The following is a 72,089-nucleotide window of genomic DNA, read 5'->3' on the forward strand; positions in this document are numbered from 1 at the left end:
TATAAATCAATACCTTGCCACGTGGCTCGTGGCTTACCAGCATCTTCACATGCTGTTTCTCATCATGGCAGCTGGCAGTGTCTCTCTGACTCAGCCTTCCACTTCCTAGCTTTATTCTCCTCCTTGTCCCACCTATACTTTCTGCCTGGCCACTGGCCAATCAGTGATTTATTTATTGACCAATCAGCAACACACTTGACATACAGACCATTTCACAACAGTAAGGAGTTGGCAGGAAAAGGAAGTGAGCCAGGCTATGGTGGTTGGGAGAATCTTGCAGCCTGACTGATTAGCAGCCAGAGTGCTTCTTTATTTATACAGAATTTAGTTAGCAGGGATACATCTATGATGTTCCAAAACATAGATCATATCATTTTTGGTTTTGGACATGTGTTTCACTTCCTTTTGCTCATCTTTTTGTCATCATTAATAAACTATGACAGGACAGAGTTATCATTTCCAATCATTTTCCCTCAAATTTTGACATCATTACTAAACAGAGTTATCATTCTTACTCATTAACCCCATAACCCAATTTTTGAGAATCTAGAGGCATATGACAGCCTGTGCTCAGGCTGGTTGCTTTGGTTGCTTCAAGGCACTAGACCAAAACAAAAATCTTCAACCACCCTGGGCATTTTGCCATGTCTCAAGCAATGTATTATTAACTCTTAGTGGTCAGAGTCCCCAGGAAAAATCCTCAGGCTAAAGCTGCTGCTGTTATTATTCAAGTTCTGGCATAATACAATGTTCACATTTCTATCTTTATAGAATTTGTCTATATGTCTAATCCTGGCATTCTGTTGTTCCTTGGTCATATGACATTGTAGTGGCTCTACATGAGCTAACTTCTAAGAGAGGGAGGTCCTAACACCTCATACTTTTATCATCTTTCCACTCCATACTTTGATCATCGATATGTCTCTATGTAGGGCAGAGTTATATGCCATGTAATTGTCTGAGTGTACAGTGGGAAGAGGCTTGTAATCTGAACTGCGGACAATTCCTCTAGCCCACCGAATCTTGTTGACCTTTTTAATTTTGCTTTGTTTTGAATATCTTGTTCCTGTGTAAGTAGAGGGACAGATGTTTCAAGAATGTCTCATAGCCTCATGAGTCCCAGTTATTGAATACCAAATAGCAGCAAAGCCTTTATCCCATTTTGCTTTTTATTTTTTCAGTCCCATTCCTGGGGCCAAAGGCTCTCAAATGCCTCTCACCCCAGGAGCTCAAGGACCTCCAGGCTTCCTTATGGCATAAGGAAGACCTTCAAGTAGATAAGGATATCTCCCTCAAAATGTGTGTGTGGGAATAGTATGTTCTGGACTTTCCTGGGTGAGCTTAGAAACAGCATTCCTGGGAGAAGGCATAAATGATTCGTAAGGAATTTTCCATCAATCCAATATTGTCAAATTGTACAAATATTAAAAGTGCCCCAAGTACACAACAGATAGAGATGAAAACCAAAGGTGGCATAGCAGCCATCATGTGGCTCAGCTCTGCTGGATCTTTGTCAAGCAGCTGTGCTGGCTTTATGACTTCTGCCATTCCATTCAGATATGGCTGTGCCAAAATATAAAGTAAAGTTAGACTGCAGCAAGTACCTATCTCTGTCTATGTTTCTCTCTATATATATCTATTTATTAAGTTAGGTTTAAAGTCATAAAAATGTTTTGGTGAAGGTTTAACTTAGGGTAGTTTTTTTCCCTAGTATGGGACCTGGGACACAGAAAGCAGCATCCAGGACCAAGCAGACAGTGAACTTAGAAGTCTGAGTGGCTTCAGAAGCTCCAGAAGCCATCAAAAGCAGTAGATGCCAGTTGGCAGAGCAAGCTGAGGGGTTCTGCATGCTTTTTGCCATGGCTGAGTTGTGGCAAAGAGAGTGCAGTCAGCCAGGGTGCTGTGAGAGCCAGAGAGACATGACTTGAGGCTACATTCAACCTTGACAAGCCAAGAAGAGATGCCACAAAGTGAGAGAGGTGAGCAGCTGCCAGTGGCTTGGAGAGCAGCAGCAGAAACTTCAGACCCTAGTGGTCAGAGCAGGTCTGTCACCCAGAGCCAGAATTTCTGGTGGCCAAAGCTCAACAGAGACTCCTTGGGAGAGGCTAAAGGCAAGCAGCAGTAAGCAGCAGAAGCCTTGCAGAGAGACTGCTGACCCAGGCAGAGAAGCAGCATCAGCAACTTGAGAAGAAGCACCCAGATGAGCAGCTTCAATGCACTAGAGCCCAAGGAGTGTGGAGGTGAGAGCTGTACACCAGGCTGAACAGTCAAATCCAGGCTCTGTGGGAACTGCTGAGACTGATGGAGTCCAAGCTCTCAGGAGCAGAATGTGGCAGAGCTGGGGGCCCTGAGGCAGCATTTGGCTTTGCAAACAAGGCAGCACACAGGGGACTTAAAGGCCCGGCAGATCAGATAACAGAGCTGAGGTTTCCTCCCAGAGCCAGGGTTGCTGAATGAATGCCATGGCTCATAGCAACCAGGAGAAACCTTGAGCTCCTGGGGTGAGAGGCATTTGAGAGCCTTTGGCCCCAGGAATGGGACTGAAAAAATAAAAAAGCAAAATGGGATAAAGGCTTTGCTGCTATTTGGTATTCAATAACTGGAACTGTGAAAGCCAGCAGCCAAAGTCATGCAGTTTCTGTTTGCTGGCTGTAAGAAGATCTCTTTTAGAGAACATTGTACCAGCCAGCTATTGTGGAGCTAACAGCTTTAGCCCTAGAGCAAATTGCCTAAGAGGAAGGCTACAGACTGCAAAGCACAGCTGTAGCTGACAGAAGAAGTTTCAGAGATGCTGGTTTGAACTAGGGTTGTTGGACACCAGGGAACTGCAAAAGGTTATGATAATTGGGACAGTTATACAAAGACCTCAGGGCAGCTGCTGAGCCAGGCCCTGATTTTGAGCATTCATTGGAACTTTAAGACAGGTATCAGAACTAATTTTTTGAACTTTCTAGACTTAAGAAATGGGATGGATAGGAGTGATTCAATTGCAATGGGATAATTTTGATTTTACCTACACATATAGATTTTACCAACTGTGATGACTTATGAATTATTTTGTGTATATATATGCTTTATTAACTGTGGTGACTCATGAATTGTTTTGTGTAGAAATGAAACTTTTGTGTAAAAATAGAACTGTTTGGTGTAGGTATAGAGATTTTTTTTTCTATATAGGCTCAAGATGCAGCTTAAAAAATATTTCAAAAAGGGGGTGAGTTAATATTCCTGAGTCTCTTTAATTAAAAAATATTTTCTTGTCCCTTGCTTGGATTAATGTTAACTTGTGATAATGTACCCTATGTTTTGTTAGCAAGAAATACAAATAGTTCTATTAAGAGATTGCTTTTGGGTGTTTGCTAAAGTTTGTAAAGTGTAAGTAGTCCTATTAAAACTTTGCTTTTGGATACAAGTTTATAAGAACTGTAATTGTGTATCATACTATTCATGCTAGAATTATGCTGTTAATCTGTTCATGTTAATGTTAATGGTAATACTAAGAAGTTCTTAGATTTAATGCAATTGCATCTGGACCTTATTGATTTATTTGATGTGGTTGCATCGGGAGTTTATTGATTTAAAAAGTGGCTTGGTGCAGGTAAGACTGCTATAGACATCTTTTTTTTTTTTTTGGTTTTTTCGAGACAGGGTTTTTCTGTGTAGCTTTGCGCCTTTCCTGGAACTCACTTGGTAGCCCAGGCTGGCCTCAAACTCACAGAGATCTGCCTGGCTCTGCCTCCCGAGTGCTGGGATTAAAGGTGTGCACCACCACCACCCGGCTTATAGACATCTTGAACCCATTAAAAAAGGCCATTCGGGGACTTCCCTTCTGAAGCACAGGTGAGTCCCCTAACTTGCCCCCGACCCCATCCCTGGGCACCAGCCACTCCGGGGAAAACCTGTCCAACTTGGCCCCAGGTTTTGGCCACCAGGCAGGTTCCCTTCTAGCCCCACCAGGAAGGATCCCCTTCTCCAAGACCCCTGGCAGACCCTGCAGTCTCCATGCCCTGCCCCCACGCCCATCTGCCTGAGCCCCAAGCCTCTTCCTGAGACTTAGAGGCTGGCCCCCAGCTCCCATCTTGCCCCAGACTTCCCTTCTGAAGCACAGGTGAGTGCCCTAACTTGCCCCGGACCCCATCCCTGGGCACCAGCCACTCTGGGGAAGACTTGTCCAACTTGGACCCAGGTTCTGGCCACCGGGCAGGTTCCCTTCTAGCCCCACCGGGAAGGATCCCCTTCTCCAAGACCCCTGGCAGACCCTGCAGTCTCCAGGGCCTGCCCCCATGCCCATCTGCCCGAGCCCCAAGCCTCTTCCTGAGAGCCAGCCCCCAGCTCCCATCTTGCCCCGGACTTCCCTTCTGAAGCACAGGTGAGTGCCCTAGCTTGCCCCAGACCCCATCCCTGGGCACCAGCCACTCCGGGGAAGACCTGCCCAACTTGGCCCCAGGTTCTGGCCACCGGGCAGGTTCCCTTCTAGCCCCACCAGGAAGGATCCCCTTCTCCAAGACCCCTGGCAGACCCTGCAGTCTCCACGCCCTGCCCCCACACCCATCCGCCTGAGCCCCAAGCCTCTTCCTGAGACTTAGAGGCCGGCCCCCAGCTCCCATCTTGCCCCGGACTTCCCGTCTGGAGGAGAGAGAGAGAGAGAGAGAGAGAGAGAGAGAGAGAGAGAGAGAGGAGAGCTCCCATCCTCCCCTGGACTTCCCTTCCGGACAAGAGCTCCCATCCTGCCCCGGACTTCCAATTTGGACAAGAGAGCTCCCATCTGGACAAGAGAGAGAGACTTCCTGAATCTGTCAGCTCTGTCTGAACCAAGTGTGCGGATGAGGCCAAGAACGAACCACAAGGAGATGGGCAGACGTCAAGGCAGAAACACATACAACAAAATAAATAGCAATACAGCATTACCAAGCCCTAGCCCTCCTCCAACACCTAGACCTGAACATCAGAAATTGGAAGAAGCAGAAGAAAATAGCCTTATGAATGACATCATGAAGAAGCTAGAGGTTCGTGTAGAGGAAAAGACAAAAAAATATGAAGAACACTGTAAACAACTAGAGGAAAGGGCAAACAAATTAGAAGAAATCAATAAAGTCCTGGAAGAGAACAATAAAATACTGAAAGAAAATCAAGAAAAATCAATGAAATAAATGAAGGAAACAGTCCAAGACCTGAAAAGGGAAATAGAAAAAATGAAGAAGACACAAACAGAGGGAATGCTGGAAATAGAAAATCTGAGAAAACGATTGGGAACTTCAGATGCAAGTATAATCAACAGAATGCAAGAGATGGAAGAGAGGATCTCTAGCGTTGAAGATACAATAGAAGAAATAGATTCATCAGTCAAAGAAAACACTAAAGCCAACAAAGTCATGAATCAAACTGTCCAAGAAATTTGGGACACCATGAAAAGACCAAACCTATGAATAATAGGGGTAGAAGAAGGAGAAGAATACCAACTCAAGGGCACAGAAAATATATTCAACAAGATCATAGAAGAAAACTTTCCCAACTTGAAGAAGGAAATGCCTATGAAGATACAGGAAGCCTATAGAACACCAAATAGACTAGACCCCCCAAAAAAGTCCCCTTGCCACATAATAATTAAACAGTTAAACGTACAGAATAAAGAAAGAATATTAAGAGCAGCAAAGGAAAAAGGCCAAGTGACATAAAAAGGCAAACCTATCAGAATAACACCCGATTTCTCAATGGAGACTTTGAAAGCCAGAAGGACCTGGACAGATATAATGCAGACACTAAGAGACCATGGATGTCAGCCTAGACTAATATACCCAGCAAAACTTTCAATCATCATAGATGGAGTGAACAAGACATTCCATGACAAAGCCAGATTTAAACAATATTTATCCACAAACCCAGCCCTACAGAAAGCACTAGAAGGAAAATTCCAACCTAAGGAAGTCAGATACACCCTCGAAAACACAGGCAATAGATAAAGCCACAGCAGTAAACCCCAACGAAGAAAAGTACACACACATCACCACCAAAAAATAACAAGAATGAACAATCACTGGACATTAATATCCCTCAATATCAATGGACTTAATTCACCTATAAAAAGACATAGGCTTACAGAATGGATACGAAAGCAGGACCCATCTTTCTGCTGCATACAAGAAACACATCTCAAATTCAAAGATAGACACTACCCAAAAATAAAAGGCTGGGAAAAGACTTTCCAATCAAACGGTCTTAAGAAACAAGCAGGTGTAGCCATCCTGATATCCAGCAAAATAGACTTCAAACTAAAATCAATCAAAAGAGATCAAGAAGGGCATTACATACTCATCACAGGAAAGATCCACCAAGATGAAGTCTCAATTCTGAACATTTATGCCCCAAACACAAGGGCACCCACATATGTAAAAGAAACATTATTAAAGCTTAAATCACATATAAAACCCCACACATTAATAGTGGGAGACCTCAACACCCCACTTTCACCACTGGACAGATCTCCCAAATCGAAACTTAACAGAGAAATAAAGGACTTAATTGATGTCATGACTCAAATGGACTTAATCGACATCTACAGAACATTCCATCCTAACAAAAAAGAATATACCTTCTTCTCAGCACCCCATGGAACCTTCTCTAAAATCGACCACATACTTGGCCACAAAACAAATCTAAACAGATACAAAACAATTGGAATAACCTCCTGTGTTCTATCAGACCACCATGGTCTAAAGTTGGATTTCAACAACAACAAAAACTACAGAAAACCTACAATCTCATGGAAACTGAATAATACCCAACTGAATCACCAATGGGTTAAGGAAGAAATAAAGAAAGAAATTAAAGACTTCCTAGAGATCAACGAAAATGAAGACACCACATATCCAAACCTGTGGGACACTATGAAAGCAGTACTAAGAGTGAAATTCATAGCACTAAATGCCCACATAAATAAGCTGGAGAAATCTCACACTAGTGACTTAACAGCACACCTGAAAGTTCTAGAACAGGAAGAAGCAAAGTCTCCCAGGAAAAATAGATGCCAGGAAATTATCAAAGTGAGAGCTGAAATCAATAAAATAGAAACAAAGAGAACAATACAAAAAATTAATGAAACAAAGAGTTGGTTCTTTGAGAAAATCAACAAGATAGACAAGCCCTTATCCAAACTAACCAAAAGACAGAGAGAGAGCATCCAAATCAACAAAATCAGAAATGAAAAGGGGGACATAACAACAGACATTGAGGAAATCCAGAGAATCATCAGGTCATACTTCAAAAACCTCTATTCCACAAAACTGGAAAACCTAAAAGAAATGGATAATTTTCTGGATAGGTACCACATACCTAAATTAAATCAAGACCAGATAAACTATTTAAATAGTCCAATAACCCCTAACGAAATAGAAACAGTCATTAAAAGTCTCCCAACCAAAAAAAGCCCAGGACCAGATGGTTTCAGTGCAGAATTCTACCAGATCTTCAAAGAAGAGTTAATACCAATACTCTCTAAATTGTTCCACACAATAGAAACAGAAGGAACATTACCAAACTCCTTCTATGAGGCTACAATTACCCTGATTCCTAAACCAAACAAGGATACAACAAAGAAAGAGAACTACAGACCGATCTCCCTCATGAACATTGATGCAAAAATACTCAATAAAATACTGGCAAAAAGACTCCAAGAACACATCAAAACAATTATCTACCATGATCAAGTAGGATTCATTCCAGGGATGCAAGGATGGTTCAACATACGAAAGTCTGTCAATGTGATACACCATATAAACAAACTCAAAGAAAAAAAACACATGATCATCTCACTAGATGCTGAAAAGGCATTTGACAAAATCCAACACCCCTTCATGATAAAGGTCTTGGAGCGATCAGGAATACAGGGAACATACCTAAACATAATAAAGGCAATTTACAGCAAGCCAACAGCCAACATCAAATTAAATGGAGAGAAACTCAAAGCAATTCCACTAAAATCAGGAACGAGGCAAGGCTGTCCGCTCTCCCCATACTTATTCAATATAGTACTTGAAGTTCTAGCCAGAGCAATAAGACAACATAAGGAGATTAAGGGGATACAAATTGGAAAGGAAGAAGTCAAGCTTTCCCTATTTGCAGATGACATGATAGTATACTTGAGCAACCCCAAAGATTCCACCAAGGAACTGATACAGCTTATAAACACCTTCAGCAACATAGCAGGATACAAGATCAACTCAAAAAAATCAGTAGCCTTCCTATATACAATGGACAAAGAAGCGGAGAAGGAAATCAGAGCTACATCACCCTTTACTATAGCCACAAATGACATAAAATACCTTGGGGTAACACTAACCAAGCAAGTGAAGGACCTATATGACAAGAACTTTAAGTCCCTGAAAAAAGAAATTGAAGAAGATGTCAGAAAATGGAAAGATCTCCCATGCTCATGGATAGGCAGAACTAACATAGTAAAAATGGCAATCTTACCAAAAGCAATCTACAGATTCAATGCAATCCCCATCAAAATACCAACACAATTCTTCACAGACCTGGAAAGAATAATATTCAACTTCATATGGAAAAACAAAAAGCCCAGGATAGCCAAAAGAATCCTGTACAATAACACAACCTCTGGAGGCATCACGATCCCTGACTTCAAGCTCTACTATAGAGCTACAGTAATAAAAACAGCTTGGTACTGGCATAAAAACTGACATGTGGACCAATGGAATCGAATTGAAGACCCTGACATTAATCCGCACACCTATGAACAAATAATTTTTGACAAAGAAGCCAAAAGTGCACAATGGAAAAAAGAAAGCATCTTCAACAAGTGGTGCTGGCAAAACTGGATATCAACATGTAGAAGGCTGCAAATAGATCCATATCTATCACCGTGCACAAAACTTAAGTCCAAGTGGATCAAGGACCTCAACACAAATCCAGCTACTCTGAACCTGCTAGAAGAGAAAGTAGGAAGTAGTCTTGAACACATTGGCATAGGAGACCACTTCCTAAATAGAACACCAGTAGCACAGACACTGAGAGAAACAATCAATCAATGGGACCTCTTGAAACTGAGAAGCTTTTGTAGGGCAAAGGATACGGTCAACAAGGCAAAGCGACAGCCTACAGAATGGGAAAAGATCTTCACCAACCCCACATCTGACAGAGGACTGATATCCAGAATATATAAGGAACTCAAAAAATTAGACATCAAAATGCCCAACAGTCCAAATAAGAAATGGGCTATAGAGCTAAACAGAATTCTCAACAGAGGAAACTCAAATGGCTGAAAGACATTTAAGGAATTGCTCAACATCCCTAATCATCAGAGAAATGCAAATCAAAACAACTCTGAGATACCACCTTTACCCCTGTCAGAATGGCTAAGATCAAAAACACTGAAGACACCCTATGCTGGAGAGGATGTGGAGCTAGGGGAACTCTCCTCCACTGCTGGTGGGAATGCAAGCTTGTACAACCACTTTGGAAATCAATATGGCGCTTTCTTAGAAAATTGGGAATCCATCTCCCCCAAGATCCAGCTATACCACTCTTGGGCATATACCCAAGGAATGCTCAACCACACCACAAGGGCACTTGCTCAGCTATGTTCATATCAGCATTGTTTGTAATAGCCAGAACATGGAAACAACCTAGATGCCCTTCAACTGAAGAATGGATAAACAAAATGTGGTACATATACACAATGGAATACTACTCAGCAGAGAAAAACAATGACATCATGAGGTTTGCAGACAAATGGATGGATCCAGAAAAAATCACCCTGAGTGAGGTATCCCAGACTCAGAAAGACAAACATGGTATGTACTCACTCATAGCAGGATACTAGATGTGGAACAAGGATGACTGGACGGCTACTCACATCACCAGGGAGGTTACCTTGAAAACAGGACCCCAAGAAAGACACAGGGATCGCCCAATGACAGAGAAATGGAATGAGATCTACATGAACAGCCTGGACATGAGTGGGGGTAGTGAAGGGCGAGGGTCGAGGGAAAGAGAGCTTGGGTGAGCGGGAGATCCCAGCTGGATCAACAACAGAGAGGGAGAACAAGGAATAGGAGACCATGGTAAATGAAGACCACATGAGACTAGGAAGAAGCAAAGTACTAGAGAGGCCCACAGAAATCCACAAAGATACCCCCACAACAGACTGCTGGCAATGGTCGAGAGACAGTCCGAACTGACCTACTCTGGTGATGGGAGGGCCAAACACCCTAATTGTCGTGCTAGAAACCTCATCCAACTACTGAGGGATCTGGATGCAGAGATCCATGACTAGGCCCCGGGTGGATCTCTGGGAGTCCAATTAGCGAGAATGAGGAGGGTTTATATGAGCGAGAATTGTTGAGACCAAGGTTGGATAAAGCACAGAGACAAATAGCCAAACGAACGGAAACACATGAAATATGAACCAATGGCTGAGGGGTCACCAACTGGATCAGGCCCTCTGAATGGGTGAGACAGTTGATTGGCCTGATCTGTTTGGGAGGCATCAAGGCAGTGGCACCGGGTCCTGTGCTCATTGCATGAGTCGACTGTTTGAAACCTGGGGCCTATGCAGGGTCCCTTGGCGCAGCCTGGGAGGAGGGGACTGGACCTACCTGGACTGAGTCCACCAGGTTGATCTCAGTCTGTGGGGAAGGCTTTGCCCTGGAGGAGATTGGAATGGGGGGCGGGCTGGGGGGAAGGTCAGGGGTGCGTGAGGGGGGAGAATAAGGGAATCTGTGGCTGATATGTAGAACTGAATTGTATTGCAAAATGAAAATTTAAAAAAAAAAAGTAAAGCAAAAAAAAAATGGCCATTCGAGGATGGGCATTGGTGGTGCTCGCCCTTAATCCCAACACGTGGGAGCCAGAGGCAAGCGGATCTCTGTGAGTTTGAGGACAGCCTGCTCTATGGAGTGAGTTCTAGGACAGGCTCCAAAGCTACACAGAGAAGCCCTGTCTCAAAAAACCAAAAAAGAAAAAATGCCATTGCTGTGGGATGTTCTGTATGGCAAATGTGTTGCTAATTAGTCAATAAATAAAACACTGATTGGCCATTGGCTAGGCAGGAAGTGTAGGCGGGACAAGAAGGAGAATAATGCTGGGAAGTGGAAGGCTGAGTCAGAGAGACACTGCCAGCCGCCACGATGACAAACAGCATGTGAAGATACTGGTAAGCCACGAGCCATGTGGCAAGGTATAGATTAATGGAAATGGATTAATTTAAGCTGTAAGAACAGCTAGCAAGAAGCCTGCCATGGCCATACAGTTTGAAACCTATATAAGTCTCTGTGTTTACTTGGTCGGGTCTGGGCGGCTGTGGGACAGGTGGGTGACAAAGATTTGCCCTGACTATGGGCCAGGCAGGAAAACTTTAGCAACAAATGGCGTCCAACGTGGTGGCAAGAGTTTCCACCTAAAAACTGAGAAAAAAGGTTCTAAAACGGAGCTAAAAACAGCTTCCTAATTGTCTCTCTCAAATGAGCGGCAGCTGCTGGTTTGAGCTACTGGTGGGTTCCTAGCATGCAAGCTCGATCTGCAGTTTGGCGGGAATGAGGCCTCTGCAAGTGGCACATTAAGCTGCATGGTGGATTTAGACTTTGCTAGTACAAAACAAAAAAAAGAGGTTTCTGGGTTACACGCTGCTTTGATAGAAGCATAGACCCACGATAGCTCCCAGAGCTGGTGGTAAATGCACTACCGCCATGTTGGGAAGCTGAGGTGGGCAGAGCCAGCAGCCACAGCTGCTGCAGTTTAAAGCAATAGATTCACAATAAAACAGATTCAGATATAGTAGTTTACAATGTGTATAAAATGTACGTAGACTTGAAAGAGACAAAAAACAATGTGTGTAAAATATATGTAGACTTAAAAAAGACAAAAAAAGGTGATATATACAGTTATATAAAGAAATACATAGTTTTAAAAAATAAAGTCTTTAAAGAGACAATAAAATTAATATAAAAAATAAACCACGTAAAGATGAATATTACACAGAGAATCTGGATTGTGTTGTCTTTGGGATTTTTAACTGCAGAAAAACATTTGATCATAAAAGATGTTGAGTTAAACCAACATGTATATTTTAAAGATATCTTGATTTCAAAATTTGGATATAAGGATATGTTGCTTTGGAAAAGAGTCTCTTTTGTTCCCACAGAAAGCCAGAGGCTATGGATTTGTTCTAGATTAAGATATATCAGGTTTGACCAGCCAAGACCCCCTGAAAGGTCTCCGATGACACCATGGCCCAGATGATTCAACATCCAGAATGGTTTCAAGGCAACTGGCTCAGACGATACAGCCTCACAGACTACTCCATGATCCTAAAATTTTCTTTGTGTTCCCATAAGATACAGCACCCCCCTCCAGCAGGAAGTAGTAAGAGAAGCTACGCCCAAATTCCCAAATTATATGCAATTTTACTTTGTTAAGGTTAAAACCTTCCTTTTTGAAAAATTTTAAAAAAAAGGGGGAAGTGCTGTGGGATGTTCTGTATGGCAAATGTGTTGCTAATTAGTCAATAAATAAAACACTGATTGGCCATTGGCTAGGCAGGAAGTGTAGGCGGGACAAGGAGGAGAATAAAGCTGGGAAGTGGAAGGCTGAGTCAGAGAGACACTGCCAGCCGCCACGATGACAAACAGCATGTGAAGATACTGGTAAGCCACGAGCCATGTGGCAAGGTATAGATTAATGGAAATGGATTAATTTAAGCTGTAAGAACAGCTAGCAAGAAGCCTGCCATGGCCATACAGTTTGAAACCTATATAAGTCTCTGTGTTTACTTGGTCGGGTCTGGGCGGCTGTGGGACTGGTGGGTGACAAAGATTTGCCCTGACTGTGGGCCAGGCAGGAAAACTTTAGCAACAGGCCATTCTATCTTTATCATCCTCTACTCCTTTACTAGGACATGTGGCAGCCATAGGGAGCAAGAGTATTGCTATGGGTTGTTCCAGCTACTTGCAAGCTCTTAGTAGAAAGCTGATTCAGAGCTGCATAAAGTTAAGCTCCATACCCCCACTTGAGATTTATACTGTTTAGGAGGGGGAATTTGTGGAGGGCCAAATTACTCAGGGTCAGAGAATCTGAGCTTGCTTTACCCAGCAGGGCTGCACAAGGGGATGATTTGACCATGGGCATAATTATCAGGTGTCTGGAAGTGTCTACACTTGGCTGTATGTTATGTATTGATCTAGGAAGGGGGAGGTCTTTTGCCTCTCCCCTTGGCATGCTGTAAAAATGCTTTTGAATAAGCCTTTGAAACTGTTAGTTATTGATCCAGGCACTCCTGAAGCTATCCTGTGTTTCTGTCTTTCTTCTATTCATCTAGGTCTCTCTTTCTATATGATATTTTCTTATCCCTCTCTCCTCTTCCTAATAATCCTTCAAAAAGTGGGAGCTGGACTCCTACAATCTCCATGCATGTGTATGACATGGACAATTAAAATGGAATGATCAAATGAAGGCAGTTGTCATATCTATCACTTCATATATTGGCCATTTCTTAGTCATGGCATTATCAATCCCCTGCACTATTTTGAAATCATCAGTCAACTGTTGTCATTCATAATGATCTTGTTGTTCTATGAGATGTGGAATACTAGGAGTAATTTTCCCTTATTCAGTTACACTCTTTCCACTTATTCCTTTTCATTTTCCCCTGAGATCCATAACCACTATTAACTAGCTCTACATCTACAAGATGGAAATTTTTACAGGGGCTAGTTAAATACTCTTTTGTTGATATCCTGAAAATATTTTATTCCTAGTCTGTTTCTTTAAGTTATAGGAATTAAACCTTTGGCCTCAGACATGCTAAGCAAATACTCAACTACTGAGTTATTCTACCACTGCACAGGGTCTCAATAGTTTACCCAGATTATCTACCTGGTTCCAATTTAGTCCCTTCCCTTCACAAAGTTTGGATCATGACCATCATTGCTGGTAATCCTTTATCTTATATATATTTTTTTAAGATTTATTTATTTATTATGTATAGTGTTCTGTCTGCACGTATGCCTGCAGGCCAGAAGAGGGCACCAGATCTCATTACAGATGGTTGGGAGCCACCATATAGTTGCTAGGAATTGAACTCAGGACCTTTGGAAGAGCAGCCAGTGCCCTTAACCACTGAGCCATCTCTCCAGCCCCTATCTTATATATTGTTGACAAAATAATATCTGTTTTAGCTTTGGTGATTTCAGGTAAAAGTATAAGTCTATAACTCTTACTCCATCTTGGATGAAAACAGACTCCAATGTAGTCTCATCAAATGCTGTAGATTGTCCAGACTACTCTTCACCTTCTGTCTGAATACTATTCCTCATCAATTTCTTAGTGTAGCCATCTCTTCCTCAGGTCAGTCTTCCCTGGACCCACTGCAGATCCAACTCCCTTAGGCTGTCCCTGTTTTCTTATAGCATTTGTCTGGTTTTATAAAGTAATTTTATTTGTTCCCTCCATAACATGTGCGGTTCAACATGAGTGGGATCTCACATTGTGTCTGAAGAGTTTTTTCAAGACAGGGTTTCTCTGTGTAGCTTTGGAGCCTGTCCTGGAACTCACTCTGTAGACCAGGCTGGCTTTGAACTCACAGAGATCCACCTTGCTCTGCTTCCTGACTCCTGGGATTAAAGGCATGCACCACCACCACCCAGTTTAATTTTTTATTTATTCTGTTATTTTATTGTACATTTAGTTTAATCTCAAAAATGTATTTATGTGTCACCGGGTATGCCTGGGTGTGCATACAAGGGGTGTGTGTGTGTGTGTGTGTGTGTGTGTGTGTGTGTGTGTGTATGCATGCCTGTGTGTGTGGGAGACATCACAGTTCTAAACTTTTTGGTAACTACCCTTAGTTTACAGCATGGCTGTTGACCTAATGAAAAGCTCCTGCAAACTGTGGTTAAATATGATTCTCTGTTCATTAGGTGTGCTCTCAGAGTCCTATCTCTGTCTTTCATGATCACTGAACTCTCTTAGAAGTGGAAGAGAAAATGCAGCTTTTTACATGGAAATGACAGGACACTGCCCTCTGATTTGTTTGATTCTTTAATTTAAAAAAAATAAAGATTTATAGCCAGGCAGTGGTAGTGCATACCTTTGATCCCAGCACTTGGAAGGCAGATGCAGATGAAACTCTGTGAATTTGAGGCTAGCAAGTGTTGTACCCATGTAGAGAAACCCCCAGAGACCAACAGGGAGCTGGTTTCCAATGCAAGCACATAAGGGTCCTTTTATTCAGGTTCAACATGGGCCACCACATGGCAGATGGAAGGAAGTGTGGCAGCAGCCATGAGCCCAGGTGTAGAGGGTTTTTATAGGGAAAAACCAAAAGCTGAGAATTGGCAACTTGGGATTGGGTTGAAGGGACATAGGGCAAGGTGATTTTTTGAAAGTATTGGTCTAGACTTTGGGTGTGAAATCACATTTGAAACCATTGGGTTAAACTTTTGGTAGGGAACCACAACCTGCTGAACAGGATTATCTGGACTGCTCAGCAGGATTATCTAGATATCTTCAAAGGCCATAAATCACAGACAGGATGTCTGCAGGAGGATACTACTCTGTATCCATTCGAGTTGTCAAGGCACATTCCTGAGGTTCTTCCTGGAACTAAGTGCAGTGGGTGGTCTGAGATGGTGGCCCTTTCCCTAAAATGGAGCCTGTAAAGTTAAGTGTAGGCCTTCACAGCATGGTCTACAAAGCAAGTTCCAGGACAGCCAGGACTATTACACAGAGAAACCCTGTCTCAAAAAAATCAAGAAATCAAAAAATAAAATAAAATAAAACTCTAGGAACATTTTTCTTTCTGTTCTGATTTTCTTATTCTGTTAACTTTATTGTATGGTGATATTTTATTTGTACTGAAATGTGATTTTATTTGTGTGTTAATAAATAAAGTTGCCTGGAGGTCAGAGCTAATAGCAAGTCATAGCAGAGCTGGGCATTCGTGGCTCATGCCTTTAATCCCAGCACTTGGTAGGCAGAGCTAGGTAGATCTCTGTGTGGTCAAGGATACAGCCAGCTTTGGAGACACACGCCTTTAATCTCAATACCACAGAAGACCTGTAGGGCTGTACATACAGACAGTGATGAGGCAATCATGTGGTTGGGTTTATAACCAATGAGAAGGTAGAACAGAAAGTCTATATAAAGACAAACAGACAGGAAGTAGCTCTCTTTTGGAGAGGTCTCTTGGCTGAAGAGGCTCTTAGCTCTGATCTCTTGGCTTTCTTCTTTGCATTGGTTCTGTGTTTCTTATTTAATAAGATGGTTGGTTACATCTACATTATTGTACATTTAGTTTAATTTAAAAATAAATTTATGCATCTCCAGATGTGCTCCTGCATGTGCATGTGAGCCTGTATGCCTACTGGGGGGTGGGGAGGGAGGTTGGTCACAGTTCTAAACTTTTTAGACACTTCCCTTAGCATGGCTGTTGACCTCACCAACATGGAAGCATTCATGAGGATGGCAGCCATCTTGGCCAGTGACCTCACCAAGATGGAAGCCACCATGTGACAAACTTTGCAAAGTCATTTTTGTTCTCTGTGTTTCCTAGCCTCTAGAGGGCCAGAACTTAAAAGAAAAAAAAAGGAAAACAGAAAGAAAACAAAGCCCCTCTGCCTCTTGAATGCTGGGATTAGAGGCATTCATCACCACCTCACCAGCAGGCAAGAAATGTGTATTTACAGACAGGGAAAAACAACAACAACAATAACAACAACACACATACACACAACAAAACAAAACAACAACAACAAAAAGAAACAGAAACAGAAGGTTTAGAGACTCTAAGGAGCTGGAAAGATGGAGATCAGCCTCACTCCCACCCCTGGGGACTGTACTTTATCTTGATTATTCCAGCAGTATTCGAACTGATAAGAGACTCTTGCAAACCATGGCTAAATATGATTCTCTGCTCATTTCATGTGCCCTCGGTGTTCTGTCTCCTTTTTTCATGATGACTGAACTCAACTTAAGAACTTATGCTCCTGTATCCAGACAGTCAGACAGACATACACAGAGAGAGAGATAGACAGAGACAGAGACAGAGGGGAGACAGACACAGAGACAGAGAGAGAGAGAGAGAGTTCCAGGAGAGGCAGGATGACACAGATAGATCCTGTCTCTCAAAAAACAGAAAAAAAAAACCAAAAAAAGTTAAGATTAAATAAATAGACACAAACACAAATATAATTCACTTGGGATCAAACAAACAACAGACAGTAGTGCTGGGGAACTGATTTATGAGTGGAAGGGCTTCAGGCAACTCCATGACATTCAGGCCTCTTCTTCCCCCCTGCCCTTTGGTTTTTCAAGACAGGGTTTCTCTGTGTAGCGTTGGAGCCTTTCCTGGAACTCACTCTGTAGCCCATGCTGACCTCAAACTCACAGATATCTGCCTGCCTCTGCTTCATGAGTGCTGGGATTAAAGGTGTGTGCCACCACCACCTGGCAGGCTCTCCCAAAGTTTAAACTGTAGCTAGAGTTTTTCTCTCCAGGTCCCAACCAAGCCCCGGCAGTCCTATAGCCCACTTATAAAATAAACATACAGACACTTATATTATTTAAACACAGAGTAAAAAATAAAGGTAGTGGAACGCTGGTTGACTTCTTGATCATTTATTTTTCTTCCTCCCTACACTGGTTATATGTATTCGAAACAACAACAACAAAGAAAAGCTGTCGACCACCCAACTGCCTCTTCACTACCCTTCCTAACTTTACAAAATTGAAAAGGCCAACTAGTCGGCCTCCATCTTAATCTAAAAAAAAAACCACAACAACAAAAACCTCACACAGCCAACTTGTCCACCTGAGCATGAGGATTGCCAGTTTGTGGGTAGCCTGGGCTAGATAGAGAGACAAGCAAAGAAACAAACAAGCAAGTAAGCAAGGAAACATGGTAAGAGTGAACTTGGTCATAACACGGACTCCTCCATGTTTGGCAGAGGGTAAGTACTCAATAAAGACTGGTCTCCATCACAGTGGAATCTAATAGAAGTTCTTTACTAAATTGATCAGGGCCTCAGCTTTTCTTAAGTGAAGTTAAGGTGCTAGAATCCTGAAGATGGAGTTCAGTCTCCATCTGTGGTTTTGGGGCACCCTCTTGTGGGCAATGGGGGACTGATTAACCAGGCGCCTTTGCTGGAGTAGGGATTATAAAGTATCAGACTTCACAGGTAGCAGGCCATGACCCTCCCCTGAGGAGCCTGATGCAGGGAGACCAAGACTCAAATCACCAAGACACAGAGGACTTTCATTCTGGTTGAGGATGGGTAAAGGAACCTGGGTTCCCTGTGAAATGGCCTGAACATCCCTATCCAGAAGATGATGCTAACGTCTTTTCCTAGGTTTGGTCCAGGGATTGTGGCTGGGAGTAGTGGTAGAACATTTCATGCCTGCATGGGCATTTTGGCTCTGGGTTTCCAAACCCTCTGTTCAGATAGATTTGAACCATACTTGCTGGTGAGTCTTGTCTAAGCCTCAGCATCCCTTCCTTTCCTCCCTTCCTCCTGCTGGAGTCAAATTCCTTTCATTTGAGTTCTACTGGGTTCTGTCTCCATTGCACTCAGATTTGTGGCCTTTCCCGCTGAGCTGGTGGATGGGTATACAGGATCAAATCCAGAGGCAGATGAAGCCCAACCCAGTGCTGGAAAAATACTTCCACAGAGACCCATGAAGGTGAGCCCCCACATTCTATTGACATTCACATGGTGGGGTTCCTGGAACCTGGGAATAGAAGTTGTGTGTGGCCCTTATTGGAGGTGGAACAGGGACCTCTGAAAAGAGCCACACACAACCCCATGCTATATTTAACCTGAGTCCACAGATTCCCTGGTACATGTGACCCCTCTGTCCCCTGGTAATTCAAGGCCCCAACTCTCCCAGCTGTGCTGAGAGTAGTGGACCAGTCACATCCTTCTCAGATTCCTTGGAGTTTGAAACCACTTCCCTCCCATCATGAGTCTGCCCTTCCTAGTCTCCAGTTCTCTAGGTCTTGAAGCCCCACCCCTCTTTTCTTTTCTGCAGTATGAGGCCACACACCTCCTCCTCTACCACCCAGCCATGAGGGTCTACCCCTTTCAGGATTCCTGGGTTAAGAAGCCCCACCCTTTCTGGTTTCCCGGGGACCTAGGGAAGCCTTCCTTTAAAGGTCTCAAGACTTGAACCTGTCCCTTCTTAGTCTTCTTGGGACATGAGGCCCTGCTCCTCCTGGTCTTCCAGGTCTTGAAGGCCCCATCATGGATGGGTATACAGTAGCTCTTTTTTTTTTTGAGACAAAGTTTCTCTGTGTAATCCTGGCTGTCCTTGAACTTGCACTGTAGACCAGGCTGGCCTCGAACTCACAGAGATCTGCCTGCCTCTGCCTCCTGAGTGCCCAGCTGGCAGGGTAGATTCTATGCAGCAGAGAGCTAAATGCCTGCCTGGAGTGGTGGACTAGTCTGCATTCTGTTGCTGTGCTAAACATCAAATGCAAGTTGGAGAAGAAAGGGTTCATTCTGGCTCACACTTTCAGGTAACAGGCCATCACAGAGGGAGGTGAGGACAGGAAGTTGAGGCAGGAAATGAAGCAGAGGCCATGGAGGAACACTGCTTACTGGTTTGCTCTCTCTGGCTTGGGCTCAGCCAGATTTCTTAACACAGCTCTCCCATCAGTCAGTAATCAAGACAATTCCCCAAAGACACGGCCAGAAGCCCAACTGGTCTGGGCAATGTTAAGATGCTCTCTTCCCAGCTGACTCTTGGTGGTGTCAGTTTAACAATAAAAATTAACCAGGGGGAATGGTGAGACTTGACCCCCCAAGGGGCTGCAGGAAAATCTGCCTCTTGTCCTCATAAATGCCATTCCTCTGTGCTGGGGATGAACCCAGGGCTTTGTTAATACTAGGCAAGCACCATAGAGCTATATCCCCCATTCTCCAGCCTCATTCTTGATGCCAGGCTTCACCAGTGACCTGTATATTCTACAAACAAGGCCAGTGTTCTGGAAGTCTCTCCACCTTCCCCTCCTCTCTTTTCTCTCAGTATAGTGGATATGGCTTTGTGGCAAAGATCTTGAGCTTCAGGCGAGGAGGGAATCTAAGTGGGAGCCATGCATCTGGGGACAAGGGTAGGAGACCAGCACTAGGCCTGTGTAACCCTTCTCCCTCATTCCCTCTCCTCAGACCCAGATGGTCCTCCTGGCTGCCCAGTGTGGTCTCACACTGCAACAGACTCAACGCTGGTTCAGGAGATGGTGGAACCAGGATTGGCCTTGCCTGTCCAAGAAATTCTGTGAAGCCAGGTAATTGTGGGGTGCAGGGGAGGTAAAGTCTGTTTGATTGACAAGGCCCCACTCTTCCTAGCCTGCCTAAGTGTTGAGGCTTCATCCCTCCTAGCCTGCCTGGGTGATGAGGCCTCACCCTCCTAGCCTCCTTGTTACTTGAGGTCCTTCCCTTGCCAGACTCCCTGGCAGATGAAGCTCCACCTCTGGGGCCTGGACACTGCTCTTGGCAGCGGCCTCACTAGCTTCCTCCCTCTCTGCAGCTGGAGGTTTGTCTTCTACCTGTGTTCCTTCGTGGGTAGCATCTCTATCCTCTACCATGTGAGTAAACCTGAGGGTCACCTGTCCCATAAGCTTCTGCAGGTGCTTACTGAAGACCTACTGTGCACCAGGAGCTGGCCAGCTGGAACACAGGAGGAGAGAGTGGGGCTGAGCTGTGGTGGAGAGAGCATGCTGTCCCACTTTGGTCTGTTGCTGTAATGAATATCCTGACAAAAGCAGCTCAAGGGAGAAAGGATTTGTTTATTTATTTAGCTCATGGTTCCAGGTTACTGTCTGTCATAGCAGGAAGTAGCTTGTTACATCCATAATCAGAAACAGACAGCAAGGAATGTGTATACGTTAGTGTTCAACTCATTCTCTTTTTCATCCAGTCCAAGGCCCACTTCATGAAATAGTGCTACCCACAGTTAACCCAAATTAGAAAAATCTCTCATGTAGGTTTGTACACAGACCAACCTAGTCTAGACAATCCCTCATTGAGACCACCTTCTCAGGTGATTCTCAATTGTTTCAAGTTGACAGTTAAAACCAACCATCAGACTTAACACTCGAGTTGTGGGCAGAAGGATGGTGAATTTGAAGGCAATGCGAGCTACATAGTGAGACCCTTGCTTGAAAACTATAAAAGCAAGCAGAGTGGAATCAATATGTAGAAGGCCGTGGAAGCCCTGGTAGTGGGGGGTTCAGATCTAGGGTAGGAAGCTGGCTTTTGGCTTTGGAGAGCTTTAGATTCTTTGTTCCTTCATAGGAGCCATGGTTGTGGACACTGGCATTGTGCTGGGAAAATTATCCATACCAGGTGAGTGGCAAGTGGACTTGGGAGAAACTCAGTTCTTGTGGTCACAGGCAAAAGAAACCTGTATGATGAGGGCCTTCCCCCCACTACCTGCCTGTATATGAGGCCCTGCCCTTCTTAGCTGCTTGGATGATGAAGCTCCACTATTCTTCCTGCCTGAGTGGTAATGCCTGGCCTTTCACAGCCTGCCTAGGTGCTAAGGGCCCATTCTTTCTAGTATTATTGATACTTGAGATCCCAACTCTCACAACTTTCCTGGGACGTGAGACCTCATCACTCCTCTTTGGTGTCCCAGGCAGATAAGATGAGTCCTTTTTAACTTTCCAGGGATGTAATCCCCCCCCACACACACACCCCTAACTCCTTTGGCTATGATGCCTAGTCTCTTCTGGTCTTCTGGGACTTGAAGCTTTGCCTCAACTTTCTGGGCCATGAAGGCCTATGGTGATATTTTATTTGTATTAAAATAAATATCATGTACTTCCTGTTTTTATTTTTGTTAGCTAATACTATTTCCTTCTTGGGTCTCTGAGGGAGTTGAAGATTAGTTAGTTATAGTTGAAGATTAATTAGGAAATAAAGTGAATTAGATACAATAGGATAGGTAATGGAAATATTTTTTCTGAATTTGTCAAATACAAATGAACTAGACATTGTTTAGGTATTTATTACTTGTATATATTGTACATAGTTATTGTACTTTTGTATATAGTTTTTCTTATGTTAGTTATAAGTTTTTCCTTTTTTCTTTTTATTAAAATAGAAAAGGGGAAATATGGTGATATTTTATTTGTATTAAAATGTTATTTGTATGTTAATAAATAAAGTTGCCCAGGGGTCAGAGCTATTAGCAAGCCATAGGAAAGCAGGGCAGTGGTGGCGTACGCTTGTAATCCCAGCACTTGGTAGGCAGAGCTAGGTAAGTCTCTGTGTGTTCAGGGATACAGCCAGTATTGGATACACATGCCTTTAATCTCAATTCCAATCATAGAAAACCTGGAGGCCTATACAGACAGGCCGTGATGAGGTGGTCATGTGGTTGGGTTTACAACCAAAGAGAAGGCAGAACAGGAACTCTATATAAAGACTTTAACACAGAAAGTAGCTCTGGTTCGGAGAGGTAGGACCACTGCAGGAGGAAGGGTAAGGTTTTAGCTCTTAGCTCTGACCTCTTGGCTTTCTTCTTTGCACTGGTTCTGTGTTTCTTATTTAAAAAGACAGTTGTTACATCTACAAAGGCCCACCTCTTGGGGCCTCTCTGGGCTATGAGATTCCATTCTTCTCTGCCCCTTGGATGTGAGGACACTCCACTCCAAACTCTTTGACTCTTCTGTAGAGGGCAGAAAATAAAACCACTGTTCTGGATGACCTCCAGGTATGGAGAGTGCATGCTTTGCTCACTTACTGGTATTAAAGTGTCCAGGTTTTGGGCAACCTGGCAGAATCTCCATCAAGTCCCTTCCAGGTAGGAGCCACTTCACAGCTAATCTTCCCTTACCTTGCTAGGGAGATGGGAAGGTGTGTCCAGGTGCCCTACCCAGGGAACTAGAGGTATTGGCTGAAATTTTTCCAGGAGGCAGGAAATGGTGTGCCTGGCTCAGAGCACAGCATATGCAAAGGCCCAGAGATAAGAGAAACAGAAACTGAGTGCAGCACTAATGCAGTGCACTCCCAGAACAGAAAGAGAGAGGAGGAGGCTGTCTGAGTGCTTGGTCACTAAAATAGTCTAGTAAATATTTTTTGATATTTGTTAAGCCTCTGGAATGTGTTGGGATGAAGAAATATCAGAGAGCAATGCAGATGCCTGCCCTCTTGGAGCTAAGTGATGTGGGTGAGAAAAAGGATAGACAGGCAAATGAACAGACCACAACGCACAAGGGATGACAGCATTGAAGAGAAAATAAAGCTAAGGAGTCTGCAGGAAGCAGGTTTGTATGTAGTTGGCCATGGCTGAGCCTTCTTCAGGGATGTTTCACTGATAGCTGTTGTATATAGAGAATGAATGGGGCTCAAGAACCATAGTGACCATAGAGTGAGATGGTCCAGGTGACAGACCATCATATACAAAGGCTCTGAGGCTAGATTGTGTTCCAGTGTTGGAAGAACAGAAATGAGCTTATGTGTTTGGAACAGAGAGAATAAGGTGAATGCAGGTAGGTAACCAGGGCAAGTAACGAAGGACCCTATGGGATGTTATCTGAAGGGAGGTGGGAGCCAAGGAGGGCTGAGGGCAGATGGTGGGAAACTGGGACAGAAAACCAGAGCAGGTGAGAAAAGAATTCAAGAAGGAGATACCATCAGGGCTAGGAAAAACTACAGGAGACACCAGGGCCTCAGCTGCTTTGTGCTGGTTTTGAGGGGCCTATGCTCCTTCATAGACATAGGGGAGGCAGATAGCATGTCAGGCTGGGCTTTCTGGAAGGGTGGCAGTATAAATGCAGAAGTAGCCAGCTTGTGTTAGGCATTTGCAGCAGGAAGCTGGGCATAGAGTGTCATTTGAGTGTGGATACAAGCTAGTTTCCAGAGCTCTGTGATGTTTGTTGGAGGCTGATGGAGAAGTTATGAGAGGTGAGCACTGGAGTTGTAGCCAAGTTCAGTGGTAAAGAGCTTGCCTGGTGCCTGTTATGTTCAGGGTTGTGGAGGAGAGGGAGTTGGAGGAAAGAGAGAGAAAGAAGGGGAAAAGAAAGAAAGTAAAGGGAGAAATGGAGGAAAAGATGGAATAAAAGGTGGAAATTAAAGGAGGAAAGGAAGAAGAAAAAAGAAAAGATGGAAGGAAAGAATAAAGAAGGAAGTGGAAGTTGGTGAAGAGGATGGAGTTGTAGAGCAGGAAGGGGAAGGAAGAAGATGAGTGTGGATTAGGGAGGAGAGGGAAGATGATAAGTATGGAGGAATGAGGAAGGCAAGGAGGAGGAAGGGAGATGAGTGCAGAGGAAGAGGAGGCAGAAGAGGAGTAGGAGGGAGGAGGGATAGGCATTTGGCTACTAGAAGGCACAAGAACTTCAATGGGAAAAGAAACAAAGTAGCTAGGGGCAAAGATTGATAAAGGGTGTGTGGTTGGATTTTTCTTTCTTTTTTTTTTATTTTTTTTTTTTATTTATTTATTTATTTATTTTTTTTTTTTGGATTTTTCTTTCTTGAATATGAAATGACAGGGTTGGTTTTAATGGTAAAGGATGTGTGTAGGAAATAGCTGTGACCTTGCAAAGAGGTGGTATGGCCAGAGCTAGGTCAGTTGGTAAGAGGGTAGAGATGCAGGAACAGTGGGTTCAGGAACATTGTCTTTGTCATCCAGTGGCTCTGTTAGATGAGTAGGTAGGTCTCAGGTTGATGTAAAGAGTTACTGTGTATCTAAGGAGATATGAGTAATCATAAAGGTTCACCTAGGAGGGCCAGTAGGACACTTGATACTTCCTTGGAGTTTGTGGTACAGAAAGGCCAGTTGGCAAACTTGTATGTTCCACCGACAGTATAAGCAGGTGAAGAGAGATACTGTCTCAGAAGGGGGCTCCAGGGAGGTTCAGGAGCACAGACAGTCCATGCAAGTTCCTAGAATGGGGACCTGTACTGATTGGTGAAACTCCTTCCTGCTTCCTGCTTTAGGGTCATCTACTCCACTCTGTTTGACTCCATCAAGAGCTCGGACCCCTTCTTTAGGTATTACTACTTGAATGTGCTCCTGGTTATGCTGCAGATACTTCATGTGTACTGGTTCTGCCTCATCCTGCTCATGATTGGCAGTGTCCTGAGGAAGGTTTAAGTACAGAGGCCTGACAGGGTCAGCTCCCATTGCCCCTCTTTGGCCCAGTGCTCCTTGCTCTGTTCTGAGCTCTGGCATCATTTGTTCTCACAGATGGGAAAGGACATCCATAGTGATGTGGAAGAATAAGACTCTAGTGATGACAAGGCAGTTTCTGAAGGTCCCCAGCTGAAGAATGCGATGACTTGAGGGTCTGGGCCAGCCATCATCAATGGCCCGTGGAGCCAGGCATCTGGGCACCTGGCCAATGGGCATACCCAGGCCACATAGACAACCTAGGACTGACATTGTGGGATTGTCTCCAGCATTGTGGATATCTGGATGCTGGGCTGGTGACCCTGGGAGACAGGGAGGCCCTCCCCAAGGTACAAAAAGGACTGATTATCTGTTTCTAGCACTTCCCTCTTGTTTCTTCTCCCTTTATCCCTATGGGCAACTGGACAGAGCCTGGAGGAGCAGTGGACTCTGCATCTGGCCAGAGCCACCCTCAGGCTGTAGCCTAGGGCCTATGGAGAACCTTGGTGTCAAGGACCAATAAAGTTTCAACAGAGATGAATTCTCTGCCTGAGAGCTTTGATTCCCTTCACAGCTTTTCCTCTCCTTTACACTGTTGACAGGATTCCTCACTGCCACATCAAGCTTTATGTCCACTCCCACCCACATAGAATCATGGAGTGAAGATACTCCCTGCCCCTCAGTCTACACTTTCACCATGTTCTCCACAGTAGACCTCCAGGACAATATTAGCTGATAGGCTCTGGCTTACAGGAAAGGAGGTATTAAGCTTAGCTGCCACTCCTCTGTCTGAGGTTACACAGCATTCTTGGTCCAAGTCAGAAGGTAGAGCAGAAAACTAAGCATGTCCTTGTAGTCTCTTGCTTAAAATAACCTGCATTCCCACCCTGGGGTCTTTGTACTCTTGGGACAGTAGAGACCCAAGGGTTGATGTGAGGTCACTGTCTTCAAAAGTGCTATAGGAAAACATTCTCCTTCAAGATGGAGGTTGGGTGACCAGTGTCATATAACTTAGCAATCAAAGCCACAGGATTCATGTATGGTTAGACCATGCCATTTTGGGGAGTATACAAGAGGGACTGAATGTCATGAAAGAGAGAGAAGCAAAGATAGTGGGGAGAAGAGTGCCACCTTGGGGGACATCTGAAAATAAATGCTCTGGGTACAAAGAGCAGAGCCTGGCATGGCAGCTCATGACTGTCACCTAACACCAGGGAGGAAGAAGCCAACAGACTGGAAAAACACACAAGCCTGGGGTACAAAGCAGGACCCAGTCTCAAAACAAGCAATGGGAGGGAGTGTCAAGAAACAGGTACCTAGAACAGAAAACTGGACAAAAATCTGAGATAGAAACAGCTAAGAAAAAGATGGAAAAATGGGGGAAGAATGAGGGCCAGTTATAGGTGCAGAACAGGATGGTGAGATGAGATGTGGATTTTATCTTCTTGGGATATATGAGAGAAAGGAAGAGAAATATGGCTTCTGTTGAAATAATAACAATTCAAGGAAAACAAAAGTTAAGGAACACAGGCAAAGACTGCATAGGCTTCTGAAAGAGCCAGGAAGACATGGCAACAGAAGGAAAGGAAAAGGAAGTGGAGGGTGGGGGAGATGAAAAGAAGAATAAAGGAAAAAAGGAGAAAGAGAAATGTTGTAGATGAGTAGATGCATGGATGAGTAACCTGGAAAAGAATAAGAAGGGGCATTTGAGAAGGAAGGAAGAGGGATATTGATGAGAGAACATGATAGATGGAAACAAGTATGGCCACTAGCCTGAAATCATAGTACTCTGAATGCTAAGAAAGGAAGATCATAGGTTTGATATTGTGAGTCCTTCCCTGTCCTGACAGCCAGCTCCCAAATTAAGACACAGAGACTTCTAATTAATTATGAAAGCTTAGCCAGTAGCATAGGCTTGTTTCTAACTAATTCTTATAACTTAAATTAACCCATATCTTTAATCTACATTTTTTACATGGCTTGGTTGCCTTTACTTTGTAAAGCCCATGCTGCTTGCTCTGTGTCCCTGGCATCTCCTCACAACTCTACCCTTCCACTTCTCAGCATTCTCTCTACCCTGAAAATCCTGCCTACCTATTGGCCATTCAGCTTTTTGTTAAACCAATCAGAATGACACATATTCACAGTGTACGAAAACATTATTCCACAACATTTCCCCCTTTTTATCTAAATAAAAAGGAAAGATTTTAACTCTAACATAGTAAAACTATATACAGTAAGAACAATTATCAGGTATTGTTTAAATAGAAAGGAAAGGTATTAACTTTGACAAACAAAAGTAGATACAATAAGAACAATTATCAACTAAGAATTACATTCACAGTGTCCAGTCCATTTGTATTTGGCAAATTTAGAGAAAATACTCCATTATCTATCCTCTCTTGATTAATCCAAAGTTTTGTAGTAATTTATCTTCTATAATAACTAAGAAAAACTATAACCATCTAGTCTTCAATTCTATCAACTACCCCAGAAGGATATAATATTGCCCAAGTAAACAGGAAATGCAGTGCAAGATGCTTCCAAACCTATAGAAACAACAGACATCTATCACCCAAGGATTCCCTGTAATATTGGTGTATCTGTCTTTGCCCTACAGACCTAGACTATCTGGTAGACTTTTCTATGAAGCATGAATTTTGAAGAACTGTCTTGCCTTATCTTGGCAAAGTTCAACAGTTCTTTTCCTTTGTGTCCTGCTTGTCCAGTTGGTACAGCATACTGTCAGCAGTCAAGACAAAAACAGTTTCTTTGCCCAGTGGCTAACCTTGCCACAATGAAAGCAAACTTCATAAGGAGTTTCTTCAATGCTCATTATCTTCTCTGAAGTAAACTGGTGCTGCCAGGAGCATCTCCTTGCGTCTCCTTGCATCCCTGGCATATCCTTGCAACTCTGCCCCTCCTCTTCCCAGCATTCTCTCTGCCCTGAAATCCTGCCTACCTATTGGTCATTCAGCTTTTTATTAAATGAATCAGAGTGACACATATTCACAGTGTACAAAAAGATTATTCCACAACAGTTTGAGGCCAGCCTGGAAGGAGAACCAACCTAGAAAAGCAACAATAACAAAAGCATGGAGTGGACATGCATAGAGGTGCATGGACACAATGGGATTTCATGTCTCTGTAAATAATAAATCATGATAGTTGTAGGAAAATGGATACAACTGGAAATCATGTTTGATGAAATAAGCCATTCTCAGAAAGACAAATACTGAATGTTTTCTTTTGTGCAAAACTTAGATTTTAAATGATAAATATTTGTGTATATGTGTGTGTGTTTTAATTTATATTTTTAGAGGTCATAAAATATAAGGAACCATAAGAGAGGAGGAAGCAATCTTGTTTGTTTGTTTGTTTTTTTGTTTTTCGAGACAGGGTTTCTCTGTGTAGCTTTGCGCCTTTCCTGGAACTCACTTGGTAGCCCAGGCTGGCCTCGAACTCACAGAGATCCGCCTGGCTCTGCCTCCCAAGTGCTGGGATTAAAGGCGTGCGCCACCACCGCCCGGCTGAGGAAGCAATCTTAAGAGAGATCAAGAATGTAATGTGACATGTGACATGGAAACAGAAGGGGAAAAAGAACCAATCAGAAGGGGACAACATGGAGGAGGGGCACAGGAAAAGTAATGAGTGAGTGAATGAGAACAAAGTATATGTGTATGAAGATGCCACAATAGAACCCATTGCTTTTTATGTAAATGTAAAAAAGCAAAAAATAGGACCAATAAATTTAAAGTACACACTGACTTTATTAATAACCTTAGTACAGAGTAATGCTGGATTCTTTATTTTTTTGATTTTTTCAAGACAGGGTTTCTCTGTATAGCTTTGTGCCTTTCCTGAACCTCATTCTGTAGCCCAGGCTGGCCTTGAACTCACAGAGATCCACCTGCCTCTGCCTCCCAAGTGCTAGGATTAAAGGCTTGTGTCACCACCACCACCAGGCTATAATGCTGGATTCTTAAAATGGAGATAGTGCTTGTCATGGTTAACCCCCATTGTCAGCTTGATGAGATAGAGACAACTGGAGATGGGCCTCTAGGCATAACTGTAAGGGAATATGTTGATTAGATGAATTGAAGTGACAAGACCTTCCCACTATGGGTAGCATCATTCCCTACTAAGAAGAATGTGTATAGCCAAATATGATGGTTAATATTGATTAATATTGATTTTGTAGGTATATGCTATGTCCATCTGATCTATTGTATAGTTTAACGCTGGTGCATCTTTGTTGACTTTTAGTTTGGATGACCTATCTATATGAGAGTTTGGTATTGAATTCACGTACTAATATCATATGAGGACCTATTTTTCCATTTAATGTTTATTTTATGAAGCTGGAGCCCCAATATTTTGGTGTGTTTGGATTTAAAGCTCTTGATAGAATGTTTTCCATCTTTTGATTTTATTAGTGAGGTGTGTTTCTCAGAGACAGTATAGAGTTGGATCTAGTTTTTTCTTAAATATATGAATAGCTTTTATTTTCATTTTATAAGAATTATTTAGAGGTTGAAGTTTCCTAGAACATTGAGAGGCAGGTACAGAGGTTTCATTGTTCCCTTTCCCTATCATGTGTAAGCTTCTCCTACTATCAACATCCTCCATCACAGTGGTGTGTTTGTTACAATCCACACTGACACATCCTCATCCAAAGTCCATACTGCACATTAGTGTTCACAAAACACCTTGTTGCCAGTAGAAATCAGTCACATCAGCTTGTTTTTTGTTTGTCATACAGATCTGATCAGATCACCTAGGTGGCCACCAAAACCTGGTCCCTCCATTGACTGGTTCTTGGAGACTCCTTTCACATCTCCCAAAAAGACAATCAATGCTATCAATGAGACTTTCTTTTTGTTCTTCCTTCTTCTTGTTCTTTTTTATTTAATACAGGATTTTATCTATAGCCCAGGCTACACTTAAACTTGCCCTCCCAACAGCCTCCCAAATGCTGCAATTACATGTGTGTGTCATTACACCAAACTAGGGTTGACATTTTGTGTTTACATTTGGTGGGTTTTGACAATTGTGTAATGACTTGTGTTCACCACTGAAATACCATAGAGAGTCATTGCACAGTACCCAGTCTTCCTTGCTCTTCTTAGTTACCTCTTCCCCCTTTCCAATCCCTGTCAAGCGGTGACCTTCCTCCAATCTCCATGGTGTTCCTTTTCAGTTTTTAATCCAGTTAACCAGTCTGCATCTCTTTATTAGTGAGTTGAGTCCATTGCATGTAGATTTTTATTGAGAAATATCTATTAATTTCTGTTATTTTTGTCAGTTGTATTATTATTTGTTCTTTATGCTATCCCACATTAGTATCTGGTCTATTTTGTTGGATATAATGGACTCCTTCCAGCTTTCCTTTTTTCGGCTAGTTTGCCCATGAAATCTTCTTTCCTCTGCTTTACTGATTAAAGTTGCTTCTGTTGCTCATAGTATTCCTTTAGTGTCCTCTGCAGTGCTGGCTTGGTGGTCAGGAACTCCCTCAGTTGTGTTTATCTTGAACTGTTCTTATTTCTTTCCAAATTTAGAAGATCACTCAGATGACATAGTAGTCTATGCTGGAAATTATCTGCTTTTGAGACTTGCAATATATCATTTCATGACTTCCTGGCTTTGAGGGTTGCTGATGTTACTCTGATGGATTGTTTTTGTAGGTGAATTGGTGCACTACAGCATTTAATATTATTTCTTTGCTTTGTGTTTTTGACATTTTGACTACAAGATGCCATCGAGAGGATCTTATCTGGTCATGTCTACTTGGGGTTCTGAATGTCTTTTGTGTTTGAATGTCTGAGTGTCTTCTAGGCTTGGTAATTTTTCTGCTGTAATGTTTTTGAATGGATTTCCTTCACCTTTGGTGTTTACTCCACTCCTTCTAGGCCTGTGGTTTCTTGGCTTTGGTCTTTCATGGACATTGTGGTCATGTTCATTTATCTTTTGCTTATTGGTGTCTGTATGTATTATTTACCCACCTTTGTCCATCTGGTAGTCTTTCTTCTACTTCTTTAGTCCATTGTTCATGCTTCCCACTGAGCTTTTTATTTGATTTATTTTTTTCAGTTTCAACACTTTGTCCCTACTCATTGCAGTCTCATTGCTTAGGTTTTCTCTCATGTTGCTAATTTTTCATCTGTCTTATAAATTACTTTATCTATAGGTATTGATGATGTGTATTGAATTAACCTGCCTGTGAGTATCCTCTTTCAGGTCACTGATAATGTTTTGCAAGAGAACTTGTAAAATGTTCATCTGATAGTTTCAGAATGTTGAGTTCATCAGTTGAGTTATGCTCTTTCAGGGAAATTATTTTGACTCCTTTTTTTATGTTTCTAGTATTTTGTATTGTAGTCTGCACATCTGCTACTTTGTATGTCTGTCCTGGATTTTGGAAAGGTAGGGGTGGTGGTGAATTTCAGCAGCAGCTTAGACCATAGGGAAAGTAAGTGCCATGAGTTTGCTGATCTTTTTGCCAGTCTCTAAAACTTCAGAAATCTGACCCCACACTCCATCTTTTTTCCTTTGTGATTTTTGTTACATGTTTAGTGGGATTTATACCATGGTAGAAAACAGTGTAGAAGTTACTAAGGAAATACCACTCTTGGGTATATAGACACAGAAGATATCTACAGAAATATTTGCACATCCATGATTATTGCTGTACTTACATGGTGGCTAAGAAAAGAAAGCATGCAGATATCCATCAACAGAGGAATAGATAAAGTAAATGTGGAGCATGTTCACAGTGGCATTTGTTCAGCCTTGAAGAATAATAAAGTAATGATATTTAAAAGGAAAATTTTGGAACTGGAAATAGTAAAATTAACTGGCTTAAGCCATAGTCATAAGTATAAATACCACAGGGGGCTGGAGTTCTCTCTCTCTCTCTCTCTCTCTCTCTCTCTCCTCAACCTGAAAGTAGAAAGTAGCCAAAAGAGGGGGAAAGTGAGGGAGGAGGGGAAAGGGCAGGGGGTAAAGGAACACATATATGAATGTAGAAATGAGAATTGTTTTAAGATAAGGAAGAAACAGGAGGAGGTAGATAGAAGGGGTGGGGTATCAGTTTGTGAGGGGGATGAATAGAAACAAAATATATGTATGAAAATGTAACAATAAAATCTTCATTTGCTAACTTGAAAAATAATTTAAAAAATTACTAAGCCTTGTACCTATAATGTATTTTGTCCCTGAGACTCTGAATAGAGTTCCTTTCTGGTCTTAACAAAATGATGTAGCACTTGGGGGCAAAGATACAGCCTAGAAGCCCTGCACTGGATGCCAAGATGGAGAAGACCTCCACAGCCACCATGACTTTCCCCTTGGTGCTGTGGTAGACAGGGAGGAAGGTGACCCAAACACTGCAGAACACCAGCATGCTGAATGTCAGGAACTTGGCTTCATTGAATGTGTCAGGCAGGTTCCTGGCCAGGAAAGCCACAGTGAAGCTTCCCAAGGCCAGAGCCCCCAGATATCCCAGCACACAGTAGAAAGCGGTGACTGAGCCCTTGTTGCACATGATGATAATGTGTTCATGTTCAGAGTATGCATCTGTGTCAATGAAAGGGGGAGATTTCCCCAGCCAGATCCCACTCAAGGTAATTTGGATCAAAGTGCATATGGGAACAATGAAGTTAGGTGCCCGTGCTACCAACATCCACCTGACTCTTCGTCCTGGAGCAGTGACCTTGTAGGCCAGAACCACAGTAATAGTTTTGGCCAAGACAGTGGAAACAGCCACAGTGAACAACACTCCAAATGTGGTCTGCTGTAGGATGCAAGTAGCCGTGTTGGGGTGGCCAATGAAGAGAAAGGAGCAGAGAAAACAGAAGTTAAGGGTGATAAGCAGGATGTAGCTGAGAGTGCGGTTGTTTGCCTTCACAATAGGAGTGTCCTGCTGCTTCAGAAAGATCCCAAGAACTAGTGCTGACAGTGCAGAGAAGTACAAGGCCATGCATGACAGACCTATCCCCATGGGATCGCCATAATCCAAGAAGGTTGTGGATTTTTGGAGACAATGGTTTCGCTCTGTGTTGGCATATTGATGATCTAGACACTTCACACACTGATCCACATCTGGTGAAAACATGTATATTTGTTATTTCATGTTCATTGTTTTTTTTTCTTCACTTTATCTACTCATTTGAGTAGGTTAGCTAATAGCCCTTCTTTATTACTTCAGGCATCAGATGAAAGAATGCTCTGTGGGAATAATGTGACTACTGCCCATTGCCTGCATGGTGACATGGACAAAGCTGTAGTTTCTTCTCCTAATTCAATTATGTGTTGTTCTGAAGATTCTGATATCATTATTTTCCCCCTTCCCAGAAACTTATGTACTTACACTATACAGCTTCAATTTGGTTGCAATATTGCCTCCATATGAAATATTTCCTGGGCTGGGGAGAGCTGATTCAGTGTATGTGCTGCCTAAGCATGATGACTTGAGTTTGGATTCTCAGGATCCACATAAAAGATGGGTGCAGCAGCACAAGCATCTGTAATTCTAGTGAACCCCTACAGCAAGGTGAGAGACAGAGACAGTACTTCCCAGGAGCTCATGGGGCATCTAGTCTGGCTAGTGCATCTGTGAAGAGACACTCAAGTAAAGTGGTAGGGTGATGACTGACTCTCCAATCCCATCTGTGCACTGTGCCAAATGCATACTCACTCACATGGACACACACACATACATACACACACACACACACACACACACACACACACACACTTTTGATTTTGTAAAATAAATTTAGTGAGGTAAGAAGGGGCTTCTCAAGTTCTTTTCTTGTAATGGTATTCTCAGATATGGGGTTCAAATGTAGCTTCCCAGTGAACTGACTTCTCTGGTTGCTTTTCTTCTGTCTGAAGAGTTTTAATAAGTAAGTATTGCATTCTGAAAGCTTGCCACATGGTGGTACATATCTGTAGTCCTTGCACTTGGGAGGTAGAGTCAGGAGGAACAGGAGTACAAGGCCAGACTCAGCTACTTGGCAACTTAAGGGACAGCCTGGGCTTCACGAGACCTTCTCTGGGAAAAAAACAGCAAGCAACAATAGAGAATGTTTAAAGGTATTAACATAAAAATTGTAGGAAAAATTCACTTCATTTATAGACATTGGATTTTTTTAAAGATTAATTTTCACTAAGGAAGATTTAAAGCTTTAATTATGTGTATGTGCGAGGGTTTGTGCACATGACTGCAGGTGGCCTCAGATCCCCTGGAATTGGGTTTACAGACAGTTGTGAGCCACTAGATGTGGATGCTGAGAACTGAACTCAGGTCTGCAACAGCTGCAAATGTTCTTAACTGCTGAGCTATTGCTCTAGCCCCTATGCAGTGGGCTGTTGATAATTTAAATTCATTGTTGAGGAAGTTGGTAGCTTTTATTTTCTTTCTGCTTGTCAATCTACCTAGAATTTCAAATATGTGAATGTGAAATTATTTATGCCACATTTCATATTACTAAAATTTTAATGACTCCATTTTCAGTATTAATATCTTTTCAGTTGTTCTCCTAATGGTTATCAAACTTCTAAACAGTTTATAAAATTTACTTTAAATTTTTAATTTTTTAATTACTTTTCTGAATGTATATTTATGCACCATGTGTACACAGTGTCCACAAAGGTCAGAAAAGAGTGTCAGATCCCCCTGGAACTAGAGTTACAAATTGGTGTGAGACTCCACATAGGTGCTGGGAATTGAACCTAGGTCATTTGGAAGAGCAGCCAGTGCTCTTCACCACTGATTCATCATTCCAGCCTCCAAATTTAGTTTTTAGTATTTTCATTTTTCATTATTTTCTGTTTTCTTGTAATTTTCTGAAGATATTCTCTTTGTAATAATCTCTTCCTCTTTACTTTTGTTGTATTTGATTTTCCATTGTTTTTTCTACTTTTAGATAAAACTTTCATTTGTAGAACTTCAGCTTTTCTTTTTTAAACACAATAAAAAATGTATGCCATGTGGACATACTATTTAGCTTATAGATTTCTTTCTGAATATAATTTTATCTGCATATTTCAGCAGTGATATTTTCAATCTGGAGTATTTGTAATGTGTGTTTTGTCTCTCTTTTTAATTGTGCGTGTGTGTACACATGCATGTTTTGGGGTGTGCTGGTGCATATGTGTGCATGGATGTGTGTGCATGCTTGTGTGTATACATGTGACAGTCAGAGGTCAACCTCAGGTGCATTCCCCATGAATAATTTATCTTGTTTTATAACATATTGTCTCTCTGAAGCTTGCTGATCAGGCTAGACTTGCTGGCCAGGGAGTGCTAGGGATTTGCCTGTTTCTGCCTGGCCAGTGCTCTAATTACAGGCCCAGACCATCACCACACGTGGCTTTTATGTGATTGTTTGGAATCTACTTAAGTCCTCATGTTTACAGGTAAGTACTTTACTTACTGAGCCATCTCCCTAACCCCATTGTCTCTTATTTAGCCTATGACTTGTTGAAAAGATATTAAATATTAGATTTACAAGGATTCAACCAACCCCAACATAGATCACTGAATAAAATGTTAGGGAAAGGGTTTATCATCTCTCCTTCCACTCTAGGTTAAAAACCAAAGATTAAAAAAAGAACTCTAGAACAACTACAGCAAAACAAGTTTTGGTTGAGATGTCTGCATCACAACCCCTCCTCCCAAAGCTTAGGAAACATCTTGGAAGAGGAGGTAGAAAGACTGTAAGAGCAGAAGGGTGAGGAGGAGTATTGCATGACTGTCTCCTGGACAAGACATGGCAGAAGCACCCATGAACTCCCAGCAGTTGTGGTTTCCTGCATAAGACCTACATAAGATCCAGGCAGCTAGCATTCTAGTATGGAGAGGGGAGGGCTTTATTAGCTCCCACCCCTAGCTGAGGCTACTGGCAGTTGATGGCTTTTGGGGGGAGGAAAATCAATTTCTTTCAGGGATGTAGTCCATGGTAGGTCAACCATGTGCTAGTGGATGTATATTTGGGCAGGACTAATTGGATTAAGTGAGTTATAGAAACAAACACAAGCAAACAAATGATGAAGAAGACATGAAGTTGAAAGGAGGATTTGGGGGGACCCATGTATAAAATCAATAGAGAACAAATTTAGAAAGATTTTTGGATGGCAGGTCCTAGAAGCAGACTCTTGGAAGTGATTCTGATGTTCTGTTTGAAACAGGTGTTGAGATGGGACATAGTGCCAGCTGTGTCATTACTTATTAAACTGGGACAAAGAGGGAGCAGATCAGAGACAAAATCTACTGTAGGATCTGGGAAAATGGAAAAAGCCATTGTGGGGGGCTGGAAAATGGCTCAGTGAGTAAAAATATTCATTATATGTTTCATTTCCCAGCAACCATGTAAAATTCCAAGTGCAACTCCAAGCACCTGTAATCCCAGAACTGATTTAGCAGAGACAGAAGTGTCTCTGGGGCTTGCTAGCTAGCTAGTCTAGCCAAATTGGCAACCTCCAGGTTCAGTGAGAGAACATGTCTCTAAAAAAGGAGGTGAAGAGTGTTTGAGGAAGACACCCAACATAGACCTCTAGCCTCTATACAGATGTGTACATTCACCTACACATGTACATACACATGTGCGCACACATGAACACACATACACACCACCACTACCACCACCACCAGCAGCAGCAGCACAGCACCACTGTGTTTGGGATAGTAAAAAACTTGGCTTTCCTCTGTCTCTAAAGTCTATCTTATGTACTAAGAAAGCAGGGACCTACAGAACATCCAGAGAAGCTGACCTGAACTCTAGTTCAGTGTACATCACCATACTCAGGTAAATGCTGAAGAGTGCCAGTGGGGATGCAGTCTTAGCCTTGACAAAGCATCTAATAGCAGAGTCTGGCAATATTGCCTAGTGGGGGAAAGCACTTGCCCTTCAAGCCTGACAACTTGAGTTTGATTCCTAGAACCTGCAAAAAGGTGAAAGAAAGGGACTGATCTTCCAAAGTTGTCTTCTGATTTCCACATGTATGCCATGTGTATTGTGCTGGCTTGAATAAGAATGGCCCTTAGCCGGGCGGTGGTGGTGCACGCCTTTAATCCCAGCACTCGGGAGGCAGAGCCAGGCGGATCTCTGTGAGTTCGAGGCCAGCCTGGGCTACCAAGTGAGTTCTAGGAAAGGCACAAAGCTACACAGAGAAACCCTGTCTCCAAAAACCAAAAAAAAAAAAAAAAAAAGAATGGCCCTTAAAGGCTACATGTATTTGGATACCTAGACTTCAGGGAATGGTACTACTTGGGAAGGATTAGGAGGTTTGGCCATTTTGGAGGAAGTGTGTCACTGGGGATAGGAGTTGAAGTTTCAAAAGCCCAAGCCAGGCCAAGTGGCTCTCTTCATGCTGCCTGCACATCTAGATGTATAACTCTCAACTACTCTTCTAGCACTATTTCTGCCTACATGCCACCCTGCTTCCCACCATGATGGTAGTGGACTAAACCTCTGAACCTGTAAGCAAGCCCCAATTAAATGCTTTCTTTTATAAGAGTTGCTGTAGTTATGATGTTGCTTTACATCATTAGAACAATGATCAAGACAGAAGTTGATATGAGGATTGGGGTGTTTCTGTGACAGGACTGACCATGATGTTTGTTGGAGGAATGTGGAAGACTTTGAAACTTTGGACTAGAAAAGTGGTTGGATGATTTAAATGGGACTTAATGGGCCATCCTAATAGGAGCATGGAAGACAGTGGTGCTGTTAGCAATGTAGATTTGATAGCCTGTCTCAAGAGGTTTCAGAGGAGAAGAATATTAGTAAATACCCTAGAGACTGTTGTTCTTGTAGTATTTTGGGGAAGAATGTGGCTGCTTTCTGCTCTTGTCAAAAAAATCTACCTGATGCTAAATTGAAGAGTTTTAGATTAATGGTACTGGCAGAGGAGATTTCAAGACAGCTAGTATTGACTGTGTTACATGGTTATTAGTGGTCACTCTTATGCAGATCTATAATGAAAAGGAGCAAGCTGAACAAGGAAAAGTACCAAATGTACAGTTTGAGGAGAAAAGGAGCAGCAGGAAATGTAATGGAACTAATTCCAGTGCTCAAGGAGATTGTGGTAGTTTGAATAAAAATGTTCCCCCACATAGGTCCCTAGGGAGTGGCACTATTAGGAGATGTGGCCTTACTGGAATAGATATGGCTTGGTTGGAGGAAGTGTGTCACTAGGGGGCAGGCTTTGAGATTTCAAAAGTCCAAGCCAGTTCCAGTGGCTCTCCTCCTGCTGCCTCCAGATTCAGATGTAGAGCTCTCAGCTACTTTGCCAGCACCATGTCTGCCTGTGTGCTACCATGTTTCCTGCCATGACCATGACAATAATGGAGTAAACCTCTGAAAATGTAAGTAGGCTCCAAATAAAATGATTTCTTTATAATAGTTGCTGTGGTTATGGTATCCCTTCAGAACAATCGAACAGTGACCAAGACTTGTGTACCCTTTATAACACACACAATATGAGAAAATACATTTTATTTTTATTATGTTTTTCCTTTAGCTTTATATATTTTACATGTATGGGTGTTTTGCCTGTACCATGTGTATACCTGGTGTCTTCAGAGGGGATCAGATCCCCTGGAACTAGAATTATGTATGGCTGTAGAAACTCTTATTAAATGAAATTAATCAGGTTTCCTAAGACAATCATCATGTTTCATTCATTATTGCAACCTAGGTTTTACACACACACACATACACACACATATACAAAGGTAGGACTACTTGGAAAGGAGAAGACCTACTAGAAGGAAGAAGGAGGAAAAGGGAAGATATGGATGATAATACAATCAAATTACATGTTACATGTGAACAAATATTCATAACACCCATTGTATTTTACACCAAATATACACTAACAAAACACTTTCTTTTGAGACAGTCTCTTCTGTGCACTGTGTTGCTGAGTATGACCTTGGACTTCTGATCCTCTTCCTTTCTTTTCTCAAGTGCTGGAATTATGGGTGTGTATCACCAAATACAGTATATACCATGCTGAAGATGAAACCCAGGCAAGCAGTCTACCAATTGAGCTAAATCCCTGGCTCCACTAATCAAAGACTTCTAGGAAGTACATTAGAGGGCCTTCAAGATGGCTCAGTGGGCAAAGGTACTTGCCACCAAGCCCACACAACCTTAGTTCAATTCCCAGGAAGGTGATTACATACTTTTAGATGAATTAAAAAAAGTTTCCCATTATATGCTGGGCATAGTGGCATATGTCTTTAATCCTGGCACTTGAAAGGCAGATGCAGGTGGATCTTTGTGAATTTAAAGGCAGCCTGAACTACCTAGTGAGTTGCAGGACAGCCAGGAGTACATAGAGAGACCCTGTCTCTAAAAAATAGTTTCCGTTATAGATGTGATTGATTTTTAGCATACCACCACTTATATTCACACATTTGAGTATTTTAAGGTATTAGTAATGCAAAATATTAAAGAAATTATTTATACTGACAATACAATATGTATTAATGAAATTGAAACAGTTCCCACTTGGTTTCTGCTAACTTTCTATATCATATCCCAGTATCCATTCCCTTTTTTTTTTTTGAGTTACAGTAAACCTTTTAAAACTTTCCCTTAATTCTTTTTTAAATTGGATTCCTTTTCATGCCTAGGATGGCCTTTAACTTACAATAGTCTTTCTGCCACAGCCTCCTGGGTAATTGGGTTATTTGCTTGTACCATGATGCCTCTAAAAACAACAATAAAAAATTCTTGGTATCTTTTCTTTTTTAAATAATTATTTTTTTATTATTTCAAAATATATGTAAGGAGTATATGTGTGTATATATGCATATGCATGTGAGTGCAGGTGCCCTTGAAGGCCAGTGGCATTGAATCTCATGGAACTGGACTTTTATAGGCAATTGTGAACCACCTATTGTGAGTATTAGGAACTGAATTTGGGTCCTCTAAAAGGGCAAGCAAGTGTTCTTAACTCTAGAGCAATCTCTCCAGCCCTCATTTAAAAATACTTATTTAATGTTTTTATATTTCATATTACAGTATAATTATATTGCCTATCCCCTTCCCTTTCTTCCCTGTACTCCCTCCCATGTTCCTGCTCCCAACTCCCCCACATGTCCCCAGACTCTCTAATTGATAGCCTCTTTCCACCATCAATCACACACACACACACACACACACACACACACACACACACACATACATTTACATATATACACATACATGGACATGTACATAAATACAACCTGAGAAATCCATTTTTCATGTCTGTGTACCTGTTTTCAGGGCTGACCATTTTGTATTGGACAAGCAATCAGTGAGCTCATCCCCAGGAAGAGGCTAATTCTCCCTTTCAGCCATACCACCAGTTCTTTTTTTGTGGTGGAACCCTGTGAGATGACTCAGCCCTAACAGGCTTGAGGGCCAGCCAGCCCAAACCAGTAATAAGATACTTTCTGAGAGCCAACCTGGGTCTGACTAAGGGCCTTAGCAACAGCAGCTGAGACATGATCTGGAGATGACCTGGACCAATGAGAGGCAGCCATGTCACACCAGCAGATGCATATTCATCAGACCTTCTGCTGGGGCTGGGTGGAGGGTATATAAAGCTTGCCTCTTCTTGAATAAACTAAGCTTGTTGTTTCAACATCCTCCCAGAGTCTGTCATTGACTCTGTGCCTACTTGGCCCCTCCCCCAAAGGGAACAACAGCACACGACCCTGCTATAGGACCCCATGATAATTTACCCTTCTGACTTAGTATGCCTATTGATATTGCCATTGCCCAATGGCTTCTTTCAAAGACATGTCTCACCATGTCGCCCATGCTAGTTTTAAACTCTTGCACTGAAACCATCCTTCTACCTTTGCCTCCTGGTTCCCTGAGTCTACATCATGTTCTACCATGCATCATTTGGAATTTCAATACTAAATGAATTGGGAATATGCCACACTTTGCCATTTCTACTTATCTTCACAATACTGGATTCCCTGAGTCATTGATTTCCATAATATTTATCAACTACAAGAATGCAATAATTGATAAGTGTCTTTTATTTCATTCTTAAAGGTGTAAAGAACTTCAGAAAAGAGGGAATATAGTGGAAAAGAAGCAGATAGTACTCTCATATTTTTCTACAAAATGGAACTAAAACATTGACTGGCTATTTGTTAACAGGGATAGCTACAGGTAAGCACTGAGATTCAACAAGAAAGCTCCAGCCTGGTGCAACCTAGAGATTTTACATAGTGAAATGGTCATAAAAAGAGCACATAGCACCAATATTATGACAATATTGATGCAGGAGTGGGTTATGGTGGAGAGAAGAGATAGATGATAGATAGATAGATAGATAGATAGATAGATAGATAGATAGATAGATAGATAGATGATAGATAGATGATAGCAAGAGCGAGACCAAGAACGAGAGTGAGAGGGCTAGCTCTATTGGAGTAGAAACTAACCCCTTTCAGACTACAGTCTCAAAAGACAAGACACCTGAGACCTGTCAATCACGGTCATTTAGAGGAAGAGACCTCTGTGTTACTCAGCAGATTCTCAGTGTAAATTACTAGGAGCTGGCTGAGAAAGGCCTTATCTGAGATTCTCAGAAACATCTGTCTTTTCTTATTTCTGGAATTGTCAGTGGGTGGTCACTCATGTGACAATCTTAGTTCTGAGGCATACCTCTGACATAAACCTGCTAAGAGTTCTGTACTGCGGGGAATTCAGACTTACAGAATAAGGTGAAAAGTGCTTCCCTTGAAAAATGGGTGAAACCTCTCTGAGTGTGGGGGAGTATAGGACTACCTATGTTTTAAGTTATGAGCCAAGTGTGAGGGTTCTAGGAATGAGGTTTGCAGATCAAGTTTGTTCTTCTTCCCTCTACCAGCACAGAACTTTGAAGATCTGTCACCTTTTACCCATATTCAGAGTATTTGGAGACACACTTCCTAGGGGAACATTTGCTCTGACTCCAGGGTGGTGAAAAATTTGGAAATAATCTTTGTCTGGCTCCTTTCAAACTTCCCACAAGCTCCTTCCAGTATGTAAAGAAGCATAGAGGAATTTCAACTACTTTCAGGTTCAAATCACTTCAATAATCACCTTTTGTGTATCCAAACCTAAAAGAGACAATGTGTGAATACAAGTATGAAATGGCCTAGCTATTCCATGTGTGTTGCATATTGCCTCAGAAGACACAGAAGGGAGTACTGATGATCATAGGCTGCAGTCCTCTAAGCCCTGTGATAACATTCAAAAAGCATCAGTACAAAAGAAATTTATTTGCTATTAAAATTATTTTTAAAACAGTTCTCATTATGTAGCTCTGGCTGTCCTGGAACACGTTATGTAGAACAGGCAGGTTGTAACCTCACAGAGATTGGCCTGCCTCTGCCTCCTAAGTGTGGAAGGTGTGCATCAGTACACTTTGCTTTACATTTTTTCTTATTAATAAATGCCTTGGGCTATGGAGATGGTTCAGAGTGTAAAGTTTTTGCAGTGTAAATGTGAGAATCTGAGTTCAGATGCCCAGGATCCTCATAAAAATGGACTGTTTAATTAGAAGTAGAGAATTTCTCCATAAAACACACACTTACCTGTCTCATTGGAAATCTCATTCTCTGGGCATGGAATACAGTCAAAACAACAAGCCACATTTCCTTCTGGGAGGGATTTTCTGAATCCAGGAACACAACTTTCACTGCATACAGACTTGGGGGGAGTCTGAGGAAAATCAGATGTGAGCAAGTTGTAATTCAGAATTTTGCTTACTACTATAGTAAGCACATTGTTCATAGAACTGGATCATAAATGAACATAGTTTTTGTATCCATAAATGATCAACTGATTGGATGTTGCTATAGCTTGGACATCACATGCCCCCTTAATGGTGATAACCTTCATCCTATGGTGCTAATGGGACATGTTGAAGCCTTTAAGTGAAGAGATCTTGGGGTTGTAGAAATGGATCAACATTAATAGCATGGACTGATCTTGCAGAGGTCCTGAATTTGGTTCCCAGAACCCACATTACATGGCTCAAAACCACCTGTAACTCCAGCTTCACAAGATTCAACAGCTTCTTTTGCCCTTCACAAACACCTGCACTCACCATGCAGATAAGATATTTCCTTCCTCCACATGCATATAAATAATGAAAAATAAAAACAATTTTTTTAAAAGGTAAGGAAGTTAGTGATTGGAAGCTTGCCATTGGAAGGTGTATTGGGACAATGGACTAATCCATCCTCTAGTTTTGCTACCTGGCTGCCATGAGATGAGTGGCTTCTATTGCCACAAACCACATCATAGTGACTTATCATAGTCTCAAAAGTAACAGCTAAATGGGTCTCAGAAACCACTAAACTCAACCTAAAGATATGTCAGTAATGAAAACCCACAACAGATGGTGTACATATTTTGATATGAAATGTGTGAACATTTAGAGGCATATTGCTAAATGAACATGCTCTAGTGACATATAGTACATAAGAAAATTCTCTTCCTTAAATTGGAAGTATAAAATTTAAAAAGCACATTCATGGTTCAAGGGATTGCTGGGTATGATGATGGATTAAAAGCTGCTGCTGCGAGATTCAATGAAAGACAGGAGTCACAGTAAAAACCAAATAGATTCTACATTTAGTAGAGAAAGAATTGAAGGAAAAATAAACAAGCCTATATGGAACTTTTCCTATATGGAAAAGACTTTTGTTTCCAAGGAACAGCCAAGCTAGCACTGTTTCACCATCTTGCTTGCACCAGGTCAAGGACAAAAGTCGCAGCCAACGAGGCATTATTGGACATGGACACTAGAAAAACATGCCAACCCAGGGTACAGAGATGCAAGCAGTGGTGGATTGATGCCTGGAGCAAAACTGGGTGAGCAGATGGAAGCTGAAATGAAGCAGAGGAGCTTGGAGCTGAAATTCTCCCTGGTATACTGGGGACAATTGCCTGAGCAGAAAACACCCCTGTTCCTGCCTTGGTGAACTACTGTGAACTATGTTCTCTACTATCATTCATGTACCTAAATGATGCATTACGCTTCTCATTCATACTTTACTCCCTCTTTTCTCATTTTTCCAATTCTGTCCTCATTTTACTATTTAAGTAATTATGGACAACGTTAGCACTAAAAACCCATGAAGTTTATTTTCTCCAATCAGTACTCAAGTGATGCTAATTCTGAACCATGCTATCTCTCATGAAACAAGGAAAGTACAGGAGTGTCTTCTACTGCAAGCTAACATCAATATTTCTGTCAAGTCACTGTGTTTGTTATTGTAATTGACCCCCCCATAAAGATGTTAGGACATCCTATACTCAAGGATTGGTAGAATTAATCTTGTAGAAATGACCATTCTACCAAAAACTATTTACAGATTCAAAGCAATACCAATTAAAATCCCTATTTCATTCTTTATAAAAGTAGGACTATAATAAATTTTATATGGGTCCACAAAAACAACATATAATATTTTATGTATTTACATTATTTTTAATACACCAATTATATTTTTTAAATTTATATAGAAAACTTTAAAACTTCAGTATACCAAAAAAATCATAAATCTGTCAGGCAAAATAAAAAATTAAGAAAAATATGTAATATAATATAAAACATTAAAAAAACTTTTTCTTGCTAAATATTTTGACCATGCATCTTTCTTCCTAAAATTCCTCTCAAATCTCCCCCAACTCCCCTTTAATCCCAGGACTTGAGATCCCATGCCTTTGCTTGGGAAGCACACATATCTTTAATCCCAGGAAGTAATACAGCAGGTCATAGAAAGGTATAGATGGTGTGAGGAAACAGGAACTCACTCTCTTTCATCTGAGGATTTTATCAAGGGAAGAACTAGTGGCTGGCTGTTCTGATTCTCTGATCTTTTGGCTTTTACCCTGATATCAGGCTCTGGGTTTTTTATTATAAGACCATCCAAGATTCAAACAAATCTGGCATCCAACTCCATGCCCTTTCTTTCTCTCTGCTTAAAAAACAAGCAAACAAAACTGAAAACAAACAAAAATCCCCCAAAACACACACACATAAAGCAAAAGACCAATAAGACAAAAAAAATGCCCAAAGAAATATAACATAAAATTTCTACAAAAATAACACTGAGTTTCTGCTCTGAAGTGAGACTTCATTGCAAGAAATTACTATTTCCTTTTGCAAGAGTGTGTCCATTGCAGATAGGGGATCCCGAGCAAGATTTGTTTTATTATGTGTAGTTCATAGTGTTACAATTATATCTAACTCACCTCTGTAATTCCTATGGCCCATTCTATCATATCCTCAAACAAAGATAATTGTTGACCAAGTGGACCATATGGGGAAAATTTTCCAACTTTCACCTTAAGTCCAAGACCTTCTGGAAAGTTCCAGTAGTTGAGAATGTCATACTCTGCATTCAATTTCATTTTCTCATCCAAATTCACTTGTTCTCCAGCAGGATTAGTAAACTGCATGTTCCTCAGAAAAGGGTGCAGCTAAAAAAGATATATTATCTTATGAAGTTGGTACTAGTGTGAAGACAAATAACCCAAGTGTTCGGGCAAGTCTTGTGGTGATATATTGCACACCGTAATAAACTTGCCTGAGTATGAGAAGACAGAGACAGCCACTAAATTACACATAGAGGTCAGACAGTGGTGGCACACACCTTTAATCCTATCAATTGGGAGGCAGAGATGCTGATGGATCTCTGTGAGTTCAAGGCCACACTGGGCTACATGGGATTGATCCAGTATAGGAAACAGAGCCAGGCATGGTGACACATGCCTTTAATCCCAGCACTTGAGATCTCATGCCTTTGTTTGGGAAGCACACATGCCTTTAATCCCAGGAAGTAATATGTCAGGGCAGAGAAATGTATAGAAGAAGTGAGGAAACAGGAACTCACTATCTTCAGCCTGAGGATTTCGTAGAGATAAGAACTAGTGGCTGGCTGTTGTTCTGCTTCTCTGATCTTTCGGCTTTCACCTTGATATCTGGTTCTGGGTTTTTTATTATAAGACCATCTAAGATTTGAACAACATCTGGCATCCAACTTGTGGGGCATGGACTCATGAAAAAGCTACTTGCCTGTGGCCTTGCAGGTCCTGGCTCAGGCCTGAATTGCATGTGGCCAGAGTCTCCACACCATGTGGGCTGGAATCCCTAACCAAGTGGCTAAGTTTTTGTTGTAACCTCTCAGCAGTGAATTCCATAGATTTTTGGGGTTCCAAAAACCATAGGAGTTAGCCACTTTCTTGTATTCCTTTGTGCAGATGGCTGGCTCTTTGGCTTTTTCTCTCCTGATGGGTTGTGGGCTCTCCCTGGGTCCCCATCTTGGGCTGCTACCACATTAGGTAGCTGCCTGGAAACCCACTCAGGCTTCTACTGTTCTATGCAGAAGCAGTCAGTCTGACATCTGAATCCTCATTGTCAGCAGGTTTGGTGAGACAATTGGGATTTCTTAAAGAGAGAAATTAGTTAAAAAAAAGAGAGAACCCCACCCCCATTAAAAAATGGGAAACACTTTTACAGTGGAGGGAATTTGGTCTCTGTGTGATAATATGAAAATGGAACAGTTAAATGAGATGATAATTAATGTGGATGGGATTTAGATAAAGCCAATTATAAATATTATTTGTTTGATCATTTCTGTTTTATCATTTAAAAAGTTGGTTAAGCCGGGTGGTGGTGGCACACACCTTTAATCCCAGCACTCAGGAGGCAGAGCCAGGTGGATCTCTGTGAGTTCGAGGCCAGCCTGGGCTACCAAGTGAGCTCCAGGAAAGGTGCAAAGCTACACATAGAAACCCTGTCTCAAAAAATCAAAAAAAAAGTTGGTTAATGTGAGTGCCAAGATAAAAATTTTAGAAAAACTTGTTAAAAGAAATCATAGAGAAATTCAGACCCAGACAGAGGAATTTAAAGGTAAACCTATCTCAGCATTGCATTATACAGTTATAGAGAAACAGCCTAAGACTTTCAAGCAGCCAACCTTAATATATCCAGTAACCTTACAGGAACTGCCAAATGCTGAAGACTGTGTAAGAGCTGGCTGGACTCCTGTGCAAATGTTATATTTGAGAAGATACAAAGAAGCTATAGTGTCATATGGTATGCATTTCTCATTTGTGAAGCAGATATTAAACTCGTGGTCAACATATATTAGAATATTCCCTTGAGACTGGAGAGATTTAGTTACAGCTTTCTTAGAAACTGGTATCCAATTACAGTGGAGGACCTGGTGGAAGGATGAGGCTAAAACCATTGAACAAAGAAGTAGGGCTAGAGGTATGGAAATCTCCCAAGATTAACTTCTTGGAGATGGAGTGTAGCTAGAGTTTTCCAAGGCCCACAGTCAGGACAAATCTCTGTCACCTGCCAGTCCCACAGCCACTCAGACCCAAACAAGTAAACACAGAGACTTATATTACTTACAAACTGTATGGCCATGGCAGGCTTCTTGCTAACTGTTCTTACAGCTTAAATTAATCTATTTCTATAAATCTATACCTTGTCACATGGCTCGTGGCTTACAGGCATCTTCACATGATGCTTGTCATGGCGGTGGCTGGCAGTGTCTCCTCCCACCCTCCTGTTCTCTCAATTCTCCTGTCTGTTAGTCCCACCTATACTTCCTGCCTGGCCACTGGCCAATCAGTGTTTTATTTATTGACAAATCAGAGCATTTGACATACAGACCATCCCATAGCACTTCCCCTTTTCTTTTTTTTTTAAAGGAAGGTTTTAACTTTTACACATCTCCAAAGCCAGCTTGGTATATTTGGGAACGTGGGCATAGCTTCTCTTACTACTTCCTGCTGGAGGAGGGCACTGTATCTTATGGGGACACAAAGAAAAGTTTAGGATTATGGAGTATTCCATGAGGGTGTATCGTCTGAGCCAGTTGCCTTGAATCCGATCTAGATGTTGGATTATCTGGGCCATGGTGTCATCAGAGACCTTTCAGGGGGTCTTGGCTGGTCAAACCTGATGTATCTTAATCTGGAACAAATCAATAGCCTCTGGATTTCTGTGGAAACAAAAGCAGAGCCTCCTTTCTAAAGCAACATATCCTTACATCCAATATTGAAGTCAAGGTAACTTTAAAATATACATTTTGGCATAACTCAACAGCTTTTACAATCAAATGTTTTTCTTCAGTTACAAATATCAAAGAGAACATAATCCAGATTCTCTGTGTGGTAGCCATCTTTATGTGGCTTATTTTTTATCTTACCTTGAGCCTATTGCTTTAAACTGCAGCATTCTAAGACTGAAATGGCGCTGTGGCTGCTGACTCCAACCACTTCAGCTTCCCAACATGACAGTGGTATGTTTTCCACCAGCTCTGGGAGCCATCAACTCTCAGAAATAGTGAGTCTATGCTTCTATCAAAGCAGCAAGTAGCCCAGAAACTGCTTTTTGTTTTGTACTAGCAAAGGCTAAATCCACCACGCAGCTTAATGTGCCACTTGCAGAGGCCTCATTCCCGCCATACTATAGGTTGAGCATGCATGCCAGGAACCCGCCGTAGTAGTTCAAAAATGCAGGCTGCCGCTAACTTGAGAGAGTCAATTAGGAACTGTTTTTAGCTCTTTTTTAGAATCTTTTTTCTCAGGTTTTAGGTGGAAACTCTTGCCAACACATTGGGTGCCATTTGTAGCTAGTTTTCCTGCCTTGCCCACAGTCAGGACAAATCTTTCTCACCTGTCAGTCCCACAGCCGCTCAGACCCAACCAAGTAAACACAGAGACTTATATTACTTACAAACTGTATGGCCATGGCAGGCTTCTTGCTAACTGTTCTTATATCTTAAAGTAATCCATTTCTATAAATCTATACCTTGCCACGTGGCTCCTGGCTTACTGGCATCTTCACAAGCTGCTTGTCATGGCGGCGGCTGGCAGTGTCTCCTCTCACCTTCCTGTTCTCTCAATTCTCCTCTCTGTTAGTCCCACCTATACTTCCTTCCTGGCCACTGGCCAATCAGTGTTTTATTTATTGAACAATCAGAGCATTTGACATACAGACCATCCCACAGCAATGGAGATTATAGTAATGTAGAAAGGCAGTCTCTACTTGATGACCACTCCCTGGCTTTATGCTGAATGGCAGCCTTGAATACTTGGGACAGAATTGAAGAAGTAGAAAAGAAAGTTGAGTCATATACAAAGTTATGCAGGACTCATAAGTAACCATCAATGATTTCTTACAAAGGCTGTCTTCAGCAGTAAATGAAGTGATACCAAATTCAGAAGCTAGACAGATAATAATTGAAATTCTGGCTTTTGAAAATTCTAATGCACAATGCAAAAAGGTAATTAGGTCATTAAAGGTAAGATCAGCACCCTTGGAGGAATACATATGAGATACAATGAATAATGAATCTCATGGCCATAATGATACTTGGATAAGAGAGGTGATTTCCAGAGGTTTGAAAGAAAAGAGTAATGTCACATGTTTCAACTGTGATAAACAAGGTCACCTAAAAAGTGACCATGAACAGGGCATTCCTAGAAACAATTTTTTTCAAGTAATAATGGCAACAGAACACCCCTCCCTTCTGGATTATACAAAATTTGTGGCAAAGGTAAACATTGGACTAATTAATGTAGATCAACAAGGGACAGACAAGGTAATCCTTTGCCTTTCCATTGGGAAACTTTCTGAGGGGCCTCTTATAGGCCCCCATGACAAATTCGGTTCAGTTCTTTCCTGCCATCATGGAAGAAAACCCTTCTCAGAGCAATTAAAAAATTTAAGTCCTGTTGTAAAAAAACAAAAACAAACAAACAAAAACCATACTGCTCTGGTTGATAGAACAGATATAGGAGAGAGAACAAAATATTTGGGAGAAACCATAAAGAGAATTTTTTGGCAAATTTCTATGAATAAACAAACACCAAAGCTAAAAATATGAGTACGTGATGTTCCCATTGAAGGTCTTATAGACACAGGTGCGGATGTAATAATCTTGGCCTCCAAATTGGCCTCTTCAGAAGGTAAATGTTCAGCTTTTAGGGATTGGAACATTATCTCAATTAAAACAGAGCCTAAGATGGGTCAAATGTATAGGATCAGAAGGACAGAGAGGAAAATTAAAGCCATATGTGGCTAATATAGCTATGAGTCTATGGAGACATGATATATTACAAAAATGGAATGCCCAGATTAACACTCCCCCAATCTCAGAAACAAACTATAAACTAACATATGTTTCTGGGAAAAATGTTAGAGGGTATTATAAAGAACAGTCACGAACCATCCAGATTGTACAAGAACAGGGCACAACATCTACTGATCTTTCAAAGTCACCATAGCCCTACTTTTAAAATGGTTAACAAACAAGCCTGTATGGGTTCATCAGTGGCCTTTACACCAGAGAAACTGCAGTCTTTAGAAGAGCTGATACAAGAGTAGTTAAATGCTCAGCATGTTGAAGAATCAACCAACCCTTGTAATTCTCTTTTATTTGTTATTAAAAAAAGAAATCTGGTAAGTGGAGAATGGTAACAGATATAAGAGCTATTAACAAGGCAATTCAGCCAATAGGCTCTTTACAGTTTGGTATTCCTTTGCCTACTCTGTTACCTAAAGAGGACCTCTTATAGTTACCAATTTAAAAGACTGTTTCTTTTCAATGCCCTTACAAGAAAAAGACAGAGAAAATTTTGCCTTCACAATGCCTACTTATAATAATTTTCAGTCTGTTAAGAGATATCAATGGAAGATTCTCCCACAGGGAATGTTAAATAGCCCAAACCTGTGCCAATATTTTGTATAATACCAATTGGAAGTAATGCATAAACAATTTTGTCAATGTATAGTTTACCATTACATGGATGATATTTTACTAGCTGATTCAAATGTAGATACTTTAGAAAGAATGTTTGAAGAAGTAAAGAAAATTTTGCCTTGTTGGGGATTGTAAATTGCTCCTGAAAAGATACAATGAGGAGATTCTATTAATTATTTAGGATATAAAATAGGTCTACAAAAAATTAGACTCCAAAAGGTGCAAATTAGGAGAGATTAATTACAGACTCTTAATGACTTTCAAAGATTATTAGGAGACATTTCCAATATATGGACCACTATTGGAGTAAAAATTGATTAACTGAGTAATTTGTTCAAAACTTTAGAGGGTGACAAGGACTTAAATAGTCCAAGAGAATTATCAGCTGAAGCAGAAAGAAAATTGGCTTTGGTGGAAAAGAAAATACAAAATGCACATGTGGATTGTTTGGATTGAAAGCTTGATTGCATATTGATTATTATACCCTCTAAGCATTCTCTACAGGAACATTAATGCAGAGGGAAGATATTATATTAGAATAAATATTTCTTTTTTATTTACCAAATAAACAGTAAAAAATTAAAAATTCATGTGAAAACATCTCTGAGTTTATTTTAAAAGGAAAATTGAGACTTCATCAATTAGCAGGAATAGATCCAGTAGAAATTTTAGCACCTTTAACTAATCATGAAATTGACAAATTATGGGAAGAAAGCTAAGCTTGGCAAAGAGCTTGCAGTAACTTTTTGGGAGAGATTAACAACAAATATCCCCAAAGCAATAGAATTAAACTTATAAAGAGAGCTAACTGGATCCTGCCTCTCATTGTATGAGAAACACTAATATCTGGAGCCCACATTTTATGAAGATGCATATCAAAAAGGAAAAGCAGGTTACAAATCAGAAAATTTAAGTAAAGTGGTTCAAAGTCCTTATAATTCTGCTCAAATATCAGACTCATATGCCATTCTGATGGTATTAATATATTTTTTGGAGCCTCTCAACATAGTTACTGACTCTCAGTATGCCAAAAGAGTAGTCTCACATATTGAAACTGCTGAATTTATCTCTCATGAGTCAGAATTAACTTTGTTATTTATTCAGTTATAAGAAATAATCAGGAATAGGAATCATTCCTTATATATAACTCACCTCCAACCCCATGCAGGTCTGCCAAGCCCTCTAGCACAAGGTAATAATGAGACTGATAAACTATTGATAGAAAATGTAATAGAGGCCTCAGAATTTTATAAAAACATCATGTCAATAGGAAAGGTTTAAAAAGAGATTTTTCCATAACCTGGCAACAAGCCAAGGAAATTATAAAGAAATGTCCTATTTGTTCTTTTTACAATCAGACTCCACTACCAGCAGGATGTAACCCAAAAAGTACTCAAGGATGAAATGTAGCAAATGGATGTGTCTCATGTTGTAGAATTTGGAAAATTGAAATATGCACACCACACCATTAATACCTATTCAGGATTCCAATGGGCACCTGCTCTGAGTTCCAAAATGACTGATTCTATGATCATATATTTGCTAGAAGTTATGCCCATTATGGATATACCTGTAAAAATTAAAACTGACAATTATCCAGTATATGTATCTGGTAAAGTGAAACAGTTGGGTTTTTTTTTTTTGCTTATTACAATACAAAGCATATTACTGGTATACCATACAATCCTACAGGACAAGCAGTTATAGAAAGATCAAGTTGAACTCTAAGGGATATGCTAAATATACAGAAAGGGGTAGCAAAATCCCTAGCAATAGATTACATAATGCTCTATTAACTTTGAATTTTCTCAATGCTAATGAGAAAGAAAAAACAGCTGCAGAGAGACATTGGATAATAGAAAAAACTACAGAATTAAATCAGCCTATATACTTTAAAGATGTGCTGACCTCAGAATGGAAACCAGGAGATGTATTACATTGGGGACAAGGTTTTGCTTTCATTTCTACAGTAGAAGAAAAGCTATGAATACCATCAAAATTTATAGATTCAATTTGAACAAGAGAGGCCTCTTAGTTAGAAGAGGTGATAGTTCAACCTGAGTGACCATTCAATTTATATTACCTTGTACAACTTACTAATGCTTTTCATTTCATCAGCTTAAACTTGCCAAAAAAGAACCTCCCCAAAGTTAGGGAAGCGTTTTCAGTTTATCTTTTAGGAGAATGAGGGCTAAGGAATCTGAAGAACACTGGAAAAATGAGACATCCAAAGAAAAGGGACAAATCATCTAGGAAAAAATGTCCCAAGAATAAGAATAAATTGCCCTATTGATATATCACTTATCTAACAGGATAAAATTCCATACATCTTCCTAAATGTTTGTTTCTGTTGTTTTCTACAGACACATAAGGCAAATGGTCTTTATGTAGTCCCAGTTCATTTAAAAGTTAAAGCTGGCTTTAGAGTTGGAGCACAGCTCTTCCCTTCTCTAAACCCAAGCATGTTTGTTAAAAGAAAATACAAAATCTCTGTATCATGTCAGAAGAGCCACCTGATATCAGACAGAAGAAAAATCAAAATTAAGGGACTATTCTATTGCCACTAATCTCATGATCCTTTGGTTTTATTTTGACTCTTTAAAACTTTTCTTAAGGTGTGAATTTTATATCAAAATTTATGAGATTAATATACATATATAAAAATTTTTGTCATGATATTAATGGTCATATAGAGTACTAATTAATTCTAGGAAAAAGGCTCCATCTAGCTTCCTGTACATGATTTCAGGTTTGAGTCTCTATCAGTTTTCTCCAGTGAACCATAACCACACCTAACAGCAACTTGAAGTCTCCAAAAAGATGATAGGGCTCCACAATGATGATTCCATCATGATGATAATAATACCATTAAGCTGACAAATACCACCTGAAGATCAGCTTTGGACTATAAAATGCTCAGGATAATTTCAGATAGCTAGCTGAAATGATCCAGCCTCACAGACTACTTAAGCAAGGACTTGAGACAAACCCTGAACTTTTCCGTTATGCTGAGACTGGACAACAAATGATACAGCTACCTTTCTCAGAACTTGACAATTAATGCAATTTTTTTTTCAGAATCCCCTAAAGGTGTCATCACCCCCAGATAGCAGGAAGTAATTTTAAGAACATGATGCTCACATTCCCAAGAGGTGGGGTGGGTGGTTCTTGGTCTTTCAATAGGTTATGGATAACTGTTATTGTTTAGGATGTTTGGTTACAAGTTGTTAATTGTTAATGGTCAGGAAAAAAAGCTAAACAAAGGAAATTAGATTTGAGGTTCTTGTTTAAAATAAAGATAAAAAGAGGATATAGATACAATAAGGTAAAAAGTAGATTTTTGAACTTACTCTCAAAAAAAGATATAGCCGGGCGGTGGTGGCGCACACCTTTAATCCCAGCACTCGGAAGACAGAGGTAGGTGGATCTTTGTGAGTTTGAGGCCAGCCTGGGCTATAGAGTGAGTTCCAGGAAAGGCTCCAAAGCTACACAGAGAAACCCTGTCTCAAAAAACCAAAAAAAAAAAAACCCTCCATATAGAGTTTACTTTTTTTGTGGCAAGTTAGTCACTGAGAAAGAAAATGACCTTGCCTCAACTACTGACAGTATGCTGTTCAAGACGGACAAGCAGGATACAAAACTGAAACTTGCCAAGACAAGGGAGAAAGGCCCTTAAGAATATCCTGCTTCACGGATGAGTCTGTCAGATATGCTGGACCTGTAGGCTGAAGATGGATGCCCCAACACTGTAGAGAAATCTTGGGTGACTGTCCAAGCAGCCAGCTGTCTGTCATTTTTCACAATTTTTGGAAGGCATTTGTTTGCACTTCCTGCTTACTTAGGTAATATTATTTCCTTCTTGGGTCTCTGAGGGAGTTGAACATTAGATAGTTATAGTTTTCCTCATTAACAAATTCAGAAAAAAACTCACTAAAGATGTGTAAAGTGTTTAAGTTGGAAAGACATCAAAAAATAGTTTTCAGTTGGTAAATACAAGTTAAGATACAAAGTAAATCAGGTACAACATTTTGGACTCACCAAAATAGGATGAATAATGGAATATTTTCTCTAAATCTGTCAAATGTTAATGGACTGGACATTGTTAATGTAATTCTCAACTGTATATATTGTATATACCTATTGTACTTTTTGTATATAGTTTTTCTTATATTAGTTGTAACTTTTTATTATATTAGACAAAAAAAGGGGAAATGTGGTGATATATTGTGTACCCTAATAAACTTGCCTGAGGATCAGAGGACAGAGCCAGCCACTAAATTTGATATAGGGGTCAGGCAGTGGTGGTACACACCTTTAACACTATCACTTGGGAGGCAGAAATCCATCTGGATCTCTGTGAGTTCAAGGTCATGCTGGGCTACGTGAGATTGATCCAGTACAGGAGAGAAACAGGGCCACGCAGTGGTGACGCACACCTTTAATCCAAGGTGGTATGGCAGGGCAAAGAAAGGTATATAAGGCACGAGGAAACAGGAACTCCCTCTTTAGGCTGAGGATTTCATAGAGGTAAGAGCTAGCAGCTAGCTGTTCTGCTTCTCTGATCTTTCAACTTTCACCCTGATATCTGGCGCTGTTTTATTATTATTACTATTATTATTATTGTTATTATTATTATAAGATCATCTAATATTTGAACAACAAAGTCTCATATTGTTTAAATCCTTGTTGCATAAAACAAATTTAACATGGGTATCAAGACTGTAGGACAAATGGCAGCCTATGGGTAACTAAAGTATACACACAAGTGACCAAAAGCATTGTTGTTAATGTGAATGAGGGTGGGGGGAGGGTGTATTCTAAACTGGTAGCCAAATCTGGCCATGTTTTCTATGTGGTGTTGGCTTTAGATATACATTTAGGATGTAAGAGTGATTTGTTCTCCATGGTTTATGAGAGTTGTCAAAGGCAGGCAGCATGTGGTAAAGAAGTCCCTGTGTGTAGGTCCAGATGGAGCAGAAAGCCCTGAGAGGCCATTATGTGGAGCTGCTTGGTTGCAGTGAAGACCCCATGATGTTGGAGGTGTTAGAGATGTGACCAATCTGTCAAGGAAGCTTTATATAGGGAATAGAACCATCCTGTGAGAAAGATGTATGTTGTTGTCAGCAAGGCTGGAGAGGTGGAGCCCTTTGAAATGAAATTTCTAGACATCAGACATGGAATTACAGAATTTAGTGTTTGTTTTGCTGGGTTTTGGTCTTACTTTGGTCCAGAATTTCATCATTATGCTCCCATTTCTTTCTTGTAATGGTAATGTATGTTTTGAACCATTATGTATTAGAAATATATAACTTGCTTTTTTATTTTATAGGGACTTAAAATTAAGAGATTACCTTGAGTCTCAGAAGTGACTTTGGACCTTTAAATAGTGTTGAGACTGTGAAATACTATGGGCAAATTTTGAATTATGATATGACTATAAAAATTTGGGAGCTTGAAAGTGGAATGTGGATATTTGATTGAGAAACATTCCCCATAGGCTCAGATATTTAAACACTTGATCCCCACTTGGTGGCATTGTTTGGGAAGTGCAGTCTTGTTGGAGGAAGTATGTCACTGGAGTTTGGCTTTGAGAGTTTAAAACTTATTCAGCTTCTAGGTCACTCTCTCTGCTGTGTGTTGAGGTAAGAAAGTCTGAGCTTTCATTTTTCTGTTCCAGCTTCCATGCCTGCTGCCATACTCTCCACCATTATAGACTTTAACTCTTTGGAAATATAAACCAAAATAAACCCTTTCTTCTATAATTTGCCCTAGCCATGGTGTTTTATCACAGCCACAGAAAATTAACCAATGCTTGGTTCTAAACAGGACATATAAATAACTCACACCAAGACTTAGGGTATACTGTGGAAGACAGGGCCCAAAGAAGGTAAGTTTCAGAGGATGAGAAGAATTGCTGCAAAACAGTCTATTTTTGATGAGACTTTGCTGTTACATTTATGACTGTATTGCAGCTATTATTACCTACACAAGTTTTGCATGATTGTGTGTTACAGAAATTCTGTCACCTGTCCACTAGCCAATTGAGAGGAGCATTTGGGTCCAAGAGGTGGGGTTTTCTTAGGGAACCGTCATGACCCAAATATAAGGCAGGGCCAAGGGATGTGAGGGCCCTTTTGGAAGTGTCAGCAACAGCAGCAGAGAACCTGGTGACGCAGTTCGGATTCCCTATTCTGTCTTGTGGTAATTGTGCATGGATTTTGCTTTTAATAAACAGTAAAGTAATCCTTTGACTTCCTTCATCATCTGGCACTTTAATGTGGGGCTTTGTTGACCTACACCAAGAAAATGGATAATGAATAGTATAGAAGACCCAGACATTAATGCACACACCTATGAACACCTGATTTTTGACAAAGAAGCCAAAATTATACAATGGAAAAAAAAAAAAGAAAGCATCTACAACAAACTTTGCTGGCATAACTGGATATCTACATGTAGAAGAATGCAAATTGATCTATATCTACTGCCATGCACAAAACTCAAGTCCAAGTGGATCAGAGACTTCAACATAAATCCAGTTACACTGAACTTGATTACAGAGAAAGTAGAAAGTAACCTTGAACACATTGGCACAGGAGACCACTTCCTAAATATAATACCAGTAGCACAGACACTGACAGCAACAATTAATAAGTGGGACCTCCAGAAACAGAGAAGCTTCTGTAAGGCAAAGGACACTGCTAATAGATAAAAGGCAGCCTACATAATGGTAAAAGATATCTACCAACCCCACATCTGACAGAGGGCTGATATCCAAAATATATAAAGAACTCAAGAAACAAGACAGTAAAATATCAAATAATCTAATTTAAAAATGGGCTACAGAGCTAAACAGAGAATTCTCAACAGAAGAATCTCAAATGGCCAAAAGACATTTAAGGAGATGTTCAAATTCCTTAGCTGTGGTGGTATTGTATTCCCAAAAATATTATGCATCCTAATAAACTTACCTGGGGTCAGAGAACAGGACAGCTACAATATTAAACATAGAGGATAGACAGTGGTAGCACACACCTTTAATCCTAGCATTCCAGAGATAGAAATCCATCTGTTCAAGGATACAGCCAAGCATGTTGACTCACACCTTTAATCCCAGGGAGTCATGGTAGAAAGGAAAGATATATAAGGCATGAAGACAAGAAACTAGAAGCATTTGGCTGGTTACGCTTTTAGGCTTTTGAGCAGCAGTTCAGCTGAGATTCATTCTGGATGAGGATTCAGAGGCTTCTAGTCTGAGGAAACAGGATCAGCTGAACTGGTGAGGTGAGGTGGCTGTGGTTTGTTCTGCTTCTCTGATCTTCCAGCATTCACCCCAATAACTGGCCTCAGGTTTGATTTTATTAATAAGACTCTTTAAGATTCATGCTACACTTAGCCATCAGGGAAATGCAAATCAAAATGACTCTGAGATACCATCTTAACACCTGTCAGAATGGCTAAGATCAAAAACACTGATGACAGCTTATGTTGTAGAGAATGTGAAGCAAGGGGAACACTCCTCCACTGCTCTTCAGAATGCAATCTTGTACAGCCACTCTGGAAATCAGTATGGCAGTACCTCAGAAAATTGGGAATCAACCTACCTCAAGACCCAGTAATACCACTATTGGGCATATACCCAAAAGATGCTCAATCACACCACAAGGACATTTGCTCAACTATGTTCATAGCAGCATTATTCATAGTAGCCAGAACCTGGAAACAACCTAGATGTTTTTCAAATGAAGAATGGATAAAGAAAATGTGGTATATTTATACAATGGAGTATTATGCAGCAGTAAAAAAAAATGTCATCATGAAATATGTTGGCAAATGAATGGAACTAGAAAAATCATCCTGAGTGAGGTAACCCAGACCCAGAAAGACAAACATGGTATGTAGTCACTCATAAGTAAATGTTAAATGCAAAGTAAAGGATAATCAGGTTACAATCCATAACCCCAGAGAAGCTAGGTAAAGAGGAAGACACTAAAAGGGACACACATGGATCTCCTCAGGAAGGGGAAGGGCTAAGATCTCGTGGGTAAACTGGGAGTGGGGAATAGAGGGGAGGGAATGGAATGTGGGAACATGAGGGCTTGAGATGGTTGAGTTGGGTGAGAGACAGGGAGGGAGAGCAATAAAAGAGATATCTTGACAGAAAGTATCATTAAGGGGAGAGGGAGAAATCTGCAGATAGGAAAACCCCCAGGAACTCACAAGATTGTGCCCAGGTAAAAATTCATAGCAATGGTGGAGCGGGTGCTTGAACTAGCCTTCCCCTGCACTGATATTGTTATCTACCCTAATTGTTATCATAAAACTTACATCCAGGTCACTGATGGAAGCAGATGCAGAGACCCACAGGCAAGAATTGGCCAAGATCCTGGAGTTCAGTGGAAGAGAGGGAGGAGGGATTGCAGGAGCAGAGGGAGATCAGGATCATGATGGGAAAAATCACAGAGATAGCTGACCCAAGCTAGTGGGAGCTCATGGACTCTGGACTGACAGCTGGGGAGCCTGCATGGGAATGAACTAGGCCTTCTAAATGTGGGTGAAAGTTGTATGGCTTGATGTGTTTGTGGGTCCCCTGGCAATGGGACCAGAACTTATCCCAGGTACATGAATTAGCTTTTTAAAGTCCATTCCCTGTGGTGCAATGCCTTATTCAGCCTTGATGCAGTGGGGAGGGCCTAGGCCTGGCCCCAACTTGATATGCCAGCCTGTGTTGACTACCCAAGGGAGGCCTTACCCTCTATGAGGAGGGGATGAGGTTGGGATGGGGGGAGGTAGGGAGGAACATAAGAAGGAGAGGGAGGGGGACAGGGGTTGGTATGTAAAAGGAAAGAAAAATTTTTAAATAAAAAAATAAAATAACATATAAAAACTTTAAAACTGTAAACCGGGCTATTAAATAAATAAATAAATAAACAAAGAAACAAATAAGTTAAAAGAATAAGGAGAAAGGACAATCTTAAAACCTCTCCCAGGTCAATGATTGGGAATATCACAATGCAGGGAATTAGGATGGGATGCTCACTGCTACTATGGATGGGATGGTAGAAAAACTAACTGAAGAGATAAACAACTTAGCTGTGATTGATACAATTTTTCTAATAATTGTTATCAGTCTGGCAATTCATCTTTATCCTTAAAAATGGTTTGGTAACTGTGCCAAATATGAGAGATATGCTGAAAAGATACAAGCCTTAGAAAATGCAACTACTGATGATATGCAAACCTTACAAATAGGTACTAAGGAGAATAATACAGTTTTGACTAACAAGATAAAGGCTTTAGAAATATTTACTGATGAAGAGAACAAGAAGGTGGCTGATAATATACAAACCTTAGAAAAACTTATTAATCAAAAGATATAAGCCTTAGAAAGGGCTACTACTGATAATGTGCAAGCCTTACAAATGGTTACTAAGGAGAATAACACAATTTTGACTGACAAGATAGATGCTTTAGAAATATTTACTGATGAAGAGATTAAAAAGGTGACTGATACTATCAAACCTTAGAAAAGTTTATTATTCAAAATATACAAGCCTTAGAAAAGGCCACTACTGATAAATTACTAGCTTTAGAAAAATTTATTAAAACAGATAATAAAAGCATTCTGATAGAGACAGAGGAATTCAGAGAAAAACCAACCTCACCATTATCATACAGAATTCAAGAGGAGCAGCCGAAGGTTATTAAAAAACCAATCTCGATTTATCAAGTTACTACTCAAGAAGACCACCAGATGACAGGTATCCCAAAAGGACATGTGGAAGTTAAATGGGATCCTATAGAAATGTTATGTTTAAAGAGATTTAAGGAAGCAATAGTTTCCTATGATATTCATTCATCTTATATGAGGCAGATGTTGAATACAGTGTCCACTCAGAACAAAATTATTCCGAAAGACTGGAAAGATTTAGAGTCAGCAGTATTAGAATATGGTTCTTAGAGTGGAACAGTTGGTTGAGAAAGGAAGCTAAGGCCCTCAAGGTAGGGTTAGAGACTATCAGATTTCCTAAGATCAAATCCTTGGTGAAAGCCATCATGCTGATATGGATAGTCATGCTATATTTGATGATCACACCTTGTCCCTATGATACAGCAGCTGTAAATGCTTGAAACAAGATTCAAGAATTAGGAAAGAAGACTGAGCCATTTACTAAAATTATATTAGGCCCAAAATAAGCCTTCACTGAATTTTTGTAAAGATTGACTTCAGCTGTGAATAGAGTGATATCAGATTCAAAAGTTAGACAAATATTAATTGAATCTTTAGCATTTGAATATGCTAATTCACAATGCAGAAGATTAATTTGGTCTTCAAAGATAAGATCAGCACGCATAGAGGAATGGATCCAACGCACAGTCACTATCAAGTCTCATAATAGGAGAGGTGATTTCCAACGACTTAAGGAAAAATCAAAATATCAAATGTTTTAATTGTGGTAAACAAGTTCATCTAAAAAGGAATTGTAGTAGACAGGGCATTCCTGGAAACATGTTTCTTCTAGAGATTACTCACACAGAAGGCCCCAACCTTCTGGAGTATGCAGAAGATGCAGCAAAGCTGACATTGGACCAATGAATGCTGATCAAGAAGAGACAGGCAAAGCAACCTTTTACCATTGGGAAAGGCCTTGGAGGGCCTCTTGCAGGCCACCATGTCCAATTTGGTTCAGTCACTCCCTATCACCATGGGGAAAACTCTTCCCAAGGGCAATTACAGGATCTAATGCCTATTGTAAAAATTCATACTGCTCTGGGTGATAGATAAGCTTTAGGAGATAAAACAAAAATTTCAGGAGAAACCATAAAGCAAACACTTTGGCAAACTTCTATTAATGATCAAAGACCAAAGCTAAAAATATGAATAAATGACAATGTAATTGAAGGTTTTTTAGACACAGAGGCAGATGTAATGATAATTGCACCAGAATCTTGGCATCCAAATTGGCCTCTTTAGGAAGTAAATGTTCAGCTTTTAGGGATTGGAACTTTACCTCAGGTAAAACAAAATAGGAAATGGGTTGAATGTATAGGGCCAGAAGGACAGAGAGGAAAATTTAAGCCATATGTGGCTAATATGGCAATGAATTTATGGTGACATGATTTGTTACTGCAATGGAATATCCAGATTAACATTCCTCCAATCTCAGAATTAACCTATAAATTAACTTTTTTTTCTGGAAAAAATATTAAAAGGTACTATAAGGGACAGTCACTGATCATTCAGGTTGTGTAAAAATAGGACACAACAGCTGTTGATCTTTTAGAGGTACCAACAGCCCTACTTTTAAAATGGTTGACTAACAAACCTGTCTGGATGGAAAAATGACTTTGACATCAGAAACATTACAGGCCTTAGAACAGCTGGTACAGAAGTATCTAAAAGCTCAATATATTGAGGAATCAAACATTTTTTAAAAATTCTTCTATATTTGCTATGAAAAAAATCTGGAAAATGGAGATGAGTAACAGATTTAAGAACCATAAATAAGGTAAATCAGCTGATGGGCTCTTTACAGCCTGGAATTCTCCTGCCTTCTCTATTACCTAAAGGATGGTCTAGTACAGTTATTGATTTAAAAGACTGTTTATTCACTATACCTTTACAAGAAAAGGACAGAGAAAAATTTGACTTCATGGTGCCTACTTATAATAATTCTCAGCCTCTTAAGAGATATCAATGAAAGGTTCTCCTACAAGGGACATTAAACAGCCCCACCCTGTGTGAATATTTTGTATGACAGTCATTGGAAATGATTTGTGTACAATTCCTTCAATCTATAATTTACTATTATATGGATGATATCATACTAGCTTATTCAAATGTAGATACTTTAGAAATAATGTTTGAAGAAGTAAAGAAATTTCTGCCTTGTTGGGGATTACAAATTGCTCCTGGAAAAATACAAAGAGGAGATTCTGTTAATTAACTAGGATATAAAATAGGTTTACAAAGAATTCAACCCCAAAAGGTACAAATCAGGAGAGATCAATTGTGGACTCTTAATGACTTTCAGAAATTACTAGAAGACATTAACTGGCTATGGCCCATAATTGGATTAACAACTCAAGAACTGAGTAATTTGTTTCAAACCTTATAAGGTGACAAGGACTTAAATAGTCTTAGCTGAAGCTGAGAGAGAATTGGCTTTAGTGTGAAAAAAAATTACAGAATGCACATATGGATCATTTGGATCCAGAACTTGATTACATTCTGGTTATTTTACCTTCTATGCATTCCCCTACAGGGATTTTAATGTAGAGAGAAGGTAATATCTTAGAATGGACATATTAAACAGAATGAAGAATTAAAGACATATGAAGAAAAGGTTTCTGAATTGATTCTAAAAGGAAAATTGAGACTTCATCAATTAGCAGGAATAGACCCAGCAGAAATTGAAGTATCTTTTAATAATGCTGAAATTTCCTCTTTATAGGCAGAAAATGAACATTGGCAAAGAGCTTGCAGTAATCTTTTGGGAGAGATTAACAATAAATATTCCATAAGCAAGACAATCAATTCACTTTATAAAGAGAAATAACTGGATCCCTCTTCATATTGTATGGAGAACACCAATTTCTGGAGCCCATATGTTCTCAAAGGGCTCAAAACCCTTATCACTCTGTTCAAAAGTCAGAATTATGTGCTATTCTCATGATATTATTAGATTTCTAAGAACCTCTTAATATAGTTACTGACTCTCAATATGCAGAAAGAGTTGTATTACATATTGAAACTGCTGAATTTTTCCAGGTGATAAAGAATTGACTTTGTTCATTTGCAAGAAGTAATCAGAAACAAAAATCATCCCTTATATATAAAATATATTAGATCCCATATGAATCTACCAAGTCCTATAGCACAATTTAATGAGTAAATTAGTCAACTATAGATAGGAAATTTGCTAGAAGCCTCACAATTTCATTTAAAAAAACTATGTCAATTGCAAGAGTTTGAAAAAAGATTTTTCTATCACTTGGCAACAAGCCAAGGAAATTATAAGAAAATATCCTGCTTGCTCCTTGTATAACCAAACTCAACTACCTTCAAGAAATAACCCAAAGGGTACTCAAAGAAATGAAATTTGGCAAATGGATGTGCTTCATTTTTGCAGCATTGGAAAATTAAAATATGTACACCATACCATAGATACATATTTAGGATTTCAATCGGCTACTGCTATGGGTACTGAAAAGCTGATCTTGTAATTATACATCTATTAGCAGTTATGACTATCATGAGAATACCTGTACAAATTAAGACTGACAATGCTTCAGGATATGTCTCTAGTAAAAGGAAACAGTTTTTTTTTGCATATTACAATGTAAAGCACATTATAGGTATACCACACAATTCAACAGGACAAGCAGTTATAAAAAGATCTAACCACACTTTAAAAGAAATGCTTAATGAACAGAAGGGGATAATAAAGACTCCCAGACCAAAAAAACTTGCATAATTCTTTACTAACTTTAAATTTTCTAAATGCTAAAGAGCAAGGAACAACAGCTGAGGAAAGACATTGGACAGTAGAAAAACTACTGAATTAAGTCATCCTGTATACTTTAAAGATGTATTGAGCTCAGACTGGAAACCAGGAAATGTGTTATATTGGGGAAAGGGTTTTGTTTTGTTTCCACAGGAGACAAAAAGCTATGGATACTATCAAAATTAATGAAGGTTTGATTTGAACAGGAGAGACCTCTTGATGAGGAGAGTTGATTGTTCATCAATCAATGTGGCTGTTCAACCTGTCAAAAAGAAAAAACTCACCTAATTAAGGTCAGAGCAGGGTTCTGTTTTTGTCTTTCCAGGAAAACAAAAACATCAATTTTGAGGAATTCAAAGACTTTTGGACAAATAAGCATCTAAAAAGAGGGTAGAGCTATCAACAAAATTATCAAGAAAAGGAATAATCTGGCCTAATGCTATAACATACTTTTAACAGGGTAAAGTTTTATAAACCTTTGAAAACGTTTGTTTTTGCAGGTTTCTACAATCATGTTAAACAGGTGGTCTTTATGCAGTCCTAACTCAGTTAAAAACTAAAGCTGGCTTTGGAATTGGAGTGTGGCTTTCTCCTTCTCTAAACCCAAGCATGTTGTTAAAAGAAAATTCAGAGTCTCTGTCTCATATCAGAAGAGCCAAATATCTGGTATGAGACAGAAGAAAACCAAAATCTAGCAACTAATACAGGGACAAAATCTAGGGATTTATTGTCACAAATCTTATACCCCTCAAATTTATTTTGAATCTTTAAAACTTTTAAGGTATAAATACTATCTCAAAATTTAAAATTTCTGTTTTGATATTAATGATATCATAAAGCACTAACTAATTCTAACCTTAGGTTTCATGTAGCTTCTCATGTGTGATTTCACACTTGAGTTTAAATAGATATCTGTTTCAATTTTTACTTAAGGTATTACCTATACAGCTTTTTTATTTATGCAATGTGAAGTTTTAATCCTTAAAAGGTATACCTGATAATAAAGAATTACAGGGTAATATTGACTCATATTTATCAAACTTATAGTCATGTTAGTTAGATTTTCTAGGTATACAGAGTTATGTTTCAATTAGATATGTAATCTTCAAACACTTCAAAGAGCTATAGAATATGGCATTTAAAATGTTTTAGACTTTGCTTGACATGAGATGCATCTGCTCCTTGTGGCACTGATCTACTTCTAAAGAGGGTGATGGGCACTGAAGACACTCTATATGGAGTTTAGTTTCTTTGTGGCACAAGTGGCCTATAGGGCAAGAAACTAACCTTGCCTCAGTTGCTGACAGTAAGTACACTGTCCAACCTGGATAAGCAGGATAAAAGAAAAGTGGGAGTCCCCTAACTTTCCCCCGACCCCATCCCTGGGCACCAGCCACTCCGCGGAAGACCTGTCCAACTTGGCCCCAGGTTCTGGCCACCAGGCAGGTTCCCTTCTAGCCCCACCGGGAAGGATCCCCTTCTCCAAGACCCCTGGCAGACCCTGCAGTCTCCACGCCCTGCCCCCACACCCATCCGCCTGAGCCCCAAGCCTCTTCCTGAGACTTAGAGGCCGGCCTCCAGCTCCCATCTTGCCCCGGACTTCCCGTCTGGAGGAAAGAGAGAGATAGAGAGAGAGAGAGAGAGAGAGAGAGAGAGAGAGAGAGAGAGAAAGAGAGAAGAGAGCTCCCATCCTCCCCCAGACTTCCCTTCTGGACAAGAGCTCCCATCCTGCCCCGGACTTCCAATTTGGACAAGAGAGCTCCCATCTGGACAAGAGAGAGAGACTTCCTGAATCTGTCAGCTCTGTCTGAACCAAGTGTGCGGATAAGGCCAAGAACGAACCACAAGGAGATGGGCAGACGTCAAGGCAGAAACACATACAACAAAATGAATAGCAATACAGCATCACCAGGCCCTAGCCCTCCCCCAACACCTAGACCTGAACATCAGAAATTGGAAGAAGCAGAAGAAAATAGCCTTATGAATTACATCATGAAGAAGCTAGAGGCTCGTGTAGAGGAAAAGACAAAAAATGTGAAGAACGTTGTAAACAACTAGAGGAAAGGGCAAACAAATTAGAAGAAATCAATAAAGTCCTGAAAGAGAACAATAAAATACTGAAAGAAAATCAAGAAAAATCAATGAAATAAATGAAGGAAACAGTCCAAGACCTGAAAAGGGAAATAGAAAAAATGAAGAAGACACAAACAGAGGGAATGCTGGAAATAGAAAATCTGAGAAAACGATTGGGAACTTCAGATGCAAGTATAATCAACAGAATGCAAGAGATGGAAGAGAGGATCTCTAGCGTTGAAGATACAATAGAAGAAATAGATTCATCAGTCAAAGAAAACACTAAAGCCAACAAAGTCATGAACCAAACTGTCCAAGAAATTTGGGACACCATGAAAAGACCAAACCTATGAATAATAGGGGTAGAAGAAGGAGAAGAATACCAACTCAAGGGCACAGAAAATATATTCAACAAGATCATAGAAGAAAACTTTCCCAACTTGAAGAAGGAAATGCCGATGAAGATACAGGAAGCCTATAGAACACCAAATAGACTAGACCCCCCAAAAAAGTCCCCTTGCCACATAATAATTAAACAGTTAAACGTACAGAATAAAGAAAGAATATTAAGAGCAGCAAAGGAAAAAGGCCAAGTGACATATAAAGGCAAACCTATCAGAATAACACCCGATTTCTCAATGGAGACTTTGAAAGCCAGAAGGACCTGGACAGATATAATGCAGACACTAAGAGACCATGGATGTCAGCCTAGACTAATATACCCAGCAAAACTTTCAATCATCATAGATGGAGTGAACAAGACATTCCATGACAAAGCCAGATTTAAACAATATTTATCCACAAACCCAGCCCTACAGAAAGCACTAGAAGGAAAATTCCAACCTAAGGAAGTCAGATACACCCTCGAAAACACAGGCAATAGATAAAGCCATAGCAGTAAACCCCAACGAAGAAAAGTACACACACATCACCACCAAAAAATAACAAGAATGAACAATCACTGGACATTAATATCCCTCAATATCAATGGACTTAATTCACCTATAAAAAGACATAGGCTTACAGAATGGATACGAAAGCAGGACCCATCTTTCTGCTGCATACAAGAAACACATCTCAAATTCAAAGATAGACACTACCCAAAAATAAAAGGCTGGGAAAAGACTTTCCAATCAAACGGTCTTAAGAAACAAGCAGGTGTAGCCATCCTGATATCCAGCAAAATAGACTTCAAACTAAAATCAATCAAAAGAGATCAAGAAGGGCATTACATACTCATCACAGGAAAGATCCACCAAGATGAAGTCTCAATTCTGAACATTTATGCCCCAAACACAAGGGCACCCACATATGTAAAAGAAACATTATTAAAGCTTAAATCACATATAAAACCCCACACATTAATAGTGGGAGACCTCAACACCCCACTTTCACCACTGGACAGATCTCCCAAATCGAAACTTAACAGAGAAATAAAGGACTTAATTGATGTCATGACTCAAATGGACTTAATCGACATCTACAGAACATTCCATCCTAACAAAAAAGAATATACCTTCTTCTCAGCACCCCATGGAACCTTCTCTAAAATCGACCACATATTTGGCCACAAAACAAATCTAAACAGATACAAAACAATTGGAATAACCTCCTGTGTTCTATCAGACCACCATGGTCTAAAGTTGGATTTCAACAACAACAAAAACTACAGAAAACCTACAATCTCATGGAAACTGAATAATACCCAACTGAATCACCAATGGGTTAAGGAAGAAATAAAGAAAGAAATTAAAGACTTCCTAGAGATCAACGAAAATGAAGACACCACATATCCAAACCTGTGGGACACTATGAAAGCAGTACTAAGAGTGAAATTCATAGCACTAAATGCCCACATAAATAAGCTGGAGAAATCTCACACTAGTGACTTAACAGCACACCTGAAAGTTCTAGAACAGGAAGAAGCAAAGTCTCCCAGGAAAAATAGATGCCAGGAAATTATCAAAGTGAGAGCTGAAATCAATAAAATAGAAACAAAGAGAACAATACAAAAAATTAATGAAACAAAGAGTTGGTTCTTTGAGAAAATCAACAAGATAGACAAGCCCTTATCCAAACTAACCAAAAGACAGAGAGAGAGAGCATCCAAATCAACAAAATCAGAAATGAAAAGGGGGACATAACAACAGACATTGAGGAAATCCAGAGAATCATCAGGTCATACTTCAAAAACCTCTATTCCACAAAACTGGAAAACCTAAAAGAAATGGATAATTTTCTGGATAGGTACCACATACCTAAATTAAATCAAGACCAGATAAACTATTTAAATAGTCCAATAACCCCTAATGAAATAGAAACAGTCATTAAAAGTCTCCCAACCAAAAAAAGCCCAGGACCAGATGGTTTCAGTGCAGAATTCTACCAGATCTTCAAAGAAGAGTTAATACCAATACTCTCTAAATTGTTCCACACAATAGAAACAGAAGGAACATTACCAAACTCCTTCTATGAGGCTACAATTACCCTGATTCCTAAACCAAACAAGGATACAACAAAGAAAGAGAACTACAGACCGATCTCCCTCATGAACATTGATGCAAAAATACTCAATAAAATACTGGCAAACAGACTCCAAGAACACATCAAAACAATTATCTACCATGATCAAGTAGGATTCATTCCAGGGATGCAAGGATGGTTCAACATACGAAAGTCTGTCAATGTGATACACCATATAAACAAACTCAAAGAAAAAAAACACATGATCATCTCACTAGATGCTGAAAAGGCATTTGACAAAATCCAACACCCCTTCATGATAAAGGTCTTGGAGCGATCAGGAATACAGGGAACATACCTAAACATAATAAAGGCAATTTACAGCAAGCCAACAGCCAACATCAAATTAAATGGAGAGAAACTCAAAGCAATTCCACTAAAATCAGGAACGAGGCAAGGCTGTCCGCTCTCCCCATACTTATTCAATATAGTACTTGAAGTTCTAGCCAGAGCAATAAGACAACATAAGGAGATTAAGGGGATACAAATTGGAAAGGAAGAAGTCAAGCTTTCCCTATTTGCAGATGACATGATAGTATACTTGAGCAACCCCAAAGATTCCACCAAGGAACTGATACAGCTTATAAACACCTTCAGCAACATAGCAGGATACAAGATCAACTCAAAAAAATCAGTAGCCTTCCTATATACAATGGACAAAGAAGCGGAGAAGGAAATCAGAGCTACATCACCCTTTACTATAGCCACAAATGACATAAAATACCTTGGGGTAACACTAACCAAGCAAGTGAAGGACCTATATGACAAGAACTTTAAGTCCCTGAAAAAAGAAATTGAAGAAGATGTCAGAAAATGGAAAGATCTCCCATGCTCATGGATAGGCAGAACTAACATAGTAAAAATGGCAATCTTACCAAAAGCAATCTACAGATTCAATGCAATCCCCATCAAAATACCAACACAATTCTTCACAGACCTGGAAAGAATAATATTCAACTTCATATGGAAAAACAAAAAGCCCAGGATAGCCAAAAGAATCCTGTACAATAACACAACCTCTGGAGGCATCACGATCCTTGACTTCAAGCTCTACTATAGAGCTACAGTAATAAAAACAGCTTGGTACTGGCATAAAAACCGACATGTGGACCAATGGAATCAAATTGAAGACCCTGACATTAATCCGCACACCTATGAACAAATAATTTTTGACAAAGAAGCCAAAAGTGCACAATGGAAAAAAGAAAGCATCTTCAACAAGTGGTGCTGGCAAAACTGGATATCAACATGTAGAAGGCTGCAAATAGATCCATATCTATCACCGTGCACAAAACTTAAGTCCAAGTGGATCAAGGACCTCAACACAAATCCAGCTACTCTGAACCTGCTAGAAGAGAAAGTAGGAAGTAGTCTTGAACACATTGGCATAGGAGACCACTTCCTAAATAGAACTCCAGTAGCACAGACACTGAGAGAAACAATCAATCAATGGGACCTCTTGAAACTGAGAAGCTTTTGTAGGGCAAAGGATATGGTCAACAAGGCAAAGTGACAGCCTACAGAATGGGAAAAGATCTTCACCAACCCCACATCTGACAGAGGACTGATATCCAGAATATATAAGGAACTCAAGAAATTAGACATCAAAATGCCCAACAGTCCAATTAAGAAATGGGCTATAGAACTAAACAGAGAATTCTCAACAGAGGAAACTCAAATGGCTGAAAGACATTTAAGGAATTGCTCAACATCCCTAATCATCAGGGAAATGCAAATCAAAACAACTCTGAGATACCACCTTACGCCTGTCAGAATGGCTAAGATCAAAAACACTGAAGACACCTTATGCTGGAGAGGATGTGGAGCTAGGGGAACTCTCCTCCACTGCTGGTGGGAATGCAAGCTTGTACAACCACTTTGGAAATCAATATGGCGCTTTCTTAGAAAATTGGGAATCCATCTCCCCCAAGATCCAGCTATACCACTCTTGGGCATATACCCAAGGAATGCTCAACCACACCACAAGAGTACTTGCTCAGCTATGTTCATATCAGCATTGTTTGTAATAGCCAGAACATGGAAACAACCTAGATGCCCTTCAACTGAAGAATGGATAAACAAAATGTGGTACATATACACAATGGAATACTACTCAGCAGAGAAAAACAATGACATCATGAGGTTTGCAGACAAATGGATGGATCCAGAAAAAATCATCCTGAGTGAGGTATCCCAGACTCAGAAAGACAAACATGGTATGTACTCACTCATAGCAGGATACTAGATGTGGAACAAGGATGACTGGATGGCTACTCACATCACCAGGGAGGTTACCTTGAAAACAGGACCCCAAGAAAGACACAGGGATCGCCCAATGACAGAGAAATGGAATGAGATCTACATGAACAGCCTGGACATGAGTGGGGGTAGTGAAGGGCGAGGGTCGAGGGAAAGAGAGCTTGGGTGAGCAGGAGATCCCAGCTGGATCAACAACAGAGAGGGAGAACAAGGAATAGGAGACCATGGTAAATGAAGACCACATGAGAATAGGAAGAAGCAAAGTACTAGAGAGGCCCACAGAAATCCACAAAGATACCCCCACAACAGACTGCTGGCAATGGTCGAGAGACAGTCCGAACTGACCTACTCTGGTGATGGGATGGCCAAACACCCTAATTGTCGTGCTAGAAACCTCATCCAACTACTGAGGGATCTGGATGCAGAGATCCATGACTAGGCCCCAGGTGGATCTCTGGGAGTCCAATTAGCGAGAATGAGGAGGGTTTATATGAGCGAGAATTGTTGAGACCAAGTTTGGATAAAGCACAGAGACAAATAGCCAAATGAACCGAAACACATGAAATATGAACCAATGGCTGAGGGGTCACCAACTGGATCAGGCCCTCTGAGTGGGTGAGACAGTTGATTGGCCTGATCTGTTTGGGAGGCATCCAGGCAGTGGCACTGGGTCCTGTGCTCATTGCATGAGTCAGCTGTTTGAAACCTGGGGCCTATGCAGGGTCCCTTGGCTCGGCCTGGGAGGAGGGGACTGGACCTACCTGGACTGAGTCCACCAGGTTGATCTCAGTCTGTGGGGAAGG

General features: G+C 40.6%; 1 protein-coding gene across 1 annotated transcript; it reads left to right on the top strand.

Moving 5' to 3' along the window:
• Nucleotides 1-19,303: 19,303 nt before the first annotated feature.
• On the top strand, nucleotides 19,304-25,506 carry LOC131894751 (ceramide synthase 4-like). The gene is made up of 3 exons (XM_059245070.1): nucleotides 19,304-20,293; nucleotides 21,303-21,353; nucleotides 25,201-25,506. The coding sequence occupies exons 1-3, from the start codon at nucleotides 20,181-20,183 to the stop codon at nucleotides 25,277-25,279; spliced, it is 243 nt and encodes an 80-aa protein (XP_059101053.1). The 5' UTR covers nucleotides 19,304-20,180; the 3' UTR covers nucleotides 25,280-25,506.
• The last annotated feature ends 46,583 nt before the right edge of the window (nucleotides 25,507-72,089 follow it).

Source organism: Peromyscus eremicus, chromosome 1 (genome assembly GCF_949786415.1).
Source record: "Peromyscus eremicus chromosome 1, PerEre_H2_v1, whole genome shotgun sequence".
Taxonomy (NCBI): domain Eukaryota; kingdom Metazoa; phylum Chordata; class Mammalia; order Rodentia; family Cricetidae; genus Peromyscus; species Peromyscus eremicus.

Coding starts and splice junctions, on each gene's coding strand:
- LOC131894751 (XM_059245070.1), top strand. CDS start 20,181: ATGGTCCTCCTGGCTGCCCAGTGTGGTCTCACACTGCAACAGACTCAA. Junction 20,294..21,302: donor AAGAAATTCTGTGAAGCCAG/GTAATTGTGGGG, acceptor GTTCCTTCATAG/GAGCCATGGTTGTGGACACT. Junction 21,354..25,200: donor GGGAAAATTATCCATACCAG/GTGAGTGGCAAG, acceptor TTGTTCTCACAG/ATGGGAAAGGACATCCATAG.